The sequence below is a fragment of the Thalia democratica genome, chromosome 4, assembly GCF_965202585.1.
Source record: "Thalia democratica chromosome 4, ktThaDemo2.hap1.1, whole genome shotgun sequence".
Classification (NCBI taxonomy): Eukaryota; Metazoa; Chordata; class Thaliacea; order Salpida; family Salpidae; genus Thalia; species Thalia democratica.
The window spans coordinates 68,797,604-68,869,692 of NC_139168.1; the positions used below are offsets into that span (position 1 = coordinate 68,797,604).

At 26.3% G+C, this 72,089-nt stretch overlaps 3 protein-coding genes across 3 annotated transcripts; all 3 read right to left on the reverse strand.

Annotated features, from left to right (window-relative positions):
• Window positions 1-22,721: 22,721 nt before the first annotated feature.
• On the reverse strand, window positions 22,722-30,325 carry LOC145833737 (pre-mRNA-splicing factor 38A-like). Its single transcript, XM_082940894.1, has 8 exons — window positions 30,160-30,325; window positions 29,079-29,238; window positions 27,981-28,102; window positions 27,040-27,125; window positions 25,781-25,938; window positions 25,424-25,510; window positions 24,561-24,743; window positions 22,722-23,234 (listed from the first exon to the last, which is right to left on the reverse strand). Exons 1-8 carry the CDS (start codon window positions 30,287-30,289, stop codon window positions 23,126-23,128), a joined length of 1,035 nt encoding a protein of 344 aa, XP_082797020.1. The 5' UTR covers window positions 30,290-30,325; the 3' UTR covers window positions 22,722-23,125.
• A 100-nt stretch (window positions 30,326-30,425) lies between these two features.
• Window positions 30,426-31,201, reverse strand: LOC145834934 (uncharacterized). The gene has a single exon (XM_082942466.1). It carries the CDS (start codon window positions 31,185-31,187, stop codon window positions 30,738-30,740), a length of 450 nt encoding a protein of 149 aa, XP_082798592.1. The 5' UTR covers window positions 31,188-31,201; the 3' UTR covers window positions 30,426-30,737.
• Window positions 31,202-31,250: 49 nt separating this feature from the next.
• Window positions 31,251-33,334, reverse strand: LOC145834458 (large ribosomal subunit protein mL41B-like). Its single transcript, XM_082941893.1, has 2 exons — window positions 33,266-33,334; window positions 31,251-32,356 (listed from the first exon to the last, which is right to left on the reverse strand). Exon 2 carries the CDS (start codon window positions 32,333-32,335, stop codon window positions 31,967-31,969), a length of 369 nt encoding a protein of 122 aa, XP_082798019.1. The 5' UTR covers window positions 32,336-32,356; window positions 33,266-33,334; the 3' UTR covers window positions 31,251-31,966.
• Window positions 33,335-72,089: the final 38,755 nt, after the last annotated feature.

The following is a 72,089-nucleotide window of genomic DNA, read 5'->3' on the forward strand; positions in this document are numbered from 1 at the left end:
CTATTCAACCTTGAATTAGAAAAATTAAAATAAAGTATTGTGATTTACTGGTTTGAACTTAAACTCCACTGTTAATTTATTTTAGAGAAAAAGAATAAAAACTTTAAATGTGACAAAATTTTTATTATAAAGGCATAAAATGTTTTAATTAGATAAAATTAAAACTTTAATTTAATTTATGCAAACCTTTCAAAATTAATTGAACTGTCCGCAATAAAAAACTACAAACAAAATTATGTTTCTGTTAAAAAAATTACAGTTAATGCATAAATTCTTTAAAATAAAGTTTACTTTAAATATCACTAAAGTGATAATGTGCCAGTAATAGACTTAACTTCATTTTTACTAGATTCTAGAAAGCTAATATTACTGAATAAAGGAGTAAATGTTTTGCTATACTGTAAATACCAACTAAAATTCAAATAACGTTATTATCAACACCAAAGCTATAGTAATTTAGGTTATTAACTTAAATTAAAGAAACTAATAGTTTTACGTAACCTTTATTTTAAGCTAAATGAATTAAACATTAGATATGTATTTAGACATTATTTTAGAAAATGTTGCTTTAATTGTTATCGTAACAATATAGTATACTTTTTTGATTTTGTTGCGGTTAACTACAATTCTCAAAACATTAACCTAGGAATAAGTTGGCTATAGTTTTCAAATGTTACTAAATGTTATTCTGAGTATTTATTATAAATTACAGTTAATTGTCGGCTGTTTCAAAATGCTTATACGTTGAAAATTTTTAAACAACACGGTACAATGACAAAAAACTTTACATATGTAAAAATTGAGAATACGGAGGTTTGTGAGTATTTGTATGATGTCAGCAACAGCAAATATTTAATGCAGTTTATTTACAATTTTTTTATCGCATTTAACTTAGCTGGTGCACATAGGTTTTCATGCAGTAAAATATTTTAAATTACTGACTGAATTATAACAAAAAACTTTAAAATCGTTTAAATATTTTGTTACTATTTTTGAATAAAGGTTTTGGATATTTAAAACTAGTATATTTATCATAAGGGAGTAGAAATATTAGTCAATATTCGAATTAGCATCGAGTACGAATAATTTATCTTAGTATTTTACTAACATATACAGAACTAATGTATTTTAGCTTTTTTAATTTATTAAGAAAAAAATTGTTTCAAATAGAAATTCAAAGGTAAAATAAGTCAATTATAAACATCAATTTTGTTGAAAACATAAATTTTAATTAAATTTTTAAATATTTTGTTTATTTATAGAAATAAAAAATCACAAAAAATTATTTACATTTGTAGTTTTTAAAACTCGGGTTTTGTAAATAGCAGCTTTTTTCAAACTAAAAAAAGATGAGGTGTTTATATGACTATTCTTATTTTAAACTATATAAAAATTAAACTAATAAACTCGATTAAGGTTTTAATTAATTAATATATAAAACAAATAAATATCATTACCTTTATACAAAAATCTGTTCAATCTGTGATTTAAAAAGATGTTAAATAAATGATTTTTTGAACTATTTTGTGGTAAATAATAGTTGTTTAAAAGCAATTTTAAACTAAAATTAATATACTGTTTGTTAAAAAACACGAAGTAATTCTTATTAAATTATTACTTAGAATTTTAATTACATTTTCTAAAAAGGAACTGTACAAATATTTATTGTTTATATTTTTTTAAATGCATTATTAAATACACCTTAGTTTTTTGTAATTTTTGTTCACCATACAAACTCAAAGTAGTGATTAAGTGTAATAAGCTGAAACTAAACCTCTTCCATTACTCAATTACTAAATCAATAAACACAAAAAACTATGTAAACAGTTCAAATAGTACAAAAAAACAAATTACTAAATGTTTTTAACACCAAATGAATTTTAATGATTTTCAATTGTATTTCTCTGAAATCTTTAAATAATTGTTTTAGTGGTCTCCAGCTAAGAATAATTGAAACAAATTTTGAAAATAATTTGGTTTATTTTAAATTTTGGTACAGTGAAAGGTGAATACTATGCTTTTTTTTTTTGTTTTTTAAACATATGTTTACAAATTTATGCGTTAAAGTATGTTAACAAAAACAAAATAAAAATCTTTAAAATTTGGATTTTAGTAAAAAAAGTTAACTTTATTTGGTTGTAGACAGCTAGTATGATTTAATTAACAAAATTTTTTTAAACAAAACGTTAAAAACTAAAAAGTCATTTGAATATTATAAAAATAGTTTAAAACATTGTTTGATGTTCTAATTAAATTAATGTATAAATAATTCACTGTAGTGTTTATTCACATACGCAATTAAATATAATAAAATAAAATATATTCAGTTATTACACATGACTAATTTGTATAACGAATTTAAAGTATAGTAAATATGTTGTTCATCTTAACATCTAAAAATATAAGAAATCTCTATGCAAATAGCTATATTTATAAAAATATCTATTAATGTCAAATAAAAAGTAAAACAAGCTATTTAATAAATTTAAAACTAAAAACTATGTTTTTTAAAACCATATTTATTTTTATTGTCTGTTTTTTTCCTAGAATGTTTAAATAAAGCTTATAACATTTTTTTAACTTTAAACAAAGGTAATCTTTATTTAATTATTTAAGCCTCAAATAGTTTAAAATGTAAAAACTAAGTTAATCATACTTTTAAAAACTAATTTAATAATCAAGTTAAATTTTATTTTTGATTTAATCTATAGTTTATAAACTATTTACTTAATAAAAGTTAATGGCATCAAATTTTTTAAATTTAACGCTAGCTTGTCTACATACAGTTATACTATGATCGTTTATATTAGAGTTTGAAATCGAAAATTTTAACATTTAATAAGTAAAAACTACAACTTACAAAATAACTCATAGTATATTAAGAAATTTGATAGTTTTTTAACATATACGTCATAGTTAAAAAGTACAAAATCAAGTATAAATTTTTCTTTTTAATCATTTTAATTCAACAAATTTAGTTTCAATAAGTAATCTAAACTTGAAATTAGTAAGCATAGTTTTTTAAACGAAATTTAGTTTGAGTTTTATTTAAATAAATATAGGTTTGAATTTAGTTTTAAGTTATAGTCAGTTACTTGTAGTTTTGAAATGCACTTTACCATAAACTGAAATGTTTATACTTTTTATTTTGAATACTTATATATATCATTTTATAAATTTTACTAAGTGACAGTTTAGTGTGTTTCTTAGCTGCAGAGTATTACTTATTGCTGTTTTTCTTTAAATCTCAACTGGTAACACATATACGATCACTAATAGTATAAACTTTAAAATTTTGTACCGCATTGTCTAAAATGCTTAAACCAGTTATAGCTTTAATAAAATAAAAAAAAAATCACGATTCTATTCACAAATCAAACAAACTTAGAATTATTTTAATAAAATCTTTATACATTGGTAAAAAGTTAAAATTCATTAGCTTGAAATAAACCAAGAGTGTTTAAGTGTTATAGTACTAAGAACAATGCTTACTCGCTCCAAGTCCTTTTGGAATCTTTTTTTAATGCTTTGAAGCACGATTTAGGTTCATCAAGTAGACGAACTTAAGCTTCATATTAGAACTAATGGTTGTCTAATCAACCTTACACGTCTGAAAGCAAAGAAAATTCTGAAGTTTATCATCAAATGCTCTGTGTTCTTCGTTTTGCTGATGATGCTGCATTCTTAGCTCACTCTGCTCAATATCTGCAGGCACTACTGAGTCCGTTGTTATTAGCATGCCCAGATTTCCAACTTACAATTATTGTAAAAAAAAAGTTAAGTCAAGGTACAGGTATTCCATTATCAATCAAGAATAATGACAAGAAAACCGAAAACAAATAAAAAATTATATCTTGGCTCAAATGTTGCATCAAACGCATCACTGGACACAAAAATAAATAGTAGAGTTTGATGTGAAAATTTTGGTAAAAGTACTATGCTTCCTTATTTTAATCGTAGAATTGTTATTGCAACTAGAATTTTAGATTGAAATAAAAAAATAAAAAGAAATATTTTTACTTAATATAGTACTGATTTGTTGAAACATAATTATTAAAAAATATTTTTTTTCTTTATACTTTAAACTATTTATTATATTGTCGTATTTATTTGAAGAATGTTAAAAGTTATAATTTTAGCACTTATTAAAACAATTTTAATACATATTAACTATATTTATACATACAGTTAGAAAAACTGAAATGCCATTTACCTTTATCAAATAAAAAGGTTATAAACAAGAAAAAAACTAAAAATGGTCTTTTGAAATCTTGATTATTGAATTAAAATTAGAAGCATAATTGTTTTAGTTTTTTTTCATAACTTAACTATTTTAAGCTTAGCTAATTAAATAAACTACAATTTTACTTAACGAACAACATTAAATTCAGAAGGATACTTTAAACTTCAAAGTTAAAAAACCAGGTAATAAAAGTATATGCTGTTTTAAAAAACACTGTTTAACAGTAAAGAGGATTTTTGACAAAATGAAACCACCTAAACACTTAAGAAAGTTTTTTTCTTTTAATAAGAACAAACTACTTTCTTCATTTTGAATTTTTATCGAAGCCTATTGAATTCTATACTTAATTATACTTTACTTTATGATATTTAGAGTTTAAAAAAAATTAAAATGAATAAAAAGTAATTAATACTTTTTTAAGCCCTTGCAAACAATGTTTTGTTCAAAAGTGACCCTTCGTGCACAAGTGTTCCTTCGCGCATATTATAAATCTACCTATTAGGTAGGGTAGGTTTCAAATATGTACGAAGCTTCAATTTTGCACGAAGATACTTTTGTACGAAGACTTTTTTACATGGACTGAAATTATTTTTTTCCATTATTGTTTATTTATTAATTAACTTTTTTATCAACATGTTTATATACTATTGCTTTTACCCTAAACCCCTTGGTCGGTATATTTTTTTACTTCTTTATTTGTAGCATTTAATATTTAATTTTTTTTTGATTTTCATTTTATATTTTTACCTTTGTTTTTACTTTTTTTATCTATCACTGCTATGCATGGGTAGGTGTCAGATATTAACAAAGAAACACCTTTTCAAAAACGGTCACTTTTGCAAGAATGGATATTGACGCACTTAAAAACTTTCTTTAATTTTTTTAATATTTTTTAATTTCAATATCTTATTAATCTATTTTTACTATCACTATTACCCATAATCCTTTTCTTCAGTAGGTAACATTTTTATTTTTATTTTAGTTATCCTTTCTTTTTATTTTTAATACCTAGTACCCTTAATCCTTACCGTCAGTCGGTAATTTTATTTTGTTTTTTTTACAAGTTTAGTAATTTTTTTTTTTTTATTGTTTAAATTTTGTTTTATTATTTTTACTCTCGTGCAAAAGTCTCCTTTCGTGCATACTTGACCCGTTCCAGTTACCCCTAACCCTTATCTTTGGTCGGTAACTTTTTTCTTCTTTTTTGTTTTATAATTGTTTTAGTTTCTTTTATTTTTTCTCTTGTGTTATTTTTTTTACTTTCGTGCAAAAGTGACCATTCGTGCAAAAATGTCTTCGTAAAAAAATAAAGTCTTAGTGCGTATTTGACCCGTTACCATTTATGAGACGTCATAAATGAATTTAATAATCTTTTTAATTTGATCCAATAGACCTCTGTACTTATAATAAATTACTAGTAAACACTAAAACCCTAAATTTTTTTTTTGTTGAAATATTTATTTGAAATACTAATTTTTATCAAAAATCATTTGATCATAAAAAATGTCAAAAAGTCTATCAGGCCAAAGCCTGGACCTATATGTGCCGTAATACAGTCTTAAGTTAACATAAAGGTTTGACTATGCTATTTTAATCTTTAGTCATGATTTATTTTTAGTTAAATAGCATCAATTTTATAATAAAGTATGTATATGTTAAAAAGTAAAAGGTTAAATGTCACTAATTTAAAACACTGTAATACAATAAAAAAGCTGTTTGAAAACAAAAAGCATAATTTCATCAAATAATAGATATCTCAAGTAACTATATTTTAATGCAACAACAAAAAAAAAACATTTTTTTATAACAAAACTTAATTTAATCAAAAGCTATAACAGTCTGAAATTTTCTAACTAAAATTGTATCAATTGCAGTTTTAATTTAACTTTTTTTTCTAATTATTTCACTTTATGTTGCCATATAAACAACGTTTAATTTTTAAGCCGCTTTAAAATCTCTCTACAAAAGTTTATTTCGAAATAATATTGATTAATTTGAAAGTTTACATATAAATTATACGCGATTGCGATGGTGTGTAGTTTGATGAATTCAGTCAACTCCTTTGATTTCAAACTAAATTTAAACTTACACTTGTTAAATGTCTTTATATTGAATTTTTCACTTAAAGTTGTATTAACAAATTAAGTAATATTCTTCACTACAGCTAAAACTTTAAGTTTATTAAAAATTCTTCTTCATAAGCGAACAAATGAAAGTACTACATCTTTGCTAATCAGTTTAAATTAAAAAATATATTTTTTTTAGTTTACTCACTATTTTTTTAAAGAAAATTGACAAAAGCTAAAACCTTTTTAATTACGTCAATAGCTAAAATTAATTTTAAAGCTTAAATTAAGGTTTGTACGTAATGTATAATAAAAATTGATATTGTTAACTAATATGATAGTCATAAGTAATTTAAAAAATAATAATTTAAAATTTCAACCTTTAGGTTGAATATAAACACGTTTATAAAAGTATGATTATATTTTGTTTAATAAAATTAAAACTTTTAATAAGAATCTTTTCTTAACAAGCAGATTTTAAAAAATTAATTCTTGTACTTATAAAAAAATACTTTATTGCATCTTAAACTCTTGATGAAATGCTATTTTTTATTATGTATGACAAAGAAATTAATCTAGTAATTGTAAAACACAGCTGTTTGTGAGCTATTTTAAATAATGAGGTATGGATAATTTGCTTATAAACTAACATCAGATTTAATATATAAAAACTTTCGCATGCGATAATTTGTGCGTGTTTGTATGACGTCAGTGCTAGCCTTTAGTTTAAACCTTATTTTGTGTTTAAATTATTTGATAAACTGCGCTTATGTTTTTAACTTAAGTTTAAATAGAGAATGAAGTTTAAAAACATTGAATTACTTGCTGAAACTTAGGCCTTTAGTCAATGAATAAACTATTAAAAATGCTGCTACTAAAAATATTACCAGTTTCGTTGCATAAGGTTTATCAAACTTATATTAAATCAAAGTGAAACTGTCTAAAAAATACTTTAAGTTTGTAAAGCAAATAAAAGAAATATTTAAAATACAGCAATAAAAATTAAGATAAATAAAGTTGGTATATTATTTGAGATAGTTAAAAAACAAAAACATCTGTAAAAATTTAAATGTTACCAGATTTGACACAGTTGCTGACTAACTATAAATTTCGTTAAGCGCTATAAACTAAAAAATTCCGTTTTCTTTTTGATACTTCTTATACACTTTATATAGAATTACTTTTGTAAATTAGTTGTCAAAAATGTTTACTTATTGCGACTTTAAGTTACCATATTTTTTTTAAGTTAGTGCATCAAAATATTTAAATTTTTAACAATACTTACATAGTATATGTTAACTAAATACAGATATTTAAAAATTATAACTGCATATATTTACTTAAAACCAATGTGTGGTAGTAATTTTTAGCTAAAACAGAAATTGAGTTTCAAAAGAATGTTTTAATACAGCCATTTGCAAGCTGTATTAAGATGTCCTGTTCTTAAATTTCTTCAAAAAGATAGAACATAGTTTATAAGTTTTAAATTTCTATATGCGACAGTTTGCAAAAATTGTATGACGCCAAACCGATCCTTTAATAGCGTTTGACGTAATTCTATGCACTAGTTTGATTGATTGAGTGCTAGATGTTATAATAGATTTAAAGTAAGTTAAAGTAGTGAAACGAATATAAAAAAAGGCTAAAGTTAGAAAAAAATTCAAAATCTTAAGTTATAAAAAAACAACTAAAAATGGTACAATCGGGATAAGCAGTTTTAAACATCAATTTTTTTTTTTGAGTTCTTTCTAAAATTTTTATGTAATTAATAAAGTTTAAAATATAATTAATTTAAAGTAACAAAATGAAAGTATCATTTATAAAACCACGTTTAGTTTTTTTGAATCATAAATCAAAATTGATGTATAAGATAAACTATAAAACACTTTTTCTATAAAAAACAAGTTTAATTGCTCAAGTAACTGTATTAAAAAGCAACGAAAAAATATAAACTTAATTATAATAACAATAAAGAAGTTTAGTTAGCTTTAACAAGTATAATAAATTAAAATGTATTCATAAAAATTCGAATTTTCACTTGTTAAATGCTCTTTATTTATCTTTGCTCTTTTATTTGGAGTTGTATGAATAAAATAAATATAAACTGTTGTTTAAAACTAAAATTACAAATGTAAAGTAAAACTAAATAATTTCATAACATAGAAAAATATAAATACTGCAACTTTTCTATCAGTTAAAAACTTAAACAATATATTCCTATATCTGGTTTAGAATTTTAAAACTAAAATAGCAAAAGCTAAAATTATTTAAAAAACCTCTAAAGAGAAAAAGTAAATATAAACTGAAAGTTAAGACATTTACGTTAAATATAATTCAAAATCTTATTATGAATTAACATTTAACTGTATATTTATTTTATAAAAACTTTATATATAAAGTTTTAGAAGTATTAGTCCTATACCATATTTTTAAAGTACTTTTATTTTACTTAACAAATATACTTTTACAAGAAATTTTAAAACTAAATTGGTAACAATAACAACTTTAGTTTCTGTAACCTTTTAAGTCAGTAAATTGACTAAAATAACATTGGAAAAAATTTAAGCTTTAAGTCAGGGGTCGGCAAACTGCGGCCCGCGGGCTTTTGAGACTTCGTAGATCTGTTCTTAAATTTATTTGAGAGCAGTGAAACGCCGTTAGTTGAAATAAAGTTTTAGCGCAAGAACATCTGTGGTATACATTCCGATAAGCTTAGCTTATCAGGATCTCCAGGATTTAACGCCTTATAACGTTACATCTTATAAGTTTGTTTTATATATTTTTTATTTGTAAATGTTTTGTTTTAGTGTAAAAACATTTAAAATAACATAGTATAAGAAAAAAAGGTTTATTTAAGTTTTGTATTGACACATTTTAATTTTTTAGAAGTTTTCTTTGCACTTGAACTAATTTAAATGCACACTAATTTAAAAAAATGCTCATATTTTAAACCACTTTTTATAAAATACTTGAGTTAGTTTAAGTTTAGTTTATGCATAGTTTTCTATGTTTGTTTTTTCTACATGTAATATCTAAATTTTTACAGACACAATTAAAACAATATACATGACACAATCTAATATAATTTTTGTTAGGTATACTTTTTAATTTTTCAAACATTGATTTTGTCAAACAAAGTTAACTTTTATGCTTTGCATATAAATACACACATTTGCTGTTTTTTGGAGCTACCTACTTAATATAAACTAGACGTAGGGATAGTTTATAAACATTGACAAACACTCAGACTATCACTATTTGAAGACTTCAAATCTCAGGCCAACTAAGTCATTTTATAAGTTTTTGGCTAGAATTGTTTTTTGTATACAATAATATCAGAAATGTTTTTGTTAATTCAGGCTGGCTTTTTTGCTTAAAAGAGTTGCAAATTAAACTTATGATTAAGTTGTACTCAACCCAAAGTGTTAGTTTAAGTTATAATATATGTTATAATATATCAAGTTCAAGCTTTGAACTTGAAAATTTATGCTTAAAAATTTTGGAAAAAAACTTGAATTTGAGAATTTTTGAAAAAGCCCGGAGTTTCAACCATTTTTACGTGTAAAGTAGTGAAATTTCGATTTGACAAAAAAAATTTGGCAAATAAACATTTCTTCATTAAAAAATATACTAGGTAGCTAAACAATGTTTTTTAATATTGATATACATACTTTATAAGACACATTTAAACTTTAATTAAACTTTATTCTAAAAATAAAAAAAGGAATCGTACTTCTAAAAACTTTTGGTGTATTGCACCTTTACTTGTAAAATTTCACCGATTGTTGTGCTTCGTGTTTGAACTAAACCAAGAAATTATATTAAAGTGGCAAAGTTAAAAAACATCTCTAATAAAATTCTCAAATGAGCAATAGTTTTTCTATCAGTGCTCTCATGTTAACATATTGATTAAAGTCATAATTTAATTTATGCGACTTTAGAACCTTAATGCATTTCCTAAATTGGACTTTTTGTTGTCATTGAAGAAATAAACAAAAGTTTTTCATTACTGCCAACAAAAAATCTTTAAAAAAGTTTTTAATTATAAACGGTATCTCAGTATTAATAATAAATTTTGCTACTTTATAACTTGCCTTAACAATTTTTTTCTGATAATTCTGTAGTTACTGAAGATAATCATGTGCTTTGTTGGAACTGACTTTGGTGATTTGTTTTTTTATCGTTTCTCGCAATAACTCCTAACTAACGTTTTTTTTTTGTTGCTCGTCTTTTATTTTACAACTAATATTTTTAAATTCTTATTGCAGATAATGAATTGCTGTAATGCTTAATAAAAAAGAGGTTTTTCTCTTCGCTAACGACTCAATTAAGTTTTATACTTATGTTAAAAATGTTTAAGAAAGTTAATTGTCCATTCCAGATGACTTATATTTTTTTGGCATGTAATTTGTTTACTATTAATAAGTTTTGTTATTTCTTTATGTTGTGAACTTTGTTTTAACTGGTTTGCTACACAAACAGGCTATTTTAAAAGCTTGAAAACTCAGATGTGTGTAAAACTTTTATTTAAAGCACTTTAAATAAATCTTAGAATTCCCAGAATAGTTTTTATGACTGTAGTGTAGTTTACTAATTGTAGTTTTTTCTTGTTTTTTTACACAATGTGTACTTTTTAATGATGATGATAAATTTACTAGGTACTAAAGCTTGATTTACAACAATTTACTAGCTTTTTAAACTTTTAATGAACTTAGGCTGGTTTAATACAACTCAGACATTTTTGCATTTTAAGTGACAACCATGTAAAAGACTAGTTACTAATAAGATATTTTGTTTAAGTATTCGAGAATTAATTATAAAATAATTTGTTCTAGCTTTCTATAATACAAATAGGTATTAATTTTATCAAATTAACTAATTACTAATTTTTTTAATAAGTGTAAACTATTTAACACGCAAAAACTTTTTTTTGAAGTTAATATTCCTAGAAATATGAAAAAATGGGTTGATAATATAACAAATATATAAAAGTAAGTAATAAATTGTCTTTTAAGTTTGGTTTTTATAGAGAGTTAAACTTTATAGAAAGTTACAAAAGTATTAAATTAACTTAGTAAGTGCTTATGAAAATACATAGTTTATTAACACTTAAGTATATTAGTAGTTGTAAATTTTACTCTAGTTTTATTTAATTTAATTTAAATAGTCATTCTATGTATAGCTAAAAGTTATTTAAAATGATAAAGTGAATAAAAGTAAAACTTTTCTTTTGTGTGACTAAAACTAAAACCAAAAGATTATTCAAATGTTACTAAAACAAAAACTGCGGCCCGCGAAGACTCTGTAAACTTAAAATTTGGCCCGCGACCACCAACTGCCTGCCGACCCCTGCATTAAGTCAACGAATTAGTTATTATAAATTTTCAAGTTTAAACATTTTCGTTGTATAAGGTTATCAACTATTTATCAAAAACCGAATGAAACTGTTTAAAAAAAATTTTTAGTTTGTTAACAACTAAAGAAAATGTTTAATATACAGAATTAATAAATAAGGTGTATATTTAAGAAGTAAAAAATGTTAAAATCAATAGAAGTTTAAATGTTAGTAAACTTATCAGAATGTTTACTAGTTACAAATTCCGTTAAAAGCTATAATTTTAAAAATTTGTTTTGATAAATAACAGTAATTACACTTTGCAGGTTTTTTTTCTAGAACAAAAAAGTTAAATATGTTTTTGTGGCATTGTGTTTTCACAATATAATGTTTACACATTTGTAATAAATAAGAATTTTTAATTGTATATTATTTCCAAGCAGTATTAAGTCATTTAGAATCGTTTATGAGATAAAAGTATTTATAATTGTAATTAATTGTTTATTTAGTGAAATTTCAATTTATGATAGATGTTAGTAAATAAATAGATAAAACTTTAAAATCTAACTATGTTGTATTTTACTCTTTTTTTTTTTGAATAAAAATAAGTTTCATCGCTTCATAGACTTATAGTTTTAGTGAGTTATTTATTGGTATTTCAGTACACAAAGCTTTACTTAAACATATTAAATACAGCAGTCAGCTGTTCCCTAGTAAACTTTGCTCAAAATTAACCCTAACGATATTAATTAAATAAGTTACATTTTCCACTTAGTAATCAAACAGTATTGCTTAAATAAATATTAACAACTATGAATAACAAAGTACTTGAACTTTATTTATTGTTATGTATTTAATTTTTTTCTACATTTAATATTGTCCTAAGCTATATAACTTGATTTTCAATTAAGTATACTGTTCAAGTTTAGATTAAATAAATTAAAAAAAATGTTTTTTGATTTACTAGTTAGAACTAAAGCTTTACTGTTAGTTTAGTCTTAAAAACAAATAATAAAAATTTCAAATGCAACAAAATTGTCATCAAAATGGCATTAAATGCTTTAATAGTACATAGACCACTTTAATTAAGTTCATGCAAAGTTTTCAAAAGTAATTTAAATTGTCCGCAATTTTAAAAATATACATGTAAAATTATTTTCCTGTTAAAAAAAATACAGTTAATGCATAAATTCTTTACAATAAAGTTTAATTTTAATATAATTAAAGTTATAATGCACTAGTAGAAGAATTGATGTTCCTATATTGTTCAAATTTGTTAGATTATAGAAAGCTAATATCACTGATGAAAGGAAAAAAATATTTTTATCTACTATATATTCGAACTAAAACTTAAATAAAAAAGTGTTTAAAAATAACAATTCAAATACCTAAGCTGACTACAACAGTAAAACTATAGTAAGCTTTAATTTAATTTGTAAGACTTACATGATCTTTTATTTTTAACTTAAATGATTTATTATGATATATGTATTTTTTTAACATTTTAAAAGATATTGCTTCAATAATCACTGTAACAATATAGTCTATTTTATATGTGTAGTTACTGATTACTAAAATTTTCAAAACTGTAACCTAGGAATAAGTTTAAAGTAAGTTTTAAACTGTTACTAATTTCTATTCTGAGTAGTCATTACTAATTCGGGGTCGGCACGGTGTACACTGGTGCACACTTGGTGTACATGAAATTTTTTTTATGGTGCATGATACTTTTGGGATGCATAAAAATTATTTTGGACTACATGATTGCTTTTTTCGCACAGAAACTAAAATAAAGTTTTTTTAATAATCTTTCTACATTTAAGAAATATTAAACCTTGATATCTTATTGACCATTTCGTTGTTAATTAAACGATCACATTTTTATTCTCCTAGTTTTATTTTGTTACTTAATGTAAAACTTTTTTCACCCTTAGCCACTAAAAGAAAAACTGAATTGAGAAAATCTCATAGGTTCTGGAAAACAAAATAAAACGGATAGTATTCTATTAATGTTTAATTTTATAAACTCTAATTGTTTAAAAGTGTTTTGCTACACTAAAAATCACTATATCAATCAGCTTTGAAAAAAAAAACTAGTTTAACCTATAAAATTCAATTATGTATTACTTATAATAAAACTAAAGTATAGGAATGGTCAATAACATCAGGACTGTCACATGCTTAGCTCTCCAAGAATTACTAAGTTTAGTTTTTAATCATCAAAACCTATAGCAACTGAGGCTAGTTTTAATATACTTACAAAAACTTAGCATGACTGAGACAAAATATAAATTACTAGAAATAAACGATTTAGAGTGTTTACATACTCGTAAACACTAGCGGCGCTAAACATGGTAAATTTGGTGCACAGAATTTTAATTTTGTGATTTAGGGTTCGCGGATTCGAATTAGCGTGCCGACCATTGTTATAAATTACAGCTGTTTGTAAGCTGTTTTAAAATGAAAATTCAATTAAAAATTTACGTAAAAAATGCTGTGAAAAAACAACTATATATATGTAAAACTTAAGAATGCGATGGTTTGTGAGTGTTTTAATGACGTGAGCAATTGCAAATTTTACATGCAGTTTATCTACAATTTTTTTATCGCATTTAACTTAGCTGGTGCACATAGGTTTTTATGCAGTAAAAAGTTGTAAAATACAAATTAAAATTGTAACAAAAACTTTGAAGTCGTTTAAAGATTTTTTTCACTAGCATTAACAAAATGTTTAAGGTATTTAAAATTTGTATATTTATCATAAAGAAGTAGAAATGGTAAACATTATGCTAAAAAGCATCAAGTATGAAAACTTTATCTTAGTATTTTACAAACATATACTGATCTAACTTGTTATAAATTTTTGAAAATTATGAATCATAAAAAATACTATAAATACAAAATTCAAAGGTAAAGTAAATCAATTATAAAATAAACATCATTAAAAATATAAATTTTGTATAAATTTCTTAACATTTTGTTTAACTATAGAAACTTAAAACCGTAACAAAATCATTTACATATGTAGTATTTTAAAACTAAGGTTTAGTAAATAGCAGCTTTTTTCAAACTAAAAAGTATGAAGCATTGCTATGACTATTCTTATTTTTTATTGTATAAAAATTTAACTAGTAAAGTGACTTAAGGTTTTAATGATTTAATATATAAAACAAATTAACAATATAACTTTAATAAAAAAATCTGTATAATCTGTGATTTAAAAAGATTATTTTTGAACTCTTTTTTGTATTTAATGATCGTTTCTTAAAAGCGTATTTCAACTAAAATAGAAAAAGCTAGTCGTTAATAAACAAATATAAATTCTTTTAAAATTATTACTTAAACTTTACTAAAACTCATTTAAAAATAACTTAACAAACTTTTATTTTAAAAGTATTTCTAACTAATTCTTTAACTAGACACCTTAATTTTTGTAAGTTATGTTCACCATCCAAACTCAAAATAGTAGTTAGTGTGATAAACTGAAACTAAATCTCTTCCGTTATTCATTTACATTTACAAAATTAATAAACATAAAAAACTATGTAAACAGTTTCAGTTTTACTAATGAATAAGTCACTAAATACTTAAATAGTACTACAAGAAATATCATGATTTTTGATAGGTTTTCCGGAAACCTTTAAATAATTAATTCAATTGTTTCAAGCTAAGAATAATTAAAACAAATTTTGAAAATTGATTTGCTTAGCTTGAATTTTGGCACACTGAAGTGTGAGTATCATAATTTGGTTGTTTTTTAAATATATGTTTATCCATTTATGCATTAATGTACGGTAATTAAAACAAAGTTAAAATTTTTTTAAACTTGAATTTTAGTAAAAACAAGTTCAACTTTATTTGGTTATATACAGCTAGTAAAACTGAACTAACAAAGTATTGTTTAAACACAGCGTTAAAAACTAAAAAATAATAACATATAAACTTTATTTTACTTATTTTAAAATTTACTACAATGAAATGCCAATACTAAAAGTATAACAACTATAGCTCTCATCTTACCTTTTTTTTTATTCTAGAATTATATATAACTATTTTACTTAAAACTCGTATAGTATTGGCTCTATCAATTTTTTTAAGCTTTTGCTTTAACTTATTCCGTTTTTAGAACAATTTCATAATTATTATTGAAACAAATAATGCAGTAGTCTTAAACATTTTAAAATTTATATAATAAATTTTAATAAAATGAAATACAGCTGTTAGAAAGCTGTTTTAAATTGCTGTGACGAAGTCAACAAAATATCAAGGTTTGAATCTAATAATATAAAATGTTTATGTAGGACCCTTGCACGAGAATGTTTGTGATTAATTGTGTGACGTCAGTTGAAGAATTTGACTTATTTTCAGTTTGACAAAATATTTTTATCGCATTAGTATTACTTTGTTCGCATAGAATTTTATGAAGTAAAACAGCTATGAGTTCTTTCTAAAATTAAAACTTTAAAAGCAAATAAATCTGTATTTTTAAATAAGAGTGCATTAATTAAATAATTATTAAAGCATTTTTTGTTGTCCTAATTAACTCAATATATAAATAATTTGTTATAGTGTTTTACTCACATATGCACTTAAAAATTTGAGAGTAATATTATATTTAATTATAAAACATGACTTGAATAATAAATCTAAAGTAGAAGTAAATATGTTATTCATCTTACCTAAAAAAAATATTAGAAATATTTATGCAATTAGTTATATTTATAAAATTTCTATTGGCTTTTATAAATTTAAAACTAAAAAGTATGTTTTTTAAAACCACATTTCTTTTAATTATCTATTTTTTTAACTAGAAAGTTTAAATCAAGCTTATAATATTTTTGTTTTACATTAAATAGAGCTAATCTTTATTTAATTAGTTAAGCCTTAAATAATCCAAGTTTTGAAACAAACTAAACTGTTCATGATTTTAGAAATTAATTTAAGAATCAGGTTTTCAAGAAATTTTATAGTTTTATTTTTGTTGTATAAACTATTTAATTATTGAGTTCAAAACAAATAAATACGACACAGTAATCTATTCACAAGGGAGATTGATAATTAACAACTTATTACTTTTGAGTATAAAACTTAGTAATTGTTTTTCTCAAAAGTTATAAATTATTAATTATAAACTACTTATTTGATAATAGTTAACGGCATTAAAGTTTTTGTAATTGAACGCCAGCCTGTCTTAATACAGTTAAGATTTTCTAAAATTGTTTAAATAACAGACTAAAATTGAAACTTTTAACACACAATAAATAAAAAACTACAACTTATAAAATAATTTGTAGTATGTATAAAAAAATTATAGTTTTCCAACATATACGTCATAACAACAAAAAATAAATTAGTACAATATTAAGTGTTAACTTTTTTTTTTAACTTTTTTAATTCAACAATATTTTTTCAGTTTTATAAAGTAATCTAAACTTAAAATAAGTAAGCATAGTTTTTTAAACAAAATTTAATTTGAGTTTAATATAAATGAAAATAGGTTTTAGTTTAGTTTAAAGTTTTAGTCAGTTATTTGTAGTTATTTTCGCACTATTATTATAAGTTGAACTATTCAAAACTTTTTTCTTAAAAAATTATGTACATCTTTAAACAAAATTTATTAAGTGACATTTCAGTGTTTTCTAAGCTGCAGAGTATAATTTATTGCTTTTTTACTTTAAATCTCAACTGGTACGTTTATCCGATCATTACAAGTATAAACTTTACAATTTTGTGCCGCGTTATAAAAAATACTTAAATCAATATTAGCTTTAATAAAAGAAACTAAAAAAATCACGATTGTATTCACAGAATCAAGAAAGAACTACAAACAAACTTAGAGTTTTTTAATAAAGTTATTCATATACATCGTTAAAAAGTTAAAATTCATTAGCTTTAAATACATTAACGGTGTTTAAGTAACATAGTTTTAATTTTACTTTAGTTTTATTCACTAACTTGTAGTTGTTTCAAAACAAACAACACTATATTGAGAATGTGAATTTGAAGCAATAATAAAAAGTAACTTGATTTTTAAACATGTCTATGACTCTTTGTAACTAAACTTTATTTTTTTTACTTAACTTTCCATCTCCTTAATTCCATTTTACTAATTGACATTTTATTGTTTTACTTAACTACAAAATAGTAATAAATCAATTTATATTTTAAACTAAACCTCAACTGCTACAATGTTAAACAAGGGTTATGGGTATACAAGTTTAAAAGTTTTTACTCTACAATTTAAAAACATAAAAGTTAATAAATGCCTGAATAAAAATACTAAAAAGTCACTCTAAAATTACTTTCAAAATATCAATTCTGTGCAGTTTCAAGTAAAATCAAAAAATTCACAAACTAAATAAATTAAACATAAACTTAGATATTTTTATAAAATTAGTTTTTTACTTAAATAGTTTGTTTAATGTCATTAATTTGAAAATCAAAATGACATTAGGTTTAAATTGAATACTTTTTTTTCTGAAAAATATTTATATTTAGTTTAGTTATAAATTTTATAATGTCAATAAATAAAACTATCACTACGTTAAAACACACCAGTTTTAGCTAAACTGACATTGTGTTAAGAATATAACTTTTAGTTTATATTAATACAGTTTTTAATTTAAAACTCTAAAATTTCTAGATAACTACTATATATAAAACATAAGCTTTAGCTAGCTTATTTTGTCTTGTTATAATTTAAGTTTTTAGTTGTTACCGTTAGAGATGTGGAGATTAAAACTTTTAACAAATTTTTTGATTTTAATTAAACTTATAAAAGGTATACCAAAAAAATTTTCATTGTTCTGTTACAAAATACTTCTTTTAAAATAACAGCTACTTTAAAGCTGCTTTTAGTTTTTGCTGCTGAATTAAATATATTAATAAGAATTCAGATTTGAAAGTATTACTTATTACAGTAAGCTAACCTTTTTGTACGCACTTTGTACAAATCTCAAATATGCGTCCCAGACCGGTAGTACGTAGCCAAGAGTTTTTAATTTAAATAACCTATATTCAGCTTAATACATGTTGTGTTTTTTATATGTTTTTTGCATTTAAACATCTATCATAATTGTAAATATCAATTGCGATGTTCTTTACTTTCGCTAATACGGCTTATTTATACATTTTTTTTCAATTATTTTCATTCATTGGATCTGTAAATGGTAATGGAACTGTTCATTGTTTTCGTTCATCTAAGTTTTATACAAAATTTAAATTATTTTCTAATCTAATGTTTAAACCATTTGGTATGCAAGTTTAAACTGCACTTTCTGTTATATTCGTGAAATAAATAAACTTTAATGAGTTTGTTTTAAATAATGGATTTAATATAAAACTTATAGGTTTGTAACTTCGTTTTTGACTCGTTTAGTTTTAATTTATTTCAATTAAATTCTATATAATAAACTGTGAAGTAGAATACTTTTAATTTATTTAATTAAGGTTTTTTTTTCATTTTTTAAGTAAAAAAATATTGCTCCTTGAACCCAGCGTTTTTTGCCTTGGAGTTTTTATTAATAAATTCGTACTTAAGAGGCAGGTTGCTGTATATAAAATTTGAATACGCATAAGTTTGTAGGTTTTCTTATGAATTTTTTGCATAATTTTTTATACACCAAACCTTTTTTTATTAATTTAAAAATGTGAAGTTTTACAGTTTGTTTCCAGGTTTGCGTTATTACTTATTACTTAATTATTAAAAAAGAGAATAAAACAGTATAACATTTTTATAACCATAAAAGCGTTAAAAAAAATCGTACAGCTTAAGTTTAAAATTATGTAGTCATTAGTTCTAGCTGAAAAAATGTAACTTAGTATCTAGAAATTAAAACTGAATAACAGTCTTAGAGGTTATTTGCCTATAAAAGTTTTAAAAAAGTATAACATTTTACTTAGAATGGACACCTAGATGATGTGCTACATATAAAAGTTAGGTAACAATAACTATGAACATATTTTGTAACAAAATACTATTGTTTGTTGTGTTTTCAATAGTTTATTTTGTGGTAGTTTAATTTTAAACCTAAAAACCTTTTTGAATTTAACAGTAAGCGTTGTTAATTTTAAGAAATATTCAAACACACTTAACCACTGCTTATTGTTCAGCAGGAAATTAAAATATTGATAATTTTTATACATAGACTAAAGATAAAATTACTTTGATTTTAGTTTCGAAAAACACATTTTGTTCCATCATTTTGTTAATGATCAAACAAACTTTTAAATATTGATGGAAAAAAGGAAGATCTTTTATACTAAAAAAAACCAAAAACCATTTAAATTTTGAATATTTTCTGTTCATACTTTTTTTACTCTACAGTAAGTTACAAATTATCATTAGAATAATGTATTAGTTTCTTTTATAAAATATTATGAAAGCATTACAACTAAGAAATAAAACATCTTACACCTTATAAAAGCACACTATTTTAGATATGTGGTTTTATTGTAAAATTAATATTTTAGATATTCAAAAACAAGTTAAACTTATATGCTTTTATTTTTTTTTTTTATTAATCCCTTTTGTGTTCTGTGGTACAGTTTGCTGTATTTTTTAAATAAAAACAAAGCTTTATACAATTCAAATTTCTTTTACATTAAATCTGTCTATTTAGATTGTAATTTTATTTAACTAACAATTTGAAAAGAAATAATAATAAAAAAAACTCAAGTATCCGTTTGTTTATATTGTTTACATAACTAATTCAGAATTAAAAATTGAAAGTTTATTTCAAGCACAATTTTCAAGGCTACAAGTACTTATAACTTAAAAACTAATAAAATCTATGAACTTAGATAATAGATAAATAGACATAATAATGAGAATATACTTAAAGATTATAAACAGTAATTTTTGTAAATGGTATGTCTCAATGTTGTAATTTTTAATCTTTATGCATTTACGGATAAGGTGGTTTTTTAATTCATATTCAAGTTTATTTTACTGAAGCGCACTGGTAGTAATACCACTGCGAAACTCTAATTTAAGCCACTGAGTTTTTTATATTAAGCTCTATAAAGTTTTTTTTTTTGAGCAAAGTTGTATCAGCATAATCTGACTTTTTTTTAGGATTATAAAATCATAAATTCACATTCACCTTTTATTTAAAATATTACTAAAAGTTAAAGTATTAAAAGCAAATCTTAAATAAAGTGATACTAAATTAAAAAAACACATTAAAACTGCTGTAGATTTAATGCATAGTGATTAGTGACTAATTTCTAGTATATAAAACTAACTATAAAACAGTCTTACAAAATTAAACTATAACTGTTTAAAGTTCTCATTTAATGAAACTTTTCGTCAAAATAATGTAGTTGGATACAAAAATTTTGTTTTCAAGTTTTAATTTATCAAAAATATTTACCACCGTTTTATGTACTAGATTAAAACTTTTTTATGCTTTTACTTTTCTTCTTCAACTTTTTATACGAAAAGTTGTATATAAGCATACTTAAGTAAATTCTTTTTTATAAATAACTTTAAGATTTGTTTAATTGAAATTTCACACATTGACACTTTAAAGTGTTATTTTAAACAAATTTTTATGTGTTTATATAAACTATTGATTTAGAAAAACCATGTTTGCAGATAATAAAGTTTACGTATGATGTAAAAGTAAAACACAAACAAATAATTTCATTATTAAAATTTTTTAATCAGGTTTTTATTAACAATGTCAGTCAAATAGTGGATTTTTATTATTGTTTACTATATAAGAAAAAAAGCGGTAAAAGTGTTTGGTTAATTATTTTGTTATCCTAAACTTTTTAAATTTCGATAAAACTTAAAAAAGGCCTTAAGTCCAATTCCAGGGATAAACTTTTACTAACTATATTGAATACGTTATCATTAGTTCTTTTATCAAAAACTGCTAATTATGTATAAGCAAATATGGTTTAAAACTTCTGATAGTTATAAGAGTAACTTTAAATAAAATATTTTCACAACCTTGTTTTCACAAGTTCAAAAAATTTTAAGCATTTTAAATGGCAAAAACTGACATATTAACTTGATTTTACTAAAATTAATTAATCAAAATCCAAGTATTTACTTAGAAAGAAAATCACAACTTAAAATTTTAATCAAAAAAAACAGGTTCTTAAATTTTAGAGAATTTAAACTGGCATTCAGAAATTTTCAAGAGTTTAATTTGACAAATACTGACATTTTATTAAAAAAAACGGTCTATCTTGAATTTGCCTACGAACTATAGCTACTAATGCTCTTAAAATACTGACATTTTAGTGCAGGTGATTTTTTTTTAAAGACAATCTTAAATAAACATTTTTTATACTTTAAAATTTAGTAATGCTTTTAGTTAAAGCCAACAAAATAAATTTAAAACTTTACTAGATATACTTTAAATTTTGAATAATTTTATTATTTCTTATTAAAGTTTTTATGCTAAAGTTATATATAATAATAATAAATATTAGTTTTTTTTATACACTTTTGTAGAATTCATGTTAACTAAGATACTTTTTATTAAATTAATCAGTTCTTTATTAAGTTAATTAGTTATTTGTTTAATCTGCGATTTAAAATTAATCAAAATCAGTTCGATTTTATTCAGTTGTTTGTTTTTAATAGGAGAAAAAGGTATATTACTATCTTTATTTAATTATATTAAGAAATACATGAAATTAGTGTTAAAATACCTAATTTATTTTAAGTAAAATATATATACAAGAATGAGTATTGCAAATCTTAAGTACTTTTTAATATTATAAACTTCATACTTTTTGCATAGCAATCTGTACATTATTTTTGTTATGGAAAACATAATACTGATCTACTTAGTTATTTATTTTTAGCTCCTTAACTTTACTTCACCACACTTACACAAAATTTGGAATAATTATGTAAATAAAAAAATGATAAAAAATAAATAAAAAAGTATTCAACTGACACTTATTTACAAATTAACTTATAACAAAGTATTAAAATATCCGACGTTAATAAATCATAAGTATAATTTGAAATATTATGTTAAACTAGAAACTTTTTTCACATAATCTAAATCTTTTAATAAAAAAAACTTAGTTATAGTACAAATTTATCTAAAAGAAGAGTTTTATAAAATCTAACAATTTTTAACAAGCTTGAAAATTTAGCAAAACTGCAATTAAAACGTTTACTTAAAAAAACTTTATTTTGAACAGTTAATTTTAAAATAAAATTTACGCCAAAAAAATGTTATAAAAAACAACCGGAATTAAAACTCTTCAGCCAAAATAATCAACTGAATATTTATCTAGTTATTGTGCGTGAAAATTTCAATATCTTCAATTAAATTACAAACATTAGAAAATCAAGTCCAAGATATCAATAAAGATATTAATGATGACGTCACAATTACAGCAATGTGTACGATAAACTATCACTACTACACAAAACATAAATTTATGACGTCATTAGATCTTCAACGTGCTTATGAAGCCACAATAATATTTTCAAATATGACGTCACAATCAAATTTTGAGCGGATCGAGTCCCAGTTTCCTCCTGAGTTCGTTCTGCTGCCTGATGTCTTCTTCTTCCTCTCTCCTCTTGTCTTTCTTGTCCTTCTTCTTCTTTTTCCTAGAAATAAAAATTAGATCGATGAAAAAAATAGTGAATATACTTAGTGTTTTTATACCCATAGTACAATATATAAGCAAAATTGTTTTTTATGATTATTCACGCAACTATCACAACCAACATAAATGTCATTTTTAAGTCATCAATCTTTTTAGTAAATACTAATTAAGGAACCAATAGTTATTTTTTGAAACCCACAACTCAAAATAAAAATTCGAATGATTTCATATTCCTTGTTTTTCGAATATTACAAAAAATACTAAGGCTACTTTCATGGTGTAATTTTTTTTACCTTGCTGATATTTCTTGATTTGTCCCTTTAATATATTCTGTCATTTTATGTTTAAACAATAAACCTGACGAAAAATAAAGTTCGTTTAATTGTAAAACCCATTTATTCAGCTTAAACAGAATAATATTTTTAACTAGGCCATTTTTATGATGTCAGGCGTAGATAACCTTGAATCTTTGACGTGGCTGATATTTCTTGATTTATTTAAAATGTTTAATGTTTCTTTTTTGAAACAATAAGTCTGATGAAAGAGATATTTGTTAAATCTTGAGATCAATATCAGAATCAAACTTTAAACTCAACCACTTAACTCTAAAACACAATCAAGACCTTAATACTTGGCCTTAAAACGTCCTAATCCTGAAAACTTAAAACTCAATTGCTTACTTTTCATGTCCAAAATCCAAGCTACAACTCTAGCATAGTTTCGATAAATTTTAACGCTAAAATTTTTATCCACATTTACCTATTATTCTAATTTCTGTATCAACAATATCTAGCCTCTTACCCTAATGCTCAACAGCTAAGTAGTTAAGAGCAAAGGGGGTTCACAATTTGATCTTATTTTATATAGTTTTTACTAAGCTACAAGATGCTTTTTACAAATTTTATAAGTTCAAAATAATTTTTGATATATAGCCGGTCAAAGTCGGAGTCAACAATAGGTTCCTTATGGGTGGTGCAAACTAAAACGGCAAAAAATGGACTATTTCACTAAAAATCTATCTTCTCCTACGTTTTTTGAAATAACTACCTCAAACTTTTAGGAAGTGTTCTTTGATATATTTAAAAATTACGTCGGAAAGAAATTTCTAAATATTGCAAGGAACATATTCTGAGAGTTTAAGGCATTTTCTAAAAAAACGTAGGAGGAGATAGATTTTTAGTGATTTTTAGTTATTTGCCATTTTAGTTTGCGCCTCCCATAAGGAACCTATTGTTGCCTCCGACTTTTTGAAACTAAATTGAAAAAACGTATTTTAATATAATAACTTGAATAAAATTTTGATGTTAAACAGTAAATTCAAACAAACTTTTTCTTTTTATCTTTTTCCTCGCTCGAGTCCCTGTCTCGCCTTCTCTTCTTTTTTCTCTCGTCTCTCTCGTCCCTCCTCTCGTCTCTCTCGTTTCTTCTATCGTCTCGTCTCTCTTCTCTCCTTCTGGAAATGAGAGGGCTCCTCTCTCTCGACCTGCGTCGGCGAATCATCGGGCTTCGGCTGAAAATTTGTGAAAAGTTATAAACTAGTTTTATTGTAAAAACTTGTTTGTGAAATAGATAAACAGCCACCAACATTATTTATTACAAATTTTTTTTATTTAAACCAAGCATTAGCGTTAGAATTTTTTTTTTAAACATCAAATATAGTGATTAAAGTATCTTAATAATTAATAATTTTGTAGTGGACAAAAACAAATGTTTATTAACTTAAAAACATAGTTCTATATAAAACAAATATCAGTATAACTCCACAGCAGCTTTAATAAACATATGATTTACTTTTTCCTGCTTCGAATGTCTCTAAAAATCTAAACATCAAATATTAAAACAACTATTTGTTTCTACTGCAACAGTATATTGTGTATTAGTTACAGAAAAATCTTTCACTTAGATTGTCTGATTATTTTTATTTTTTTTTTAACTACTTTTACCTTCTACTACTACTAATGTCTCTTCTTCTAGAAAATGGTTCCAACATTCAATAATTTAAACATAATTTAGAAAACTTATTTTTTATTTTTTACTTAATACATTTATTCGAAAAATGAAAAATTCTCCTGCTCCTATTTACTACTAATATTAATAAAGTTTTTACTCAACATTTATTAAACTAATATTTTATTCACCTTATTTTATTCAAATTTTTAATTACTTTTATATATCTATTATTCTATTTACCTTCTCCTGCTCCTGATGTCTCTTCTTCTAGGACTTCGACTTCTCGACCTCCTTCTCTGGTAAGGAGATGGTGATCTTCTCGCTAGCCTGATAAAATATATTTATAAGTAAAATAAATTAGGTACCTTCTAAAAGTCAAAAACGATTTTATTAAACAATTTAACAATGCATCATTAACTACAAACACTTCAAAAAAGTCAGTATAAAATGCTTATATAGTTCAACAAAAACACATTATTTAATTTTTTGTTTAACTTATTGTTTATACATTCAATAAAAATAAAATTTATTAATTTATTGTGATTATCTATTTACACTGAAAAGTATCAATATTTTTAATCAATATATTTTTCTTACCTCCTGTCCTCCTCTCTCCTCCTTCTTCTTCTCTCCTCTCTCCTCTGATCCTCATCATCCTCCTCTGAGCTCGAAGATTCGTCCAAGTCGTCCAAATCGTCATCGAGTGCCGACACCCTGGGATCGATCATCTCGTTCTCTTCCAATACGTGGCGTTTCTATTTTATTATTTTAACATTATATGAAGTTTGACGTTATGATTAGTACAATGAGTGTGAATTTATACTGCATTCAGGGTTGCCAAAAATTTTTCGAAAATTTCCTCCTAGTTTTTAATAAACGCGTTTTATGGTTGTTTAATTTAACTTAAAGTAAAAGACTGTGTTAAATAGTATAACGACATTGAAAAAATATATTTAAGCTTCTTTAGATGTGTTTTTTAATTAAACAAAAAATTGATGGTGACAAAAATATTTTATCTTTAATATAGATTTTTTGTGTAAAATCGAAATTTTACTACTTAACATGTATAATTTATTTTAATTTCCAGATTTTTTAGTGACTTTTGTTCAAATTTTAAGTTTTTTAGTGACTTATGTTCAAAATTCCAGGTTTTTTGGCAACCTTGTGTATATAGCAATTAGTAATAAGTTTCTTTTACTCTTCTTTCACAATAAGCAACTGAACATCTGAATATTAAACACGTGGAGGAAACAATACTGTATATAACTATATCAAACCAATAATTCTATAGCTTAAAGATACTGTCAAACATGGAACACAACAAGTGCATACTTAAATACCAAGGAGTATATTTGATAGAAGTGTGTAGGCTGACATAATTTATAAACTTAAAAGGTGCAATTGTCTGGGATACTTTGATTTTGATTTGTTACAGACACAGGCATCTAAAAAGCTTAAACCTTATTATTTGTATTTGATACATATATAACTATATGTTTGTTTACCTTCTTCACTCTGAACGATTATACATTGCACTTTTATATTTACCAGTTTTTCTTTTAAATATATGTATTTTATAGAATATATAGTTATATACAGTGTACTTAAGACATAAAACAATAATTTTTTACCATCATAAAGTAATACTAAAAAACTTATGATTTAGTTGACTTGAATATACGCTACTAATATTCATTTATTTACTTGTTTATAGATTTATTTACCTGCACTCTGGGCAATTTGGAGTTATAAATTTAAACTGAAACATAAGTATTTTAACAGCTAGCACTTCAACTTTTAGGTACACAACTAATAAATATTAATTCATGTTCGATGATATTTATTTTTTTATTTACCTGCACTCTGGGTAGTATGACGTCACAAACGCGTTCTTCTCTGATCAGATCGTCGATGAATTCGTCCACGTGTTTCAAGTGGAAGTCTGAAAATGTAATTTTATTTTAAAATAATACATACTTCTAAGTATTTTAAGAGACAAAGTATTAATTAAAATTAATATAATATATATTTATAGATCAACAAATTTAAGTTGTAATCTGAATAATACTTAATAATTTAAACATTGATTTCCACGTGTTTTAAGTTAAAATCTAAAAATATTTATAAATTGTTAAAAAATTAAATAGAGATTTTTATTGATGATCACACACTTAGAATTGCTAATAAATTTTGAAACACATGAGCAGTATTACAAGTTAAAACTAAAACATAACCCAACACCTACTTGATTAAAATAAAAATCACAGAAAAGTATATTAAACATGTTTTATATTTGAGCAAATACTATACTTAAAACTGATTTTCAAACACATTTACCATAAGAGTTATTTAAAGAGAAAATGAAAAAAAAAACATTATTTGTTGTTGACATTAAAAAATGAGAACTTTTACTAGCAGTAATAAAATTCAATTGTATACAAGGACAAACACTAAAACATTAATTAGAAATAATTTTCTAAAATTTCCTTAAACGATTTGATTTAAGTAGGGCCAGAATTGTAAAAAAATAAAAACTTAACATTTAAAGGAAAGTTTATTATGTAATTTAATGAAAATATTTTTGCTGTTTTCTGTACAAAATATTAGAGTTTTAAAAATAAATTATAACTTGTAAAAACCAATATTAATTAAAAATATATATAAAAGAAAATGTATAACAAGTATAAATAAGATCAACATCAAAAGTCATAATTGGTAGTAATTTTAAAATATTAAAACAGAAAGAAATTTTCAGCATTTTAATGAAAAAAAAATATTTAAAGTTTTTCAAACTAACTTCCGTTTCTGTCTTGGAACTTGACTTTTCTGTAGTCGTTAAGAAGGGGTTCCAAATACTTGTAGCAATCCAACGATGTTCCGGTTAGTCTCATGTAGTAAGCTCCCAGGCATCTCACGTACCTGTGTGAAATTTTTTATTTTTTATTACTATAATTTAGTAGTTGTATACATTATTACATGTTATTTTAATTCTCATATAGTAGCCTGTCAGGTATCTCATGTATCTTAAATTGTATTGAAATAAATACACAAACTTTTGTAACTTGTATTGAATTAGAATTGTTTGTGAGCTATGCTGTATAAATTCAAGTTTAAGCAATTACATGGCTGTATAAAAATCAGTTATTTGTATTGAATTAAGGATAAAAACTTTGTTGAGTTTTGTAGCTCATAATGGCATTTGTTTATATTTTAGCTATTGTATTCTTTCTATATGTGTTTGTAGAGTTTTTATTTAAACTAAATGAAGTAAAAATATTATTTGCTTTTCACATTAGTTCGTAAAATTTGTTTTACCAACAACGGTTTATTTTTAAGGGTGTAACATTTTTTGTCAAAACTTATAAAAGACACGAATAAAAATTTGAATTTTTTTTTACTTTAAATAAACTTTAAAATTTTTATTATACAAATCCTGCGACAGATTAACTTGTATTGAAATAAATACACAAGTCTTTCTGTATACTGTGTTATACAAAACAGATTTAGTTTTTAAAAGTATGTCAAAAGAGTCATTATATTTGAAAATTTGCAATATTTATGAACAAAATTAAACTTTAAATGTTTTGATGAGTTGGACATATTTTCAAAAAGAGTAATACATATTTAGTTATAACATAGTTCTTATACAATAAATTATTATACAATTATACAAATAGTCCTAATTGGCCTGACATACATTGTTTTTTTAATTCAAAGATCAACTGTGCTCATCTTCAGAAAAGTTCGTTAAACTTTGAGATAACAAAAACAAGAAAAAACTAAAAAATAGTTTCAACTTTGAGTTTTTAATTTAAAATAATGCATTTAGGAGGTTTGTAAAACCAATTATAAAGCTTTAAAATATGCAAAAAAATAACTACTAAAACAAACGAACTTATAATCTTCATTACTGATAAATTCCACAATGATGTCCTTGTCAGGTTGAATCTGCAGCATTTTGAGAACCAGGCACAAAAAAGGAGTTGGTTTCACATTACCGCTGTACACCCCTCCTATGTATTTCAGCTCCATTGCTTTGTCGACTAGTAGCTCGGCTGTAAAAAACAACTATTCTTTGTTTTATTTTTAATTAATTTTTGTATGTTTATTTACTACAATTAAATTAAGGCCATAGGGGGGGTAGGCCATGTTTTTTACAAGTTGATCTTATTTTATAGAGTTTTTACTAAGCTTCAAGTTGCTTTTTACCGTTTTTAAAAATTCAAATTAGTTTTTGAGATATGATCGGCCAAAGTCGGGCCACATAACAGGTTCCTTATGGGGAAGGAAAAACTAAAACGGCGAAAAAAGACTAATGCATTCAAAATCTATCTCCTCCTTCATTTTTTGAGCAATCTTCTTCAAACTTTCACAGTCTATTCTTTATACAATAACAAAAAAACGTTATTTGTGACTTTAAAAAATTTTAAGTAAAAATACCCTTTTTTTGAAAAAAAAAATTTTTTTTTGATAAAAAATCACTTTTTTTATTTTATTTTTGTCATAAATTTTTTGTTTTTTGAAACTATTAAAATTCACAAATAACGTTTTTTTCTCATAATGTAAGGAACATTTCCTGGAAATTTGAAGAAGATTGCTTGAAAAATGAAGGAGAAGATAGATTTTAAAGCCCGTTTTTAAGAACTCGAGAAAAACGGCTTTAAAGTTACCCTTTATAAAGACAACCCTTTATATAACCGGTCATAAAAAAAAAGTTACTTAATATTTTTAAAATCTAAAAAAAGCATCTGAAAGATTATGAAATTTACTATAATATAAGTCTATATGTTATTTTTGGTCAAAAAATGGCTTCTACCCCCCCCCTATGGCCTTAAACGGTGGCTTAACTTAGCATTTAAGTATTTTAACATAATAATTGTCTTGAAATTATATTGTAAAGAATTAACGATAATCGAAATCAGGCTAAATTTGTCTTGATTTATTTGAAAATTTATAAACAACTAAAACAAACAAACCAGACAGCGCGAAGCACTCTTCTTTCCAGTATCTGCTGTCGTATATCCTGGTTCTTATTATCTTTTCAATCAGATACTGCGGGTTGGTGCCCTTCACCGTAACCGCGTCCTTCACTGTCCTGTTGGCCATTTATGTGTGGCTCAGTGTTTAAATTATTATTAATCAAGATCCTGTTTCAAAGTAGATTAATAAGAATTTTTCAGTAGAATTACCTATGTTATTAATAATTAAAACTATAGAACAATCTATAGAATAAAATGTAGCACACTAAATTTTGAAACTTAAGTTTTAGAAATTAATAAAAAATTTTAAATTAGGTATATTACTTAAATTTTATAGCACTTTGTGCTTTAATTTTAAATTCACTTAAGTAATTACTTAAATTAAAACTTCAATTAGTTTTTAACGAACATAAAAACAATAAATACAAAGCAAAATTGTAATAAAAACTTATACATATACAGTTTATCTAGTACAAAAGTTTTTTCTTCCAGAACACAGTCCAATTAAACTCCTGCAACCAAAAGTCCTCTTCCACAATCCAACAACTCTTTCTTCATCACTTCCATTAACATCCTCAAAAACTCAACCTGTCTTCCCTGGACCCGCAGCCCATTCTTTCCTCCCTCGGACTACTGTTCCCCTTCACCTTCAAAAACTTCCTCGCCTCGTGACACCGCTGCTTGTTCTTCTGCAGCACTTCATGAAACTTGCTCAGGTCCCCAAACTCCTCAACATACTTTCTTACCTCCTCACCGCTCCTCACGACCTCTGTCATCCTCCTCAGTGCCTGCTGCTCCCCCTGCCTCAATTTACTCTTGCTCCTCAGGATCTCTGACATCACAACGCTGAATCCGAACTGATCCCCAAACTCTTTGGCGGCCCTCTTGCCGTGCTCCCTGCCCATGGAGAGCCCTTCCACCTTGCCCTGCTCGATGCCGTGCTGGTATCCTTCCTGGAAGGACTTCTTTGAGATCTGCTCCTCGGCGGTGAAGATGTCGTCTATGTTGTTGAAGTCCACGTTCATTATTTGTATTAGTGTTAAATCTGGAAATATATGTTTAAGTTTAACTATGTTTACTATGCAAGCATTTCTTAGAGTATGTTTGAAATAAACAAAGCTGTATTTTTAACATATATAAATCTGTAGAATGGCCAAATATAGTTTTTAATTGTCTTTCTGTGAGCTGTAAAACATTTCAAAGTGCTTAAAGTGCTTATAAAATATAAAAAACAACAGATTAACTAACAGCTAATTATAAATAGTAATACCTTAAAAAATCAAATCATGCATCAAAGTATGTAATAAAGTCAGTAATTAAAAAAAGAAATTAGACTTAATAATTAAACATGCATTTTTCTACTTGTAAAAATATTTTCAAAACTTTACCAATAATATAAAATATTTGTGGTGCTTAACTGCGTGTGTAAGGACTGTGAAACATATTTGTCAAATTTGTTTTAATATGAAATAAAATGTTTATTATTTGACATAAAACTATGAATTTTAGATTAATCTGTCAAAATTTGTGCTAAAAGTTTTTAAGAGTATTTGTACAAAATTTATCAAAACTGATGTTTTTATGATATAAAATATTAATCATTTCAATGTGTCTACATGTCAATATAACTTTGATATATATAGTCAACTGAAACTAGGTATTTCATATAAATATTTACTAACACTTATTGTCATAGAAAAATAATATTGTCAAAAAGTATTTGAAAATATAAAGTAAACATTGTTTTACTGTCTATCAAATAATCTGATAATTTTAATTTTCACAAAATAAAGTCAAAAGTCATCTAATGTTCCGGCAGCTCCTCCAGCGGCACCTTCTGCAAGTCCGCCTGAATCTTTGGCGCGTAGAAAGCATTGAACAGATCTTTGGCTTCCACTGCTGGCTGGCTCTCCTTCTCCACCTGGTAGGTCACGTACGGCTTCAGCTCGCAGTTTGAAAGGTCAGGAGCCATTATCACAGGAACGCACTGTCTCACAGGAACAGTATGTCCATATTTGGTGGTTTCCTCGTCAACAAGCTGGCCAAAGTTGGTGTTAGTCCACAGGTTGTGGGTTTCCTTGGTGCCCAGGGTTAGGCCTTCCAGGGGACGGCGGAACTTGGTCTCTTTAAATGCTGCCCGCATCCTGAGCAGCATAGGGAGTGAGAGCTTCATTTTTATTTTTTAATAATAAAACTGTAAGTAATTTTATTTTTAAATATGTAAAAGTCTTGAGATAAAGTTTTTATAGTAAATTTAAAATATTTTTTTGGAAAAAGTGTTGTTTTTATGTAATTAAAATTCAAAAAAAAATCATTCAAATATCACAAGTACGTATTCTGATTAGCAAAGATAAAATGAGTATTTTGTTTTGTATTTTTGACTGCAATTTTAATTTAATTGTAAAGAAAAAGTTTTGTCTGTTTTATTGAATAAGATACAAAGCTGTAAATAAAGGTAAATTTGAAACATACAAAAATTAGTTCAGGATTAAAATGACTTATATACTTATAATCAATACAGCACTTAACCACTTATCCGAAAGTTGGGCTAGATTTTTCTGGCAAAGCATAATTTTTTTATAAAATAACAAAACTGTAGCATAATATGCAATGCATAATAAATGATAAAAGCTCAGCTCCTCTATTTATGCTTAAAACTTTTTTTAATTTTCAAAATAGCGTACAAAGTCACCTATACTAAACTGCTCTATTGTAAAAGACTTCAGACATGTTTTTATCAATTTACAAACTTCTAGTTTATTTTCAATGGTTAGTGTAACTTGTGTTTTTTGATGTCTTGTGAATTTCTAAAACCTAACATGTTGAGTGTGTCAAACTTAAATAAAATTGTCATGTACTACTTCTTAAATAAAAAGTGTTTGAATTATTAAGGTTTATATAGTTTAAATTGCAAAACAAACATATAAGAACTGTTATACATTCATACTCTAAAAAATTCTTAAAGTCATATTTTAAATAATGTTGTTGTAATAAAATTTTAAGACTGATTTACTTTACATACACAGGTGTTTGATAACTAAACTAGTTATGCACGAAGTTTGAATGTAAGCTTTAGTAATATTATTACGTAATAATAACTTACTAAATTGTAGAATAAAAAAATATCTTTCTTGAGACATGAAAGCTTGAATATTTGTGTATCTTTAGAATTCTGTTGGAAATAATTTATTTAAAATTAAAAAAAAAAAACTTTTTTTTTGTTACAAAATTTGTATTTTTTAATTTTTTAAAATTTTGTACCAACAATTTTTTTTAAATATTGCAAAGAACATTTCCTGAAAGTTCGAGGTAGTTATCTCAAAAAACGTAGAAGAAAATAGATTTTTAATGACTTTAAGTCATTTGCTGTTTTAGTTTGCACCTGACATAAGGATCCTATTGTTGCCTCTGACTTTGACCAGCTACGCCTCAAAAAATATTTTTAAATTTTTAAATTTGTAATAAGCATCTTTTAGCTTAGTAAAAACTATATAACATAAGATCAAACTTCAAAAAAAAGGTTAACCCCCCTATGCCCTTAACTATACCTGACAATAAGATAATCTTAAAACTAACAATTTAAGGGCATAGGGGGGGGTAAACACCCTTTTTTGGTTTTTTATCTTATTTTATATAGTTTTTACTAAGCTACAAGATGCTTTTTACAGATTTAAAAAATTCAAAATAATTTTTGAGATATAGCCGGTCAAAGTCGGAGGCAACAATAGGATCCTTATGGGAGGCGCAAACTAAAACGGCAAAAATAGACTATTTCACTAAAAATCTATCTTCTCCTACATTTTTTGAGATAACTACTTCAAACTTTTAGGAAATGTTCCTTGATATATTTAGAAAATTCTGTCGGAAGGAATTTTAAAAAAAATAAAAAATAAAAATTTTATATAAAAAATAAACAAAAAAAACAGTTTTTTTTTTGTTTTTTTGTTATAAAATTTTTATTTTTTAATTTTTTTAAATTCTGTTCCGACAGAATTTTCTAAATACTGCAAGGAACATTTCCTGAAAGTTTGAGGTAGTTATCTCAAAAAACCTAGGAGGAGATAGATTTTTAGTAATTTCTAGTTATTTGCCGTTTTAGTTTGCGCCTCCCATAAGGATCCTATTGTTGCCTCCGACTTTGACCGGCTATATCTCAAAAAATATTTTGAATTTTTTAAATCTGTAAAAAGCATCTTGTAGCTTAGTTAAAACTATATAGAATAAGATAAAAAACCAAAAAAGGGTGTTTACCCCCCCCTATGCCCTTAAAAAGATTAAGAATTCTAAAAACTTACTTCTGACAAAATAAAAGAGATAAAGGTTAAATTTTCATTCATAAAGATATAAAAAAATAAAAATAAAAACTGAGAAATGCATTCAAAATTTGAAATGATGCATTCAACATTAATACAAAATCAGATGTTAGTTTAGAAGAATATTTTTTTTTAATGTGTTGGAATTTTGAAAAAAAATACTTTATATCAGGGCTTCTAAAACTTTTTTCTTTGGGACTCCATTGAAGACAGTTCTCAAAAAAGTACCCTCAAACACTTTTAAGACTTTTTTTTGCTCCTAACATAAACTTCAGAATATCTAGTGTAAGCTTCAAATTGAGGCCTTGGTCCCTCCCTTACAGCTTATGGCCCCCTAAATTCTTAAAATATTTCCCATTATAATTAGTATAAGTTTAAAAACTGGAAAACATACTTAAAGTATTTCAATTTTGTTATTCACCATCTAATCCAGAATAGTTACTGTAAGTTCAAAATTGTTGCCTCATGGCCCCCAAATGGGCCATATAGCCAAATTTAGGAAACTCATTTTAAATTATACTAAGCTAGATTAGTTTACCTAGGTTTTTTAAACTTTAAATTAACCTGAATGATAGAGTCTGAGTTTTTATATAAATTGCATGAAAGTTAAATATGATGACAAAAATAATCAAATAAAATTAAAAAATAATGAACTTGATCTAAGTGAAAAAAAAAAACTTATATCTAGGTGTTTTTAAATCAAGTATATTATGTTATATTCATAATAAACAAAAATTAAATTTTTTCATATTTATGTTATAATAAACAAAAACTAAATTTTGAAGCAGCTAAATTTATTAAAAATTATAAAAACTTTCTATTTTTATTTCGTTTCAAATTACATAATTAAAAGAGTCAAGTAGATTTTGTGAAACTGTTCTATGAATTATGAAAGTAATGTAACTATATAATCTAAGAAGTATATGTACAATGATTGTTTTTTAGTTGTAATTCTAATTTATATAACAAAGTATTCAAAACTTTAAACCTAAACAAGTTGAATCAAAGGTATAAATTTTTATTAGAACCAATTGCATATAATATTTAACTGGTTAAAAACTAAGCAAATCCAAAGTTAAATTATATACACATACCACTATTGCAAAAACAAATCAATATGTATTCATCTTTTATATGAGTAATTTTAGAGTAGTGCTATAAAACTTATTTATTGTTGTGTACACACTTTTTATTCAATATAGCTATTTTCACAGGAAGTTCTCAGGTTCATTTCAACAATGAATCATTGTAACAATAAACCAAAATGTCTTTTTTAATTGTAATAAAATTTTATTATATTTTTGTGTCATTTAATGTTTTTTAGATACCTTTTATGTAATGCTTTGTTGTATTAAAATATTAATACTAAAGAAAAATTATAATTTATCTTTTCCAATTCTAACATGTTGTTTATTTACAATTTACAAACCTTTCTTGAAAAATTGAGTATTTAGATCAAAAAGCAAAAAACACAATAGATTTTCAGTAAACTTCAAAATTGCAAAATTTAGAAAATAAAAATTACAGTCAATACCTTTGTATCAATTTTTTTATAAAAATAGTTATATTTCTAAATCTTATTTAAACAACCATAATTTATCAAAATAATTTAAAATATATTTTTTATAACTTTCAAATTAAAGCTAATTCTTATAAGTTTTTTATTTGTTCAAATTTTGACTCTAGTTTAAATATTTTATAAAATTTTATAAAATTCTTTTACAGGGTTTCAACTTTTTGTGGCAAAAAAATCTAGTCTGAGTGACCAAGCTACTCTGAGTTGGTCAAAAAAAATTACAAAAAAATTAATCAAAAATTGAAAAATTAACAGTAATCAGGTTTAAACCCTAATTATACCATACAATTTGCTAAAGAATCTAATAAAAAACAAAAATTTAAAGAAAAAACATCTCAGAAAAATACCTTCATTAGTCTGAGTTTTTCAAGAAAAAAACAATCAAAAATCTGCTCTTAAAAAAACAATCATGAGTTTTTTATATCTCAAACAACTGAGTTGGCCAAGTTATTTAAAAACTTAACACTAGCCTGAGTTTATTTAAAGTTTTAACAAAGCATCTTGAGTAGCCTGCGTATGTGGGATCTCTGTCTTTAGTTTACCTAACACAATTACAAAACTGACCCATCTCAAAAAATTATTGAATTCTTTATTTTCTATTAAAATTCTATTAACATAGAATTTAACTTAATTCTTTAAGCTTACATTAAACAGGCAATGTAAACTTTTGTCTTAAAACCTTGAACATCTCCAATTATTTTTAATAAATATTTTGTGTAATTTTTATTGTGCTAAATTTATAAGTGAAGAGTTAAAAAATACATGCAAGTAAGTTTTTTTATGTGTACACATGGATATTAAAAGTATAGAATGTATAATACAACTTGATGATAATTCAACTCTAAAATAAATAGTTAATAAACTACCACTTTACATAAAACTACAAAAGATAAAACTTAGCAACAATTTTCTTTTAATTTTTAAAAGTGTGCTAATAATATTATTAAAATTAAACAAGTGTTTTCAAATTTTTCTTTTTTTTTAACCAATTCAAATTACAATTACTTTTGAGCAATATTTAATTTAATTCCAAGTATAGTACTAAGACTTTTTACAGTTTTAATACAAATAAAAACCAAACTATTTGTTGAGTATTAAGGGCATAGGGGCTTCAGGTTTTTTTTTACAAAAATTAACATTTGATCTTATATGAAAGCTTAAAATATAAACTAAGTGTTAGTTTTGAAAATTTAATTTGTCAAAGAGATATTGACGTTTTTGTAAAAAGTTTCCATTACAAATGTGTAGACCACAAACATTTAAAAGTTAATTTTCTTAAAAATTTCAAAATTTACTAATCATCTACCTTCTTTTTCCTTTTTTAAGCTAGAGATCTCAAATTTTCAGGAAACATTCCTTTTATAATTTAAAAGACTTTTAATAATGGGTTTTTTAAAATATTAATAACAAAATTTTAGATAAAAATACTAAAAAAATAGATTTTTTTTCAAATATTAGTAATTGACTTACTGTGAAAGTTTAAAGAAGATTAATTAAAAGGTAAAGAAGATAGATTTTTTGTGAATTAGTCTTCTTTTGCTCTTTCATTAGGAACCTATTGAGGTCACCGACTTAAATTGCTTATATTTAAAACTTTTTTAAGCAGTTATGTCTCATAGTTGAAAATTAAACTTTACAAAACAAATTTAAGTTGTTAAAATCAAAATGGACAGAATGCCCTAAATATTACAATTTTATCATAATAGCAGAATCAAATCTGAATGTAACACTGGTGATACATGAACAACTAAAAGGCATTCATTAACAGTTCAAAACTAAATAAGGAGTGTCATTTTTTGTCTTAACAATGACTTAAAAGTTTAAAGACATTTTAAAAAAATTACTATTAAGCATGTTTCACTGATTTTACTAGAACATAAGTTATAGTAATTTTTTTTTTAAACAGTCTGTGATTTCTATGATTATTACAAATATATTATTCAAATAACAAGTAAAATCTTTTTTGGTGTAAGTAGTATCTATAAAACTAATGGGTTAACCAGCCTTGCAACATTTAGATTCAGATATTTTTCAATGTTTCCATTAGAACAAATACACCACCAGACCAAAGGATTTTACTGCATGTTATATGTTCATACTTGTGGACTAGGTATAATTTGTTTGATTATATCTAAATTTTTTGTTAGTAAAAATGAAGTAAGAGTTTAAAATGTGTTGGTAGATAATTTTTAATCAAAAAACTAATCTGTATATATGTCTTTTTTATTTAACAAATGTTTACTACTTGTTATCAAAGATTTTTTTTTTGTTTTTAAGTATATGTCCATTTTACCATTTATAGTATAAAATTAAATCTAAGGGAAAAACTGTCATAAAAAGGTTGTGAGTTCACTCTGGTGACAGTTATCACATGGTTGGATTGTCTATGTTAATTTTGTTGTTGTAGCCTCAGTGAACACTTGTTTGGGATTTGAGTTTTAAGTTTTTACCACACTTTGTGGTCTTTGGTGATGAGATTTTATCCTTTTGAGTGTTCTTTAAAAAGTGTGCCACCAAGGGTTTTATTTTTCTAAAAGATAGTTTATTGTTTATTTTATTTATAGATAAATAAAGCTAAATATTAATGGGTCAGGTAAAACTACACATGATGTAAAACACTCTGTTTTTTTGTAGAAAACATTGATCTTTGCAAGGAGTAGAGTTTGAGACTGCTGGTTTTCACCATTAAAGAAATACTGTAATACTGATTTAAATGTGTACTTTCTTTTATAGTAGAAAAACATCAGAACTCACTCTCCCCTTTGTAACAATAACCCTTTTCTGAAGTAAAGCGAGTGAGTTTGAGCTTATCACCTGCTCTATCTTTAAATTTACCTCTTAATTAAAAATAAAACTAAATATGTCTTTAAAATAAAAAAAATTAACTAACTAAAATAAAAACTAATCCGTAATTGAAAAACCCTTGGTGACACCCCATTTGGATAACACTCACAAGGCTAAAATCTCAACACTAAAAATCACAAAGTGTGGGAAAACCATGAAGCTCAAATCCATTAGTAAGTGTTTACCAGCGCTACAACAAAAAAATCACACTAACAATTCAATCATGTGATCACCCATACCACACTGAATTAACAATCAGTTATTGAGAAAAAGAATTAAACTAGTACTATAATAAATACATTAGCATTATTAGCATTAAATAACTATATTAAAGCTTGATAACTATCTTACTGAAATGTTACTCAGAGAGTTTTAAATTAAAAAACTATTAAGAAAAAATGCAGCTTCTGAAACTCGTATTGTTAGAATTAATTTTAGCCTAATTAAAGTAAGAAAAAAAAACTTAAATTTATGCAGTATTAATTAATATATACAGCTAACAAATAAAATGTAACAAAACTGGAAAACAGCAAATAAACAATCACTCACAGCAATACAATATTTTTCCCCATCACAGACCAAAACTAGCCAATCATGATCACAGTAAACACAAACAAAATTGACCATACACACATTAAGAGAAACAGACAAAAAATAACAGCCAAAAGCAATTAAGCAAAATCTGTATGCAACACAAATTACTAAACCAAAGCACTTTAAACCTACTCAGTATACTGGCTCAACAAGAATTTTTTGTAATTATGTTTATCCTTTTTTAAGTTTTTAAATATTTCTGGAACACTAGACCACAACTTGGGGCCCAAAATACTTGAAGGAGTTTAGACCAAGCCCTGTTCTAGGTCTTTCAGTTACAAAACTATTACTTTTTGAATGTCTTGTTTTGTGTGTACGAACCATACTTACTTTATTAAAACAACTGTGGTCAACCTCAAATCCTCTCAAAGTATCATCAACTATCAAACTTGCAAGTTATAATAGTATAATTAATAATAAATAATAAATAATAAATTTATTATATTAGTATATAATACAATAATCAATCATAATATAAAAAGGTTATAGCATGTGATACATTTTTATTTTCTTACAAAGACAGATTTATATTTATTAATGTTTAAAAGGCTTAAAATTGGTTAATAGTAATTTTTGTTCAAAATTTTCCAAATTCAAGGTTTTATGGCAAACTTGTCATTAGTATTGTTCATCTTCTTCTTTTTTTTTTAAACACAACACATAGATTTTAAAAAAATTTAAGAAAATAAGTAACACTGTGTGCAATTTTATCTTATTGTTTGTATGTTAGTATGATACTAAACAAGCTTATATAATTCAAATTTCATTTTTTAAACTAGAAGTTTAAAATCACTGAATGTCAAAAACTCTCAAGTTAATAACAATAGAACTTTTGTTTTACACCAAAATTAGTTTTCAATTAAAACTGCAAAGCTTGTATATTATTACTATTATTTATTATTAGTATTTATATGGCAAGGCCACCAACTTCTTTTTTTTTTGTATGCTTGTGTGAACAAATTTCAACTTAAAATGTTGAATTCTCAGTTAACGTTCAAAATTCACACATTTTTGAAAGTTTTAGTGTAAGGTCACAAAAATCTAGCTAAAACTGAAGAAGTAAGCTATAATTTACTGAGTTTTATCATATACTAATAGATTTATCATTGACAACAAAAAATTTCAACTAGCTATTTTTTATTTTTGTTGTTCATTTTTAAAAGTGTTTATAAATCATAACGTCAGTTTATAACAACAATCGATATCAAGAATGAAAAAAATAAATGTCTTCTAACTTGACTAATAATTTTAAAATTTATTTAGTTTTTAAGTTTAAGAGAAAACTTAGTTTTGAATTTTCGAATAAGATAAAGCAAAAAAATAAACAAATAATTCTCGAGTAAACAGCTACAACTAGTAAAACTTTTTTTTATGACAAGTATGCTTAGTTCAAGTTGGAAATTAATATAAATACTTTTTAAATTTAATATTTACCACTAATTTTCGATTTTTCTACTTTCTTTTTTAAATCCAAAACTAAGATGTGGTTTTAGGGATTGCTGAAAATTATTAACAGTTTTTAAGGCCGGAGCATACATAATAAAAATCTTACAAAAATATTACTAAAAACTTTATTTCAGCAAAACCAAATATTTTAAGGTTAACAGTTAAAGTTTTATTCCTTTAGTTACATAAAGATTTTGTTTTAAGAAAATTTAAAACTGAAACCAAATTAATTACTTCTTATTTTACAATAAAACTGTATTCTACACTCTACAATACTTTAGAAAAATCATAAAAACATTTGATATAAATGAGTTGTTTAGGACTTTAAGTATAATTATGTAGTTTTTGCAAGTTACTTTTCGAAAATTATTATGATAAACTTGCAGTAAACTTTGATTAAAAAGCAGCTGAACCAAATTGCATTTAATTTTCACAGCTTTTGAAGTACTTGAAGTAAAAAGAAACTTTCGAAAACAATAATTCTTACATTAACCAATCATGGGTAACACCTGGTTTTTTTATTAAAGTTATATTTTTGTAGACAACTTTCGTTTGACTCTTGTTTTTAGCCTACTGTGTATTAAACTTATGGGAGTTACAATTTTTGTTTTGTTGCAATCCTACTAACTTGTTCAGCTACTTTAGTATCTTATTCTTTATATTAAGCTAACCTTTAAAGTTATTGGCGCCAGATTAAAGTATTAAAGTGATAGCACTTGAATCAGTTATTCATACCAAAAGATTTAAATTAGTTTCTTATGTGTTGAACAAGACGTTGAAAGGTTTCCAAGTGGTTTGCGACTCAATAACCGAAAAGTTCTTTGTGCACCAGGTCCTAAAACCAAATACTTTGAGCGTTTTTTGAGCGGATTTTGAGTAGAAGGCCGCTAAACTTTTCAATTAGTTGAAGTTATGGTCTAAAAATAATTTTAAAACATTTTTTTTTTTCAATAGCAGGTTGTTTCTGCAAATCTACAGAAACGTAAACACTTGTGCGTAAAAAAACTTGCTTTTGTTTCGAAAACCCTTTTTCTTTAGCTTTTAGTATTCGTCTATACTTAGTTTTGCACTCCTGAGTTTTAACTTTTACATTAACTGTACTCTCTAGCACTTTTAGTGTCTTAAATATTGAAAAAATTGAATACATCTAAATTGTATACAAATTACTTGGTGTAGATTTCTGTTATCAAATAGCAAACTTTTGTAAAATAACCATTAAAAAGCTGTAGATTTGGTTTAAATGATGTGAGAGAATAAATAAAGTAAGTGTGAGAGAGGATCTTGTACTATTGAAATGTTTGTAGTTAGTCAAAAAGAACTTAAAATTTTTTTTTAATTTACATTTTTTGTGTAACAAAAAAGCAAATACAGATAGAAGATATATAACAAGATGAATTTTAAAGTAGATGAACCTCAAAGAAAACTAACATGAAGAATTAACTTTTATTTTAAATTGACTCTCTGAGTTGAATATTTTAAGATTAAATCCCTGTGGTTGACAGATATAGAAAAATGAAAAACTGATATTATTTCCTGAAGTTTTACCAAGAAGATTAAAATCTATTAAATCAGATAAAATAACACAATAAGACAAATAGAATTGCAAGAAAAAGAAAAACTGAAAAAATCAATAATATAAACAATTTTTTAAAAATAATATAAACAAATAATTATTATTTTTTATATTTTAGAACTTTATTTTTAATAAAACTTGTTTTAAAGATTTTATAAGTTCTTAGGTTAGTTATAGATTCTATTTTTTCAAGATCAATATAAACAAATTATAGTTTTTTTATTGTATTTTAGAACTTTATTTTTCAATTAAAACTTGTTCTAAAGATTATATAAATGCTTATGTTAGCTAAAGTTTTTATTGCATTTTTTAGCAATGTTGAAAGATTTAAATTGTACATTGTTGCCACACACTCAATGTATCCTGGATAACTCTGAATATTTAGAGTTTTATTTTTGAACTCAGGCTGACTCAGTATAGTTTTTTAGGTTTTAAAATAAGTTTTATATAACATTTTCAATCTAAGACTAAAAAGAATAAGTTATTACTGTAAATTTTAACCATTGTATAGTTGTAGTATTAGTTCATAACAATTTAAAAAAAAAAAAATATACATTTTTGTTTTGAAATCTTTATGTTTGAATTTATTTACATGTTTTACATTGTATCTGAAAAATGTTGATGTTTAATATTCAGAGTTTGTAGGTATTTAACAAAGTTATTTTATTTAACAAATTTGTTTCGTAAAAAAAAGTTTGATCATTTTTCACAGCTTTTATTTAACAAACTTTTTTTAGTTAGAAAGTGTTTCATTCTTTTTTACAGATTAAACTTTTGTGCTACTAATGCTAAAAATAACATTTACAAAGACGTGTACCCTTCATTTCTCTATGAATTATACTTGACAATAATAAAGTAATTGTACATCTTAATTTTATCTAAGATTGTTAACGTTTTTATTTTATATCTTTTTTGTTTTTTTATTCAACTCCTAAGCGTCCTAAAGTTTATGATTTTTATCTAACAAAAGCAACAATTTTTGCAAATGGTTTCTGAATTGGGGAAACTGTTTTCAAAATTATATTTTTTAGGCCTATCAGTAATACAGTTAAAATTAAATTCTTAACTAATATTTTTATTTTGAATGAAAGGTTTTATAGGTTCATAAAAGTTGCAACACATAAAGAATTAAAGGGGGTCAAGAGCAGTACAAATTACCTTGTATTTTGTTATTCATTATACTTCAACATTCAATTTATTTTTAAATTTTAAACAAAACTGCACACTTTCATATAAATTTAAAGGTAGTTAAAACTACTCTATTCCCGCTTTGACGTCATCAAACGTTATTCTTGATTTTTTATTTTGCAGATTCGTAACTTTTTTGAGCTAGTTACGTCTCTGCACTACACTATAAACTCCTATACTATGGATGAGAAAACTGAATAAAACTTAAAAAACACAACTTTTTTTTTTCAATTGATTTTGCACAGTAGCAGGTCTGTGCAATACAACATTACATACAAGGCTTACCAAAGTGGGCCATGATCAGCAATTGAGCCAAAGGGGGACTACGAACAGTAAAGGGGCCACAGGGGAGTCATGAGGTCAAAATTTTAAATTTACACTAGGCATTCTGAAGTTGATGATGAATATCAAAATTAAAAAAAAAAAGGTCTTATGTGTTTTTATTGGTAGTTGTTTTGAATAATATTGTTTTAGGGGCCATAGCTTTTTAATTTGTTTAAACGAAGCCTTTTGAAAAATGTTCGGGAAACCTTGCTTTAAACAGATACATAGTTGAACAATTTACCTTTTTGAGTATAAACTAAACTCAATAAAAGTTTTTTTCAATTTTCAATAAAATTATCAGAATATTTTAAAAAACTAGACTAGATTTTGGTTATATAATAAAATTTGTAGTCTTGTCTTAATTGATGTTTAATTTTGTCATTTTAAACTTAGTAGTTTCCTTTTATCGATTTGATTAATATACCCTAGTTGTTGAAATTTAACTTTTTAAAGTATTGAATTAGTACTTTCAAGTTTTAACCGAACTCACAGTGTAAAAGAATTAAGTATTGATCTATTAAGACAACTACATAAATTATGAAATATTTTTTAATAATTCTGTTAAGAAGCAAATTTTTATCGAAATAAATTAAATTTTTATATAAGAATTTTTCGAATTATTATTTTTGAAGTGCGCTTTAAATAAAATTTTTCCTTAGATTAACTCTCATATACAATATAGTGATACAAACACAATTTCAGAAGGCAAATTTTTATTGATTACTATTTCAACTGCAGAAGACTATTAGTAAAAAAAGTAGTAACACAGCTTAAGACTATAAGTATTAAGTTTTAGAATGAATGTTTTTATATTAACAAATAATTCTGTTTTTTACAGTAGACATACACTTGTAATTTAAACAATGGATAAGGTTTGGAAAGACAAGCACATGTTCCAATGTGGCCCCTTGGATCAATATTCGCCAGAACCTTTGTTTCTCCCACTAACAACCGAATTTATCAATTTACCCCAATACCCTTACCGCTTGAGAATGGTAAAATCTTTCAGTTGTACAAACCCTCCAAGAAAACAATCTACTCACTTGATAAACAGTTGCAAAAGACCTGCACCGGGTAATACAAGAAGTTTATACCATACTTACCAGAAAAACTTTCCTATGAGTCAAAGTGGTTCTTTCAGGCAAGTTAATACACACCCTCTCACAAAACAACCCATTCAAGTTATCAACAGTAGTAAACCACCTGCACCGTGCAGTAAAAGTGATTCCCGGCTTGATCACAAGAAGAACTGCTACCCATTTAACTGTGGCGGTTTGGAACAAGTTGAAACAAAACCTCTATTCATACCAGTCGTTAAAAAAATCGTTTATCCTACATTTCCGTTTCCTTTGAAGATAAAAAAAGTTGATGAAAATCCACAAATAATACAAAAAATCCCTGTTAAAAAGGTTAATAAAAAAAAATAAAATTCAAGTTGTAAATTGATTAATAATATTATTACAAAAGAACAACTAACACAAAAAACTTCTTTTAAGAAAGTCAATGAAATGAAAAAAATAAATTCATTTCCTATTCAGTTGAAGGTTAAAGATGCTGATAATAATTTGAAATCACAAACAAAACTAAAAAGTCGTAGTACGAAAGTTGATAGAATAAATAAAAGCAATAAAGAAAATTGTAAATTAGATATCCTAGAACAAGCTTTCGAAATAGCTGGTATTGACTTGAATGACTATATAGAAGACTAGATAAGAATATATCTATAAAACTAAAAACTAAAAAGATTAAATTTAAATACTATAAATATAAGTAAAATTCGATAATTCTCCGAAAAAAACAATAGAGAAAAATGGATAAGTAATATATTTTGATAATTATTTGGTGTATAATTTCTATATTTCTTCGTTTTTGTTTATTTTTAGTATTGATTATTTTTATTTTCTTACACTTCTCCTTAACACACAATAAATTTTATTTTGTTATTTTTTTACAAATATTTTTGTATATACTAAGTTATCGCATTTTATATCAAGCAAATAAGTTTAAACTTAATGATAAATCTTTACAATTTTAACTTAGTTTTGTTTATTATTATTTTTGAATATAAGTGTTTTTTTTTATTTGTTTTTTTTTCTTGTGTGTCCTGTTTGAGTTGTTCAGGTTTTGATGCCTGAGTCCAACATTACACAATAAACTATAACAGTTTATTATAAAATAACGATGAAATATTCATCATTTTAACTTCAAATTCTGTTTTTTTTTATTGATTTTTTGTGTTGTCTTGTATCTTTTAACATTGTAAAGTATTTATTTGTACAATCATAAAAAAACAATATCGATTAATAAACTTTCTACTTGCATAAATTGTTTTGTTAGTTTAAAACTGATTCTAGTTTAAGTAAATAATTAAAAGATTTATTATGAATTATCAACTCAATATCTTTTGCTTTACTTTTAAGTACTTCTCTTCAAAAATAACTAAATATTTCAATCTGTGGAAAGTGTTACCATCTTTAAAAGTAAATTAGTTTTAGTTACATGTATCTGAAAAGTATAAGTATTTGCGGCTAATATTGCTTTAAAATACTTTATTTATATTTTCATAAGTAATAAACAATATTATAATATATTTATAATACTTATTTAAATTTTAATACCAGAAAACATCTCATGCATCTGGACTTTAGATTAGCAATGTTGTCCCCCAATTTAAGCTTTTAAGCAGCTAGATTACAGGCGCCTGCCAAAGAAGTTTATTAAGTATTTTTCAGCATTGTATATGTTACAAAACTTACTTTTCCAACTTATTTTTTGGTATATGACAGTGCAGGAGCATAGCGTATGAAGGGACACTGACTTAAATGTTAAATAATATTCCCAATGAAACAAAGTGTTTATATATTTTGTAGTCAAAAAATTATCGTTTGTTAAAAAAATTATTGAAGTATAACTCACGTTTACGTCAATAACTTCAATATTGTTCTGTTTGATTATATGTTTTGTTCATAAAAATTAAGTTGATCTAAATTAAGGAAAACTGTTAGTTATTACAAGAGCTCAAAGAAGTTTTTAACCTTTTTCATCATTAGAATGGTCATGAATACTTGTCCTCGGTTTCACGTCAACATTGTATTTAGTTGAGTTTTGGACGGAAATAACTTTTTTGTTTTTATACTTATTTGCTATGTTTACAGAATATTGTTTTAAGCCTTTTGTCATCTTAAAGTTTTTAATCCTTAAAACCCTTGACATAAAGTCTTTAACAGTAAAATAACTTACTATATCTAGGTCTTCATATAATTTTGAAAATGTAATAGTGTACTCAGTAATAGATGATGGGTTTTTAAAAGAATTTTCAACTTGCTCAAGTTGATAACTTTTAGTATATTTTCTTACTCTAGACATCTTTTTAATAAATACTTTTGTAGAAGGGTATGTATTATAATCAACATAAACATTAACTATGGTATTCTTAAGGACAACATTAAACATACATAAATTTTTCATTTATTATAATTAAAATTACAAGATTTTTTGTCATTTTATACAGGATGGCCATTAGTTTTTGATAAATTTCTTACAGGTTTTCTGAATTATTCCCAGATCTTGAAAGTTCACGTTAAGAGACTATTTTTGGTTTGAAGTTAAGTTCAAGATTAAAATTTTCAAGTTAAAAAAGATAAAAATTTCCAGATTTTTCTAGGATTCTAAGTTTTTAGTATGGAATTAGTTTTACTGTTAAAAACAATGTTATTATATATTAAATAATGAAATAATACAATAAGTCTACTTAAAAAATATTTTATATGTAAACCAATAAGGATTATATGCTATTTAGATTTAGGGAACTTTGTGTTTATAATATACATGACACATGTACTTAAAGCCATAATTTGTGTAACCTGAAGCGTACTACTAGTACTATTTGCTACTTTATATGCTACTCATAGAAAAAGTATGACAAGTAGTGGCTATAACTCATATTAAAGAACTAAACAAAACATTTAAACGTTTATGAATATAAACAATAAATAAATTTAACTCTGAACTACGTCTGGAAGAGGTTGACTCGAATCTTATTGCAACAAAACTGCCATTTTCTTACCAGACAAGCTAATATATAGTGTATCTCTTTTCTTGGTTTTTAATTGCATCAGAATATATAGTATATTTTTCTTCATGGTTTTTAATTGCATGAGAATATATAGTATATCTCTCTTCATGGTTTTAAATTGCATCAGGCGTTTAAGTGCTCTTTTTATTCTCCCGCTTTTTAGTTTCTCCTTATCTACAATTTTTTCACTTTATCAAACGTAAATTTATATCTATATCAAATAAGTTAAGTTGTAAAGTAATCTTTAAACTCGAGCGCTTACAATCATATATTTAACTAATTAATTCCATTTTGCTAGGTTTGTTTATTAAGTTATGCATTTTTTCAAAACCAAAAAACCACTAAATAAATTAATATATCAAATAAACAGGTTAAGATATTTTTATTTGTTTATTACCAAAATTACTTCAAGCATCTTATACGTTAAAGATCAGTTCAAGATTGTTGCAAGCAAAACATAAATCTTTGGCGAGATCATTTATTTCAATTTAAAACATATATAATTGAAACAACTCATTGTAGTATTTCTTTAAAAAAAACTATTAATGTAATTGATAATATGCAACAAATAATGCTCATGTATTTGTTTTTATGCATACTTTCTTAAAAGTACTTTTTAATATTTTCAAAATTTTTAATGTTATTAATACTTGTTTTTATGCATACTTTCTTAAAAGTACTTTTTAATATTTTCAAAATTTTTAATGTTTACTTAAAGCAGTTTTTAAGTTGTTTCAATTGGTTTAGAAACAAAATGATGTGTTCAGTTATACAAGATAAACATTCATGCAACAAAGGTAATTTTAAAAAGACTATAACATATTTTAGTACGGTATATATAAACAATTTCTTTCATTTGTAAAGTTAGTTAACATTTAAGACCGTTTTTATAAAGTTTTACAAGTTTTTAAATAGAACTGAGGAATTTATGATCATAGCAAAAACGTTATTAAGTTCTTAAACAAATACTTTTTTAAACTGCGCTAAGTTTTAAACACAGATCATTCATGTAACAAAGGTATTTTAAAAAAGAATATAACTTTTAGAAAACGAAATATATAAACACTTTTTTTCATTTGAAAGTTAGATAGAATTTAAGAATGTTTTTACAAAGTTTGACAAGATTTCAAATAAAACTGTGGAAGTTATGACCATAACAAGGATAGTGTTAAGAGTTCTTATTAAAAACTTTTTATCACAGTGCTAAGTTTTAAACGCAGATCGTTCATGTAACAAAGGTATTTAAAATATGACTATAACTTTATGAGTATAAAATATATAAACACTTTGTTTCATTGAAAAAGTTAGTTAACATTTGAAAAAGTTTTTATAAAGTTTGACTAGATTTCAAGTAAAACTGTGGAAGTTATGACTATGGCAAGGACAGTTTTATTTTCTTAAAAAAATACTTTTTAATACAGCGCTAAGTTTTAATTGAGATCATTCATGTAACAAAGGTAATTTTAAAAACTTACGTTCCAAAAGTGATTTTTTAATGTTAAAAAACATTTCTAATAAAATGCGCCCGCAATTAATTGATAATTTAAAATCATCGAATTTAAATTATGTCGCAAACCTCTGATTAAATTTTGTAAAACAAGTTTATGTAACAGTTATTTATATTGTTTCAAAACTTTTAACGTTTACTTAAAGAGTTGTTAAGTTTTTTAAATTTGTTTAGAAACAAAAACATGTGTTTAGTTATACTAGATATATAGAGATTTAGAACCTTAACCTATGAATGGCGTATGGTAACAGTTTATTTTTATTATTTTTACTTTGATATAACAAACCTAGTAATTTTTTGAAAATAGTTTATTTTCTTAAAAATTATTTATATAAGTCTATATAGTTTTTACTTTTAAATTCTACATGCAACAACAGAGTTATACTCTAAAACAAATACTTTTACAGATAGCGCGAAGTTTTAATAATATATTTTTCATGTAATAAAGGTTCTTTGTAAAATACTTTCATTTTTTTATTACCATTTTTACTAGCTTTTTAAAATCATTATTAGTGTATGACTCGATCGCGTCATATGCCAGGTTCTTAAAACAATCATTTTTAACGCTTTTTTCGTTTATTAAATAATAACCATTAAGAGTATCTTTATTTAATGAGGTTTATAACCTTATGTTTTTCTGTTTTGATTTCTTTGACTATTATTATTTACTTTTTTTAATACAAATTTAAAACTGAGTTGTTTATTTATGTTTTTTGCTTTTATTTTTTCTTTATTGTTTTAAAGTTAAAGATAAATAAAAAGTGAGTTTTTAAGCCTAGATTTTACTTTAGCCAAGTTTTTACTTTAAATAACATTAGCCGCGATGAAGTTTTTTAAGCAGGACGTTTTCTGACTTTTTTTGAATCTTTGCCAATTAAGATCTAAATGCCTGAAATTTAATTTTCTAGCTCCAATAAGTGACTTCAAAAAATAGAAAATGTTTAGAATAGTTCAATTTTAAATGACCTTGTAATTCAAACATATTTAAAAAAAAGTACAACTTAACTAATAAGTTGTTACTTATTCATATTTGAAACTTTGTCTAAGCTTATTAGTTAAACGTACTATGATCAATTCGACTGTTTTGAGACTAATTAAAGAAACTTCTATTTTTAGCTACTGCTAGACATTTTTAATTAATAAGTGTTAAATAGATTTTGTTAATAAAATAAAAAGAAACTAGAGATTTTTGAATAATGGACTTTGGTACCATTCTTTTAATGTTGGTTTGGTTCTAATATTTTTGTTTTATTTTTGTAGTTGTGACCACTGAAAGATTTTATGAATTAATGCCTTCATATTTTTCAAAAAACTATACAATATGTTTCCACTGATAAAGGCTAGATAACACTTTTTTATTTCTGCTCAGGCTTGTTTGAACTTTTTCTTCAAACATTTCAAAACTAAGATTGAACTTTAGCTTTAAAAATCTTGGGGGTTTTATTTTTTGTATTTAAATACATTTATTTTCATTACCTTTTTCTTATAAATTTGGTTTTTATATGAAGAAATAGCTCTGAAAAATACAGGAACTTTAAACAACTTTTACATGGTTAGTAATAAAATATTGACTTAACACGAAAAATTGGAAATAAAGGACAAAAAATTTGATCAGCATTTTTTTTATTAAAAATCAATTTAAATAGCTTTACAGTATCATTTTAATGATTTTATACTAACTAACACATTTTTAACATTTAAATTAAACTTTAACTTTTAAAGAGGAGCAAAAAGTTTAAAGAAAATCTAAATACCTGGAAAAATTTTTTTAATAATCAGTGGCCAACCTATAGACATTATTTGTTTTTAACTTAATTAAAAGTAAATTGTTTCAGTTTTCAGCTTCTACCACTTTTTTCTTTTATAACCTTTAGCTGACTCAAGCTAGTTTTATATGACTCCACCCACTTTTAAATTTAAATTATATTTGAAGGTTAGTCTGAGCTTTAAAAAAATGATTCAGCAATATTTTTTACAGTGTTTTTTTTTTGTTTAACTTAACTTATACCCTTATCCCTAAGCCACCTTACCCAAAATCTTAAAAATTTATCAAAAATTAATGTCTTAAAAGTTCAAACTAAAATAACATGAAAAAAACTTTTTTATTTAGTCTGTTCTTTAAGTACACCATCCCTTTTAAATCACTTAGGCAGAATTTTTTGATTAAAAGAACAGCAATTCAAAGGTTATTGAATTAACAGATGCATGGTTGCTACATAGTCAGAAAAATTTTTCTTAATATTAATCAAAAAACCATTTATATTACCATTCACTGACTTCCAAAAAGACTGATTTATATGTTTACTTGGGTAGCTTTGCCATTATTCAGGTTTTTTATTCATTTTAAACTATCAACAACATTTTACTGACTTGGTAGTAACCATCTTGGTAATTTAACACCTTATTTTGACCTGATTTATGTTAGCTTAATGAAACTTCAAGTAATTTTTTTTTTTTTTGAAATATAAATGTTTTATAGAGTTGCTTGTGTCTTAATTGGTCCATTAATAATTTCTAAATTCGTAGTTATGTTGTATTTAATTTTGATTAAATATGAACTTATACTTAAAAATATTCATAAACAGTTATTGAAAACATAGCAAAATTAGGGTATTAGAAGTGACCATATTTTTAGTTTTAAACAGTTTCAATTTATGGTGGTAAGAAAAATATAGAAATATAGTAAAATTATTGCTTAAGTTTGTCAAAGTCTTTTTTAGGCAAGTTTCAACCTTTTTGATAGTTTTTGCTTGATATAAAGTTCATTTCTTTATTCCTGTAAGTTTTGGTTTTATGGATTTGATAAAATTTAATTTTTTTCTATATAAAAGTAAATACTATACAGAGGGTGGCAATTGTACCAAGAAACCTATAAAACAATTAAGTTAAATAGATTTCCAACAAACCCTGTAAGTTTGTCCTGCTTTTTTATATGAAAATAATTTTAGGTTGCATAAGAAATAATTGATGTTAAAATATGTCTAAACCAACTAAGCCATCAACAACAGTTACAATTATATCACCCTAAAATGTTCTCATAACAATTAAGTAATTAAAAATGCTACAATATCATACACTATGAAGTCAAAAGTTTTGTAAACTATTTTATATGTAAATTGTATATATACAATAACAAGTTTTTTGTAATGTAAAACCAGACCTAGATACAAAAACTTTGTTTTTCATTTAAATGGAATTTTGTTAAGTAAAAAAAAAGTACTTGTTTGAATGCTTAATGTACCAGGGTTGCCATTTTACCTGGAAACTTCGAAAAACTTGGAATTGGAGAATTCAGGCAAAAAAAAACCTATAAAATTCTGAAATTTTAGAAGTTATGAAAAAACCTGGAATTTTGAACAAAAATCACTAAAATAACCTGGAATATGATTAATTTTTCCATGTTCAACAGGAAAACTTCAATTTAATTCAAAAAATCTATTATATAAACAAAACATTTTTGTCATCTTCATATTTTTTTTATTAAACAACATGTTTAAAGTAGCTTTAAAGTATGATTTTAATGCTTTTATACTATTTAACACAGTTTCTTACCTTAAACTTAGCTTAGAGCCAAAAATGTGTACTTTTAAAAACCTGGAAAAAATATTTAAAAAACCACTGACTACCCTGTAAATTCTATATAACAAAATTTATAAAATAAAATTATTAATTAAGCTTGAAGATATCAGAATTTCCTTGCCACTCCTAAGTCAAAAAAATAACCTGATTTAGTTTAAAATTTTCCTGAGTCATCATGAGCATTATAAATTCCTTAAAAGGTTTCTTTAAAACTAATAAAAACTATGCTCTTAAACAAAATTGGTTAGAAACAACACAAAAGCAACTAAATTAACTAGATATCATTTATAATTTATAATATTAATTTCCCTGAAAGTTTTTAAACATTAAAATAATCTTAAGTTCTTATAAAAAATCAAGGCTATCTTAAATCAGCCTGAGTTAAAAAAATAATATTCTATGAAAAATATCTAGACACGCCTGGTTAGTATATCCATATGATCAATTTTTTTTTCAGACTAGACTTATATAAATTAATTTAAACAATGGATAAGGTTTGGAAAGACAGGCACATGTTCCAATGTGGCCCCTTGGATCAATCTTCGCCAGAACCTTTGTTTCTCCCACTAACGACTGAATTTATCAATTTACCTCAATATCCTTACCGCTTGAGACTTGTACAACCACCCAGACCTGCAGTGCTTCTAAGAAAACAACCTGTTCAGTCAAACAACAGTTATCCGGACATTTACCAGAAAAACCTTCCTATAAGTCAAAGTGGTTCTTTCAGACAGGTTAATACACACCCTCTCACAAAACAACCCATTAAGGACATCAACAGTAGTAAACCACCTGCACCGTACAGTAAAAGTGATTCCCAGCTCGATCACAAGAAGAACTGCTACCCATTTAACTGTGGCGGTTTGAGACAAATTAAAACAAAACCTCTATTCATACCAGTCGTTAAAAAAATCGTTTATCCTACATTTCCGTTTTCTTTGAAGATTAAAAATACTGACAATAATTTAAATTCACAAATAAAACTATGTTATGGTGAGAAGGTTAATGAAATAAAAGAAAGAAAAAATTGTAGTTTGATTAACAATTTTGATAAAAATCCACAAAGAATACAGAAAACTCTTAGTAATAAGGTAGATGAAGTGAAAGAAAGTAAAAATGAAAATTGTGAGTTAGATGTTTTAGAACAAGCTTGTAAAATAGCTGGAATTGACTCGGATGATTATAGAGAAATGTGAAAAACAAAAAGATTTAGATAATAACTATATTTTTAACAGTTTAACTTAAAACTGCAATTTTTAAAAACAATTTGTCTAATGCGTTTTAAGTTATTTAATTACGTATATATTAAAATCTCAACTTTTTGTACTTTAACTAGAAATAAAGTTCACTGTCAGTTCAATTGTTTATTTATATATTTAAGTATTTCTTTTAATAAAATAATGCTTAAAACAAATTTTAAGTCATAATTAACTAAACGATGAAAACAACTATTAGCTGTCTATTCTGCTTAGAGTCTCAATTAAACTTTATATTAACTATAACCCAACAATAAACATGGGTTTAGTTTTACATACAAATTTTTCTACAAACTTTTATTCATTACTGCTTAAATTTATTTTCAAAAATTCTTTAAACTTTAATTAAGAAAATATGACATAATGTTTAGTAAATATGATTTGTAAGTTAGTAAGAATTTAACATCATAAAAACATTCAAATGAACGAAATTTTTTCAAACGAAACTTTTTTAAACGAAACTTTTTTTTTTGGTACCTGGAAAACAATGTAGTATTAGTTTACAAATAAGTTTCGTAATAGTCCTGGACAAGACGTAATTGTATCCAAACGACTCGATAACAGAAAATTTGTTTGTGCACAAGGTCCTAGGACCAAATATTTTGAACGTATTTTTTATGTCGTTTAATAAATAATAGTACTTATGTTTTTAAACTGTTTTCCAGTAGCTTATCTTCACATATGTATTACTTATATAGTTTTATGTAATTTGAGTTTTAAATAGTGATGTTTTTTTAAAAGACCTCTATGTGTAACTACAACTATTGCCCATTGAGATTTTGAAACTAAAAATTTGGCTCGAGTACTAAATGACTGCTATCCAATCACTAGGTCATTTACTTATACACTTTCAATCCAAATCATTATGTCGTTTATTAGATCAAATATTAATTTGTTCGATATTATTTCTACATTCAATATCAAACGATTGTAATTACTTTGGTTTTAATCTTTTTAAGAGTATAAAAAATATATACACTATATAAATCAAAAATTATCTAAACCAAGTTTTAACAAACTTTGTCGAAAATTAAAACCACAACGAAATTTTTTTATTTTTAAAGTTAAAAACTGTTTTTTAGTTTGAGGAAAAGTAGTATAACAAAGTAAAACAAAGTGTATCAAGTTTTCTTGTGTATTTCCTTGATTTAGCCTTTAGAACGCGAGCAAGTATTATTATTATAAACTCTCAAAATTAAGCAAATTAACAACTTTAAATTTTCACGGCTGCCGGTGGTTAACACTATAGTCTGTAAAAAAATATAATCTAAAAGCTAAATATTGTAAACTAAAAACATGTTTTTCATACAAAAAATCGGAGTAAAACGTTTTAAAAAAATTTTTAAAACCATTTATTAAAAAAAGCCTAAGCTATGATTTTTAAGTGCATATTGTGTACGTTTTTGTTTTTATGTCACAAAGCTTATATTTAAAATAAGTTATTACAACTGAAACTTTTGAAAATAACAAAAAATTACAATTTACTTGGTAGTCTTAATGTAAGGCATAATAGGCAACACAGTGACAGACCACTAACGTAACCAACAAGCATCAATTTTGAATTGTAACATTGTTCTTGTACTCTTATAATTTAACCATGTTTACATGCTTTAGTGTCCATAATATAGCTAGTAACTATTTGTTGATAAATTACTAAATTGTTAATTAATTCATTTATTAATTTGTTTGTTTTTATTCAGTTCAAAATCAGAGTAAAACGTTTTAGAACATTTTGTAAAATAACTCATAAAGAGTATGAAAATTATAGCTAAAAATTTTACGTGATTTGTAGAATTTTAGTTTTTTAAATTCATCTTATGTTTGTGTTTTAAATTCAATTAACTTACTCTAATTGAAACTTTTGAAAAAAAAAAATTTTGACACTCAGTGTGAACTTATCTCTTTTTATTCACACTTGGTAGCCCACAATGTTGATCTAAAGATCACTAACAAGCCAAAGAACCGTCCATTTTGAGTTATGACATTGTTATAATTTTTACTAAGTTCCTCAATTTTATATTTCTGATAAACTTAGTGATTATTTGTTTATAGAGTAAGATTTATTTTTAATTAACAAATTTTTTAATTTCGACTAACAAAGTATGATTTAAAGCAGGGTTCCAATTTTTTTTTTAAAGGCCTTCTTTTAAACAAACTAAAACAGCTGTAGCCCCCTCTAACAAAATTTTTCAAAAAAATACTATAAAGACACTTCAGACTTTTTTTGCTCTTTATCATCAACTCCAAAGTACCTAGTATAAGTTTCAAATAATGACCATGACCCCCTCTTTGGCATTTTTCTGTTCATGACTCCCTAAGTTTTTGTAATGGCACACTTTGGGAAACCCTTATCTACACTGTTTGTTTAATGCTGATTTGTTTTTGTTAAAAAAAAATAAGTCCGTGTACTCCTTTTTGTATTATCTAGAAAATAAATTCTTCTACTTTGTGGTACAAAAAATAATTTTAAAAGTTACAAGTTAGTTACTTTCATTTAAACACCATAAACTGTTTCGCTATTTTGTAAACTTTGCTTGTAACTATACTAAGATAACAACTTGAATTACTGCTTTTTTTAGAGAAATAATAAACATATATGTCTAAATTTTAATTTAGAAAAAAATATCAAACCTAAAAACGAGTTCAAATGAAATTAAATGATTGATAGAACAAATGAAACTTACTAGGTTGATAGCAACTAGTTGTGTTTAATATTGCAATCGCCTACTGCTAAAATAATTTTAGAGAAGGGGTGGGCAACGCTTTTAGTGTGCAAAGCGGATATAATTAAGTTTAGTCCTTGGCGGTCCGGAGCATTTCATTAATTTTAGCTCACAAAAATTTCTCAACTGTTCAATTTATTTCAACAAAAAATTAGCTCTATGTGACCTATTCTACTACATTAAAAGTAAATTTCAATTCCCCTATATAAATTTCTTCGTTTCAAAATCAAGAACACCAAATATAAGCTTTAAAAGTCCAGACCCTATAAAAATTTAAAAGTTTTGATAACCGGGCCAGATTGACATACACGTGGGCCTTAATTTTAGTTTTTGCGGGCCGTGTACCACTTATTTCTTTGAACATTGCCGGGTTGGTAATTTATAAACATTGGCGAGCCAGTTCTAACTACAATTCAGTATTAATAAAGTTAGTTTAAATTCATATACGCTTTTAAAAAGCTCAGTGATAGTGGTTTTTATTGATAATGGTGAATATGATAATGTGCCTTGGAGACGATCTTTAATATACTACATCAAGGTTTCCTAAACTTGTTTTTACATTTGCCAATTGGAAAAGATCGCTACCGTTTATCACAAACCAAGAACATCTAGCGTAAGTTTCTTATTGCTGCCTCGCTCGTTTTAGACTAAATTAAATAATTGCTCCCCCTTTTGCTCCTTTACTAGATATTGCTCACCTACTTACTTATATCGCAGAAAAGAGGTTAGATATCATTCGCTTTAAGAAACTCTGTACTGCACTGTTATCCATTGTTTTTAAATTGAGTTCCAACTGATTATAAAAAAGTATAGTATCTCAAACTATAACAGAATAGCCTTTTTTATTTATAATTTAAGTGCGATATATCTTTACAAAACTTGTTTGAAAATAAAAAACTTAAAATTAAAGAACTTTTTGAACTTTTCTTAACATCACTTTTTATTTCTAAATACAGAAAAAAACTAGTAACAAGAAAAAAATTACTGCAGTTCAAAACCTAAAGTGTTCATTCAAGTTGTAGTCAAAAGCTAACAACCAAAAGCACAGTAATAAAAAAAAATTCGCTGATCAAAACAAATCAAAAGAACAATTTTGATATTCGTTAAGCTTTATTATTTTTTCACGAGGTTCATCACAATCATCATCTAAATCTTCCTCACAACCTTCCTTGAAACTTTCCTCACCGCCAGACTCGTTATAAGGAGAGTCTCCTCCGCCAAGATCGTCGTTGGTAGCCACAGGAACGTCCAAGCCGACATCATCGGATCCCCGGTCGAAATCATGGCCTCTTTCCACGTGCTCCTTTTGAATGTGGCTTATTGCTCCTACGGCGTACACTCTTGGTCTTCCGTTGCAATCGATCTTGATGTACGTGTGCGAGCCGTCGCTGATCCTGAACCTGCCGAAGGTTTCCGGCGGGAACTGCATGACCCGCTGCACAAAGTAGGCGATCAGGTTCTTGGGCACGCGGAGCCACTGTTCCGTCGTGCTTCTCGCTTCCTTACCTTCTTCCTTTACGCAACGGTGGAACAGCTTGCGGAAGGCGTGCTCCATCGCCCAAAAGTCCGCTCTGGCGCCGTGGCCGCGCGGCACCGTGACGTCAGAATGCGGCGGGTCCATTTCTCCCACCGGCACGCCGCCGACCAGACACTCGTCGTCTTCCTGAACCGTCGACCTGCCGCCGGCGCCCGCTACTCCCGACGAGCTCGCTTCGGCCTGATCCGCGCCCCTGACCGTCGTCTCGCCGTCTTTCCTGTCGCATTTCGCGTAGAAGTGCAGGTGCCTGTACGCTTGGTTGCCTTCCCACGGCGGGTTGACGCCTTCCAGCCCGTCCCAGTCGCCGTCGAAGTGCAACGCTTGCTGGCGGTCGCCGTCTCCGAACTCGTAGCTGTGGTCGTTTTGCAGTTTGTGTTTTGATATTGGCGGGGTGCCGAAGAGCGTCGTGTACTTTGGGAAGAGACTGATGTTGCCCTCCGTCGGTTGCATAGCGCGAACGAGGCCACCTTGCGGAAGTAAGTTTGACTTTTTGCCGAGCAGGTAAGCTCCGAGTATGGAGATGCCGCCTTTTTTTATCATTTTAATTACATTAACAGCTTTAAGTTCTGAAAAGTGCAATAAATTAGTTTTTTAGCTAGAAAAAATTTTATGAAGTGACGGAATTGTGTTATAGTTTTAACTTATCTAAAAATTGCTAAACAGAGACAATCGACTTTTAAACCTAAAATCTTATAAAGACAGAAACATTATTTAAAAAAAGTAAGGCAGCATCTTAGAAATTTAATTGAAAAATCGTTTTCTAAATCTAAAGACGAGTACTTGTTTTACATATTAACTTACACATTTCCTTAAAAAATACTTTAGAAAGTTTTAGAATTAATAAAACTTTCGTTTGATTCTAAATATAGTAGAATATTAAATCTGATGTTTTTAATTTTGCTAAATACAAATAAAAATTCTAGTTAACAGTTTTTTAAAAAAAAGTTTAAGTAGCAATATTTATAGTATTTTGTAACAGTTTTTGATGCTTGGCCTTTTTTAAGTAACTTCAATAAATGCCTTTTTTTTTTCAACTTGTAACAAAGAAAAACTAAAAAAAACACCAAAATAAATTGTTGAAACATTAAAGTAGATTATTCTAGAAAAAAAAAACAAGAATGCTAGAAAGGCCTAAAACTTTTCAACTACATACATAATACTTATTAAAGTTGATCATACTCAAAACATTAGTTATAAAAAAGTTTAGATATTTGCCAATCAGTTTTATATCCATAAATTTAACAAATTTACGCTTTATACTTTGAACACACTCAACTAGTAAATGTAGACAGCAAAAGCGTTACTACTTAAAAAAGTTCTAGGATGAAGTTGCAAAAATTTTATAAACAAGCAATTAAATCAAAACATAACAGTTAGTCTGGCTATAGGTAAATACAAACAAACAAAAAGTTTCCTACAACTCGCCAACGCTTTTTTATAATTAAAAGTATTTACCACCACGCGCGCCACCATCGCCTCGCTGTTGGTCATCGCAATCTCCCACGTACTCATCGTCCGCGTCCTCGCAAACTTCTTCTTCTTCGCACTCCTCTTCCGCATCATCGTCGGGACATTCCCCGCTCCCGCCTACGTCCGCGGCGGGATCTTCCGGAACGTCCATGCCGCCGTCTTCCAGAGCGTCCGCGCTGCCCACCGGTATCAGGTTCTTCTTCTCGTACTCCTTCACCAGGTGGCTCGTCTCTGCCACGACGTGCGTGTGCACGCAGCCGTCCTCGCTGACGTCCAGGCGCGTGTACGAGCCGTCGCTGATCCTGAACCTGCCGAAGGTGTCCGGCTCGAACTGCATGACCCTCTGCACGAAGTAGGCGATCAGGTTCTTGGGCGCGACGTAGTGCTCGTGGCTGTTTATATTCCCTTTCGTGCCCTGCCTGTTGGCGCTCTGGCACACCGTGCGGAACGCGTACTCCATCCCCCACATGTCCGCCTCGGCGTTCCTGTTGCGCGGCACGGCGACGTCCGAGTGCGGCGGGTCCATGCGGTCCACCGGGAACCCGTCGACCAGCCACTGTTCCACCGGGTCCTCCCTGCTCTTTTTGCTCTGTATCTGCTGGAAGGCGCGCACCTGCAGGATCGCCTGGCACTTGGGCTCGCGCGACACGCTGAACGCGTTCACGCATTCAGAGTTGGCCTGGGTGCTCCGGTTCTCCTTTATCTTCCTCTTGATCGCCACCGCCTGAGCTGTGCCCTTCTCCGTCAGCTGGAAGTTTTCGTCTGTCTCGGGCGCCGCGTGCAAGTGGATGTACCTCCACCGCAGATCGTCCCACAGCGCCTTCTTCTCGCGCTCCATCCCGTCCCAGTTGTCGTAGAAGGGCCACGTCTGCTGCCGGTCGCTCTCGCTGAGCGGCTGATGGAACCTCTCCTTGTGCTGCTGTGAAGTTTCGCCGGGGTCTCCGTAGAGGCTCGTTTCAGTCGGCCGAAGCCTGATGTTGTCAAAGGTCGGCTTGAGAGGCGGGCATTCGGCGAAGACTGTTTGCAGCTGAACGGCGCCGGCATGCGGAAACAGTTTCAGGTTGGTTTTTCGGTCCAGCAGGTAGGCTGCTAGCAAGGTGACGCAGCTTTTGTTCATCGTGTTTGTCGGCGAGGTGAAAGCTGCAAAGTTGAAGTGAGTTACGTGCTTTAAAACTGTTTAAAACTTGTAAGATAAATAGAAAAACAAGTTTGTGATTGTAAGATTAGAACAAAGCTATTGTAGTTACTTTACAGACTAGAACTGTAAAAGTTTTTGTTTTTAATTATCAAGTCTTAATATTTCAAGAATGACTCTGTTTGAAAAAAAAGAAGAATATTTGAACTTAAACCTTGTTGTTTGGTTTTTAGAAAAACTTTGTACAAGTATTTTAAAAACACAATGTATACTATTTATTTCAGTATAACAATTTTGTTATTGCCACTTTATCAGTGTTACTGTTAGTGTGAGTTTTATTATTAATGTTCAACTAATTAAAGCTTTAAACAGTTAACAATTTCAGCGGTTTAACAATATATACTACAATTAGTTATGGTTTTAGTAGCATTATTTACTTAGTACTAATGATATATTCTAAACAATGACAACTAAAAAACAAAAAATACTCTGTCAAACTCGCTATACATATACCAAAACTATATCATGAAACTATGTGTTACAGTAATTTCAATACAATTAAATTCAGCACAGCCACACTAAATAATCAGCAAATAAATTTTCGTAAATAATGCTGCTTTGCTATGCCAGGGTTCCCAAACTTTTTTCACAATCGCCAAGTTAACACAAAATCAAAAAACAATCACCCAAAGAATATCAAATGTTCTATTGTAAGCTGCAAACCTGTCGGCAATAAGCCTCAGAACTATTTTTTACATTTCCACTTGCTAACCTTATAATGTGTAAGTTTTAAAACATTCCGTCAGCTATCGGTCACAACTTTTTTAATGTTCTCTACAAACCTCAGAAAATAAGGTGTTTTAGTATTTAAAAAGTTTAGGCTTAAAGTAATTATTAATGTATTTCAGAATAAAACTTCTTTAACCTATACTTAAGATAAACAAAAAGGATTTTAGTAAAACTAAAAATACTATTGCATTTTGATAAGATTTTAATTTTTGTTGTTGAATATTTACAATAATTTTGTTGTAAATGAGTCTTATTCAAGTCTTTGAGACAATTTTGATAACCAAAAAATGAGCTGAAAGGGTTACAATAAAACATTAAAAAAACTAAAACTTAATTACTATTTTATTATGTTAGTTGGCTATACTTTGCGTTTTAAAAATGAAAAAGTGTTTACAAAATACTTAGTAGTTAAAAGAAACTTGTATTTTTTAAACAGATTATTAAACCTGTACTATAAAATAAAAAAGAATAAACTTTCTAACACGATATGTATTTGTCTTAAAAACAAGACAACTAAAACTAATTAAACTACTATTAAAGACTGTACCGGCACTATGAATTAAAAAAAGTGTGTAATTTAAAATGAGCTAGGTAAATTAGAACTATTTTATATGGTAGTTTATTTGTTTAAAAAATCACCATAAGCTGTAGCAGTTTTGCAGAAAATCTTCAAAGTCAAGTGATTAAAAAAGCAAATAGAAGCCATATTTTAGCTTACAAATAAAAATAAGTAAACATCTACGACTCTTGTTTCAAAACATTTGCTTGAATTACTTCAAAAGCAACAGAAAAATATGCAACTTATATGCATATAATCTCTAATAAAAGTACAATACTCTTATGCCATGTATTAAAAGATAAATAATGGGAAAGTAAAATCAAATCAGAATGAGTATAGAGTAACTTGTAACACAGTTTTACTAAAAAAAAACAAAGTACAAATTAAATTAGACAACTTGCAGTTTACAATTGCTACATGATTGTATGAATAGAAAATATTAAAAAAAAACTTAGTCTGCGTCGTTTTAACTAACAAACTGTAAATCATGCTAGAACATTGCAAACATTTATAATCATTAAACAAATTTTATGGTACCGATAAAGTTTGATTTACTTATTTATAAAATTTTTGTTCAATATTTAAAACAATGTAGGTTTCTACTGTTTTGTTTACAACCAAGCCTGAAACAAGCTGATAGTTTTATCTTATCAAGCTAAAAAGACAAAAAAAAGAGACCAACTATGTTGAGACTTTTATGATTTGTGGCTATAGGTTGTATAAATAATTTAAAAATGTTTTATTAAAAATAAAACAATCGTTGAGACTTCAAAAAAAAAAACTGAAGCTTTTGTTATAACACTGTTGGTAGAACGAAGAGTAGAGCAAATTGAATAAACAAATACAATTAATTATATTTAAAACTAAGGTTTAAGATTTTAATTAGAAAAAAAATCAGTAAGTTATTTATTGTTAGTAAACGACATACTTATACAAATATATCTATTTACAAAATTTCTATAACAACTAAAACTTGTTTAAGAAAACATTAATATCTAAATTATATAGCTGGTATGTTTTATTAATCTATCAATTGAAGTTTTAGATATTGTAATATTTTATCTAAATAAAAATATAAAGTAATTCATCGAACAATTTATAAAAGAAATTAAGCTTTCTTAAATTGAAAATAGGTATTTTCATAAATTCATAAAATCTGGCTGAATTTTATCAGCAAAACTTTGCGAAGCTATGTTTGTAATTGATCAAATAAAGTTCTAATTTAATGTCAAAAATTTAAAACAAAATAAAAGTTTAAGTAATAAGTTCGATATAATTTTGAAACAAAATTATTAGTTGTAGTGTGTTTTTATTAGCTTCTACACCAACATTATAGTTTGTTAATTTATCAAAAAAATAAAATTATATTTGATATTATTAAACATTGTTGTTGAATATAAAATAAATTATTGTTGTAATCAGCAATTACAACTTGAAAAGCTAGTAAACTCATTAAGATTAAAGCGTAATACTAATCATTTTTAAGCTTATTAGAAATTATTGAAGTTAACACAGTTGTTAATTTTAGAACTCTTTTTTAAACTTATTAGGCTATAACTTATTCGACAAGTATTTCATTAAAAAACTAAACAACTTTAAAATACAGAGGTTTTAGTTTGCTTTAGAACTAAAAAATTTTAGTGATCAATTGTACAAAGTATTAAAAAACATGTATCAGTTTTTCTTGAAGTTTTTGTCTGCTTTTTATAAAAATTATGAAAGCAATCAACTTAAAATAATGTGAGATACTAAGTATATAAATGTGAAAACTTTTCTAATATAAGTAATTTTATTGACTCGAAGTATATACTTTTTTATTTAAAAGATTTTTATGATTTTTATCCCACTTACTTCTAAAACAATAGAAAAATATCAACAAGTATAAAGACTTACATATTTGCTCAGTCGTTTGTGAACTATTTCGTAGAACAACTTATTTAAAGACTTTTAAAACTGTCTTTGTCAACTTCCTATTGCTTTAGAGTTATTCCAAACAAAAGTGTCAAAACAAAACTTAGTTTTGAAAAGTTTAGAAATCAAGTCTGTAAAATGGCTTCTAAAACTAATGTAGTTTGTTAATGTTTGAACGTGACTTAAAGATAGTGACGTAATAGTCGAACTCACAAAATTTTGTACAAAATCTGCTAATACTAAAAATCATTAAGTCAAATCTGTATTACATTCATTTTTATCAAAAACTGATTATCTGATTTTTGTAAACTTTGAAAAACTGTAAGCTTTGTTATGACAGTCTCTTTGGAAAGTATTTGAAACGATAGACATTCGACAAGAAAGTTTTCCACAAAGTTTTTGCAAGCATTGTTCTGCCAAATAGCTCTTAAACGACAAATCAAATGTGTAAGTTTTAAACTTTATATTTGTTAATCATTTATTTATGGTAATAAAAAAATAGAAGAAACAGAGTTTTAAATAATAATTTAAATAAATTATGAAGTAGGTTGTTAGTTTTTGTTTAGTTTTTTTATTAAAAGTATTCTCACTGAAATACATAATATCTTACATAGTTCTCTTTTTTACTAGTTACTTACTTTTTTTAATTTTAAAGATTTGTATATAACCGATTAATTAAAGTTTTCGAACTCTAAAACTAATGAAAAGTTGTAAATTTTAAAGATGTTTAGTATTTCACAGAAACTTGTCATTTAAGTTGTAGTTTAATAAGTTATAACTTTTTTTAAACTTAAAAGCTGTATTAATCAAACGATTATTAAATAAGCTTATAAATAACTAGTAAAATATTTGGATTTAAAAACGTAAATTAGCTTTTAAAGTTCTTGTTCCTCATTCGAAAAATATAAGAGAACTTTTGAAACTACTCTAACTAGGATAAGTTAAAACATAGTATACCATTCTTAATGTGTTTATGAACATTCAAACTAAAAAATAGGTGTAGTAGCTAATAAAAACACATACTATAATACAACAATTACTTATGGTCTTAAAGGTAATTTTATCTTATATAACTAAAGCTGAAGTTTGTTTTAACTTTCAGAAATAACATTGTTTTCAATTTAGATGTATAGCTAAGAATATTTATGTTGGTACAGTTAATTAAAAGCTTTCGAGAAAAAGCTTATGAAATTTTTAGCTTGTTATTGACTTTTACAAGTTTATGTAGTTCCCAACTGTATTTGACAAATTTTTAGATCAATTAGTAATCTAGTTTTATTAGATTTTTATGTTTAGTCGATAAGTCGCATAAAGGTTTTTAGTTGTACAAAGTTTATTCTTTTAATAAAATGTTTGATGAGTTACTATTATTACTTTTTTTACTTATTTCAAACTAGTTAAAAAGTGAGCAAATGTGAAAAGTTTATTTAATTTGTATGTAAAAGTTAATATTTGTTCAACAAGTTCTAGTTGTTAAAAAAATTTTGTATAGAAAATGCTGTTGTAAGTATGTCGTTTTCTATTTTACTTGGACTTTGTTTTAGTTTAGTAACTATTTTTTTAAACTTTAGCTATATGACTGTTGTTTTAGCTTTATCATAAATGTTTTTACAAAAAATAATTTTGTAAAATCTAAAATCTTTATGTTGCTTTTTGTTTAGCAATATGAATAAGAATTATTTCACAATAGTTGTTTCAAGCAACTTAATATTACTCATAGTAATCAGTAAACGCTTAATGTTTTAAAAACTAGTGTTGCATCTTTTATTTTTTGTCTTAAATTGATTGTTGAAATAACTTTTTACATGTTTGTGGTTAGGGAATTAATATAAACCATAAAGTCTAAATTCTTTTACAGTTAGGACAAAAATTAAAAATAAATTACCATTTTGATTAATCCTTAAACTCAAACTTATCATCACAAAATTAAGGTTATTTATCTAGGTTTGTTTTCATTTTTAGTTTTAAACTACATATATCAGGCACTTTTGCAATCAAGCATTTTTTACAACCAGATAATATTCATAAATCTTAAGGTGTATAATTTAGCCTAATATCATTAAATTAAATTATCATTTATTATGTAGTACTGTGAGTTTATTCTGCATTTATTTTATGATTACACTAATGTTGTATATTTTTATTTAGTTTTGCTACTAAAACAACAGTTAGAAAGTCATAAAAACTACGTGTTTAATTCTGTAAAGTAGTATTTAGAAATAAGAATTTAAATTGCATCCCAAACAATGTTTTAGTTTGGCTGCTAAGCTTTAACTTTTAAATGTAAACTTAAAGTTTTAATGTAAGAATGTTACTTTACATTTTGTAGTAACAAGTTGATTAATAAAATAAATAAATTTTAAGTTCCTACGTGTTTTAAAATTAAAACTAATTTTTAACAATTTTGAAAATATTCATAGTGTGGTGGTCTTTTAAATTAGTTGTTTTTTAATCTTATTTGACTTAGGTAATCGAAAAAAAAAACAGTAAGTAATTATAAGTTCATAAAGTTTACTAATTTTTAGCTGTAATCTTCTAATTAATGTTTTAATTGAAACAAACTTCAATTGTAAAATTGGTTTAAAAACCTGATAGCTTTAAAAAAGTATAAGTTTATTTTTAATTGATTTAGCATTGTTTTAATACCTTATTAATCGAAATTCGTAAAATATAGTCGAGTAACAAAATAAAGTTTAATAAAAACAAACAAAATATCAATTAAAACTTTAAATTAAAAGTTACTTTAACTTTGACCTTTTTAGCTTTTTATTTGACTGTTATAAACTATGTCAAAAATTTAAATTAAACTTATAAAGCATTTTAAGTTTAACAAAAAGTTTACTAACTATACTACTATCAAAAACAAGAATTGGAACAATTTTTAAAGTTGCAATAACCTTTTTTCTTACTACTAAACTTTTGTTCATAATAACTTCAAGCCATGCTTTAAGTAATTTAGTTTTAAATACTTTTGAATTGTTACTTTTTACGTAGCTAGTATTTATATTTTTTTACTCTGTGGTTTTTTGTGTTGTACTTACGCTTTAACTAATTATATTTACTGGTATTATGTGTTCAATATAAATCGTTAATGATTTAACATTTTGAGTTTGTAATAACCTTAAGAAATGATATGTAAAAAATTTATTAATTTTATGATATGATTCTTTTTCTACTTTTAACTTTTTAACTAAATAAAATACTCTGATGTTATATAAAAATTTATAAGAGTAATTATTGTTTTTTTTTTATACTACAAGTATTTTAAGTTATTCATAAATTCAAGTCATTTAAAAGCATCCTGATAATAACTTTTGACGCTTTTCTTTTTCAATGCATTTTAATACAATTCTTGAAGTTTTTATGCTTAAGAGAATTACTCAAAGTTTTAATTTGCAATTGATTCATTAAACCTTAAGATATATTATTCTATTTGAGTTTATCATAAATAAGCAAAAATTTTAATTTGATTTTTTTACAGTAATATAAAGCAAAAAGTACTAGTTTAATAACCGACTTAAAAACTTGCATTACGAATTAAGAAGATAAAATAAAATATTTTAAAACCTTTGTTTAAATTTAGTACTCAATAAAATTTTAACATATATAAATAGTTGAATTTCAAAGCTGCTTTTTTTAGTATTTTATCAAAAAACTATTATACTTAATAAGTACTTGATAACTACCCTTACACAATAATTACTTGTCTTCTTAAATCAAAATCGACATTATACTTTTTAGAACTTATTAAAAAAAATGATAAATAAAATGATGAAAAAGAGCTGCATCGCAACGCTGGGAGCTTACCTGCTCAGCAAAAAGACGAACTGCAACTTATTTCCGCAAGGTGTCCTAGCTCGCTCGGATGTAAGTGCCGTAGACGGCAACTGCGGTCCGCCCGCCAAGCCATACTTAGGTCCTCCCGACTTCTTCGATGGGAGGCTTTACGCCAAGCCAACGGAGCAGGAGAACGAGCAATGGAGGGCGTTGCGCAGATTGTATTCTGTGACCCCTTACACAGAAAACGACCGCCAGGTTGAACATCCATTCGAAAGCAACTGGGACGGGCTGGAAGGCTTACAACCCGAAGACGAGAAAGCGAGGGTGATGAGACTGCACCTGCACTTTTACGCGAAGGAAGATGCCGAAAACAGGCAAAGGAGGTTTGATCAAATGAGTGCGAACCGGCCAGTAGGTGGTGCTGAGACGATGAAAAATGCCAACAGTTCTTTTGCGCGCGAAAGGTTCCCGGTGAGCCGATTGGACCCGCCGCATTCTGACGTCACAGTGCCGCGCAGCCACGACGCCAGAGCGGATTTTTGGGAGATGGAGCACGCCTTCCGCAAAGTTTGCCATAGGTTCATTAAAACAGATGCGCACCCGAAAAAAACAGTGGAAAACTGGCTTCACATGCCCAAGAACCTGATCGCCTACTTCGTGCAGCGGGTGTTGCAGTTCCCGCCAGAAACCTTCGGCAGGTTCAGGATCAGCGACGGCTCCCACACGCACTTTTACATCGACTACAACGGAAGACCAAAATTTTGGGCCATCGGAGAGACGAGCCACCTGCATAAAGAGTACGAAAGAGGCCGTCGTGATTTCGATCGTGGATCGGGCGATATTGGTTTGGACGTTCCCGCCGCTAAAGAAGAAGATCTTTATGCAGGAGATCCTCCTCAAATCTGGTTTTACAAAAATCGCGATGGAAAGATTTGTGAATATGAAGAAGGTGATTGGGATGAGCACGATGAAGACGCTGATGATGATGAAAACTGTACAAATGATAGAGGTGATGGTGAAATAAGAAATCGTTCATTTTCCCTGTTTTAAACTGTCAAAATCATCTGTTGTCTTAGTAAAACAGTACACCTCGTTTGGTTTAGTTTAGTTTGTTGGTTAAATTATTTTAAGACTTGTTTATAAAAAATATTAAATCACATTTATGATTTTTGTTCCCGCATAAGTGTTTACGTTTTTTTTTTGTCACACAGACAATAAAACTACTGCAGTAGACTCAAAGTATCTTTCGTTTATCTTCATATATGCGCTTTTAGTTTGAATAAGTAGTTAAACTCATAATATAAACCAGCTAGAGTTTGAGACTGATGTTTTTTTACCATAAAAAAAAAATATTATAAAAAAAAAAGAAAAAAAAAAGCTTATTATTACTGAATTAAAAGTTCCGAAGCGTTTCAGCAAATGTTTTTTTGCATCATTCTAAAGCTTAGTCATTTTTTTTAACAGCTATGAAGTAGTTGCAGTTAAACTTAAAACTTTTATAATTAATAGGTCAGTTGTTACTGTTCAAATTATAAGAATACTATTTATTTATTAACAACATACAGTAAAAAAAAAGCTATTTATTAATGTAAAAACAATTGAACTTTAGTAGATAAAGAATTTTTCCTGAAAAAATCCTTTTTTAATTATTTTATTTTCTAAAGCTTCCAACAGCTTAGTAATTAAAACTTGTTGATAAGTTTTCGTTTAATTGTTAATTGTTTATTAACGTTTATTCTTTTGTAAAATTGTAATAAAATATTAGTTGAGAAATTTAAGGGCATTACATTTCCTATGTCCAACATATATAATAAAAGTTTACTTAAATTTGTTTTTGACTTACTAAGAACTATAGTAAACAGAACTAACGCCTGTTTTTTTTTCAGTACTTTTCAGTATTTAAGCAACACAAACTAATAGGATATATAAGATAATGAAAAAAATTAGCATCACCACGCTAGGCGCTTACCTGCTCAGCAAAAAGACCAACTTTCTTCCGCAAGGTGGCTTCGTTCGCGCCGAAGGAAAGGAACCGACGCTTGAGAACATCAGGGACAGACCCTTAGAAGTAAGGCTCTACCGCAAGCCCGCCATTGATAAAAAACAGCTGACCTTAATGCTATTGCACGAGTGCACAGACGAGGACCGACAGGAACCGTGGCACGTGGGAAGCTGGAACAAAGACTGGGACGGGCTGAATACCATCCAACGTCCCAAGGAGGACTACAAACATATTCGCAGAGAGCTGCATCTCTTCGCAAAGGAAGAAAGCGAAAACGGCGAGATGACTACCAGAGGCGCTGATCAGGACGCTGCGAACCGGAGGCGGGAAAATTTACAGATAGGGTCGTACGAGTACCAAATGCACAATCCAAACGCGGTTCCAGAACGACCAGACGAATTTTACAAGGATGTGACGGGATTCCCGGTGAACCGGATGGACCCGCCGCATTCTGACGTCACAGTGCCGCGCGGTCACGACGCCAGAGCGGATTTTTGGGTGATGGAGCACGCCTTCCGCAAAATTTGCCACCGTCACATTTTCAAAAGTCCTGAAACATGCCACCCAAGAAAATTTGAGTATTATTTTTCCGTTCCAAAGAACATGGTCGCTTACATTGTGCAGAGGCTCATGCAGTTCCCGCCGGAAACCTTCGGCAGGTTCAGGATCAGCGACGGGTCGCACACCCACGTCCAAATAAATTACAACGGGATGCCACATGTAGTCATCATTGGAGAGACAAGTCACCTGCAAGATGAGTACATGGCCCGCAACCATGACTTCGACCGCGGATCGGCCGATATTGGCCTGGACGTTCCTGTGGCTACAGACGAAGATCTTGGCGGAGGAGACTCTCCTCAAAGCTGGTTTTACGAAAATCGCGATGGAGCGATTTGTGAATATGAAGAAGGTGATTGGGATGAGCACGATGAAGACGCTGATGAAGATGAAAACTGTACGAATGATAGAGACGATGGTGAAATAAGAAATCGTCAGTTTTCTCTGTTTTAAACAGCAAGAACTTCTGATGTACTTGTGAAACTAAACGTTGTTTACTAGGTTTAGAAAATATTTTTTTGTGACATTTTCAGTTTTGTTAATTAGAGTTATTTAAGAATTTTGCATGTGTGAGATTTTATTTTACTACGGTGCTTGTTTACTTATTAGGACATGTTGGGCAATATGTTTCTGTAAATATGTGCGGATAAGTAAAATTAATCTTTCATTCTTTCAAATTATATAACTGCTGTATGCTGTGCAATCCGTATTATGTAATAAAAGTTCAGCTCCTCCTTTTGTGCTTTAAACTTCTCTTCACTTTTCAAAATGTCGTACAAAGTTGACCTGCCTATGCTAAACAGCTCCATTATAAAAAACTTTGGCATGTTGCTTTTTACCATTTTACAAGCTTCTAGTTTATTTTCAATGGTTAGTGCAACTAGTTTTCTTTTTTTGATGTCTTGTCCATTTCTAAGACCTAGTATATTAAGTGTTTCAAACTTATATAAATTTAAAATTAAAAAAAAATTTGTTACTCATCGTAAACAAAAAGGGTTTGAATTAACAGCTTTCAAAATATAGTTGGAATTAAAAACTAACAAAAAAGGTCTGTTATATATTTAATTTCTAAAAATACTTAGAATTTAATCAACTACAAAAAAAATTTTTAAAGATTAAAAACTTTAAGTCATATTTCAAACATCATTGATTTAAACAAAATTTGAATGTAAGCTTTAGAAGAATTGT

Excerpts from the sequence above, each read along its gene's own strand:
- LOC145834934 (XM_082942466.1), bottom strand. The coding sequence starts at position 31,187 with ATGAACGTGGACTTCAACAACATAGACGACATCTTCACCGCCGAGGAG.
- LOC145834458 (XM_082941893.1), bottom strand. The coding sequence starts at position 32,335 with ATGAAGCTCTCACTCCCTATGCTGCTCAGGATGCGGGCAGCATTTAAA.
- LOC145833737 (XM_082940894.1), bottom strand. The coding sequence starts at position 30,289 with ATGGCCAACAGGACAGTGAAGGACGCGGTTACGGTGAAGGGCACCAAC. Across the intron at positions 28,103-29,078 it reads ATCAGTAATGAAGATTATAA|GTACGTGAGATGCCTGGGAG; the intron begins GTTCGTTTGTTT and ends AATTTCACACAG. Across the intron at positions 23,235-24,560 it reads GAAAAAGATAAAAAGAAAAA|GAAAAAGAAGAAGAAGGACA; the intron begins GTTTGTTTGAAT and ends TTTTATTTCTAG.